This window comes from Ammodytes marinus, assembly GCF_949987685.1.
Source record: "Ammodytes marinus genome assembly, chromosome: 24".
Classification (NCBI taxonomy): Eukaryota; Metazoa; Chordata; class Actinopteri; order Uranoscopiformes; family Ammodytidae; genus Ammodytes; species Ammodytes marinus.
In genome coordinates this window covers 7,873,712-7,940,065 of record NC_137228.1, presented here as the reverse complement: position 1 = coordinate 7,940,065, position 66,354 = coordinate 7,873,712, and the positions used below count along the sequence as shown (strand labels likewise).

The window sequence follows — 66,354 nt, the reverse complement described above, 5'->3', positions numbered from 1 at the left end:
TGCTTCACAGTTAACACACTTGCATTGCTTTTGAGTGGACTCCTGTAATTTTTTCTGAACATCAATAGCTTTAAGTATTCTGGGAAGTGTGTGTGTGTGTGTGTGTGTGTGTGTGTGTGTGTGTGTGTGTGTGTGTGTGTGTGTGTGTGTGTGTGTGTGTGTGTGTGTGTGTGTGTGTGTGTGTGTGTGTGTGTGTGTGTGTGTGTGTGTGTGTGTGTGTGTGTGTGTGTGTGTGTGTGTGTGTGTGTGTTGGGGGAGGGCTACTACGGCGCGTGCTGCCTCAGCACATTTCCAGCGGTTTACTCTGCTTTGTCGCTTACAGTAAGCTCTGACTGTGTCATATGGCCCAGATCACTCGCATGCATTAGTCATCCGCTTATCCACATCAAGCTGCGCACAGTTGGGAGTGATGAGTGGCAGTGACTTCTAGCCAACCCACTGTAAAAATGTACTGTTTGTTGGCCTACATTGAATCTCTTTTTTATCAGTTTTCTGGTAAGTAGCCCACGCATTGTTCTATTCTGGCCCGCACACATCGCCAAAACCCCCTAACAGGCTACATAACCATTAGCCTCAACTAGCTTGTTTTTGACACAAGGGAGCAATGACTGTTCTGAAACGCTTAAACTGCTTATGTATGTCTGACAACAGCCATGCTGCTAGGGAAACTCCTCGTTAAGTATGCAAAGCTAATATTTTAAGAACGTGTCTGCAACTCATGGAAGTGGTTGGAACATAAACTGGAAAATCAATACCAAACGGGTGTTAGGGCCAAACCACCTGGCAATCCAATGCTTTATTTCATTCTTGTTGATTCACCTTCAATTAGTGTTAAAGGTCAACTATTTGGATTAATATCATTACATGCAACCTTTTAAGTGAACTGTGCCCTGATGTGTCTTGAAAGAAGACTTTGAAGTAGGTTAATGCTCAAAAGAACTATCACAGGGTGGTTCCAACATGGTCAAAATGGAAAATAATAAAAAATAAAGTATCTGTTTTTTCTACATATCTATCTAAAGTCTTCATGATAATAGCAAAGCTGCTACTATGGACTAACCTCATTTGGAAATTCAGCTAATAACTAACTGAGCTACACGACCAGGATTTTAAGAGTTGGTTAGGAAAGGAAAATAGAGAAGCAAAATAATACCACACAAAGCAATTACACATAAATTATCATTGAGGTCCAATACGAATAAACGTTGATGATACAATGGTAATGCAAGTGAGTGAGTAGGTTCTGTCTGACTTGATGTAGTATGATATACCACCTGACTGCAGATATTAGACATCTTGCAGCACAGGCGTTCAAGATATCACTTTCACAAGATGACTTCATTGTCTGGGATAATTTTTCTCCTTTAATGCGGCACGTTAGCCCGAGGTCTTGGGGCTGAGGAGAAATGCGACACCGGAGCGCTGTTTCCCATAGATTGTATCTCCGCTCTCCGAAACCGTTTTGTGCTGAGCTTGCTCCTTTTTTTTCTCTGCTTTTGATCATTTTTTCTCCGTTTCAGACATCGCTCAAGTTGACTCCATGCTCCATTATCTTCCCCTTCCAGAGCAAGTGCAGCAGCAGCCTCTGTGTCTTTTGATAGATAAAGTAGGTCAGGGTGTGTAAGCCAAGCTGTGGACAGAAGCAGATGAACAATGGTAGGAGGAAAGTGAAGAATCAAAGATGAGATGGGCAAAATATGGATGACTTGAAACTCTGAGAAAGACAAATACCTTTCTTTTTTTTTGATGCCAAACACGTGTCTAACACAGACATAGGTTTCCATGAAACTATTTGTAGGTTATGCATAATAAATGCAAGACCTATTTTAATTGAACTATTTCAATAACAAATACAACAGCAACCCAGACATTACGTGAACTAATAGAAAAGAAAATACACTTTTTTGTCATTTGGATTATATTACAAACAAAAGATTTACCCGGGCTTCGGACTACAATTCCGCTCACAAGAGAAAAGAGAGGTCAAATGCTTAGGATCAGGGGAAACAAAGAGAGTATGGATTTCCTGTATTGGCTTGTTTCCACTGGGAGGTCAAAGGTCAGCAAGGAGACAAAGCCCTGAAGACCAGGACCTGAACCTCAGTAAATTATATCTTTGAAACCCACAGAGACCAAAACTATCGGTCAATGTTAAATATATGCACATGGATGACTATTTTCGGTAATGCCTTGTTATGAACTACACGTCCGGGTTGCTAACGAGAAGAAACATGTTAATTATTGATGTTGGAAATGATAATTGAGTAAACATGTCACAGTTTTTCCTTAGCTTTTCAACATATCACATGATTTTCAATAGCCAGTGGAGCACCTTAAAGGGGACATATTATGCAAATTTTTTAGTTCAAATGTGTATTTTTGGTATCGACTAGAAGCAGGTTTTTATGGTTTATTGTTAAAAAAAAACATTATTTTTCTCACACTGCCCTTTTCTTCATCACCTTTTTCACCCTCTGTCGGAAATACTCTGTTTTAGCAACCCCTCCCCCCTTCCGAAAAGCTAACAAGATGCAGATTATCTGGCGTTTGGTTTGGATTCTAAACTTTTCCATGACCAACCTCAATGTGAATACTTGGTGAATATGAGGTGATCAAGTAACAGTAACCAACTTTATAAGTTTCACGAAGGTTACCTGGACACAGTGGATTTGGGGATATTGAAAGCTTCCAAAGTTGAACAGGCATTTCTGCTATTGTCAGCCATGTTTGGGAGAAGCGTTTGAAACGGAACAGTCCTCATTAATCCATCATATGACATATTTATTCTAGAATTGTGGACTTTGGATGACTCAGCCTCTGCACTGGAACACAGCAAGGGGTGTAACAATATGTTTGTTTGTCCAAAAACAGTCAGGACAGGACGTCCAGTCTAGGTATGTGATTTTGTCTCAGTATTTCCTGTGAAGCAAGTCAAATTAGACGAGGACACTGTGATTGGGTCTACATCTTAGTATGGGCAAAGGTTAAAAAACATCCTCAACAACACAGATGTTTCTAGTTAACTCGGCTAGTTAGGCCTCACCTTGGGTTTAAGGTTGGTGCAACTACACTGAGAATTAGTTGAGGTAGCTTGACTGCATGTATCAATAGGAATGATTGAAGTGTAATTTGTCCAATCCTAACAGGTGCACTGAAGCAAAAGCCAAGGAGGTGTCTAGCTAGCTCAGTCTGTACATGCCCACACTGAACAGAAAAGAGCGCCAATCTGCCAACAGAAAAAAGAAGGTGGAAACCACTTGTGTGGGTGCACCATGGATATGCAGGGCTTTTTAAAATGCATGTAGTCCTCTACGGAAAGCATTGCTCATAAGGCAAGAGTTTGGGAGTGTTATGGTTTCCCAGTGTTAGAGCAACCCCAGGCTACTAGTGATGGAACAGATGGAAGCTTGGTGCCAACATTACTTTGCTGAAGGTGAACGTACCAAACTGCGAATTCAAAGCCATGTTATGTACTGAAACATGGATTTTGTGTAAAATGACAGGTAATGAGTCGCTAAAGGAACTTGCACCATGTACCCAAATCAGTAAACCATAACCCCCTAACCCTAACAGTGAGCTTTATATCAAAGGAAATCCCAAACCATACACCTCTATATAGAGCAGCTACATCCACCATCTGTGCATCATATGGCCCATGTACACCAAGTGACTCGGAACCGAACTATGCAGGAATCCCAACCTCAACAGAGGTAGCGACAGGGTTTACGAACCCCAGCGAGACTTGGACTCCAGTTCTTCCAGGGCTCACATCTGGAGAAAAACAACAACTATACAGACCATATCAGCATTGCCAATAAACCTGGGTAATAAATCATCGGTTTATGAATCATAAATGTGAACCGGAGTCTCAGGACGATCTTTGAGAGAGAGAGAGAGAGAGAGAGAGACTTTTTACTGCTGGAACCTGTGAGAGACAGATGTGTCGCGCAGGTAACACTCTCAAGGGGGCTCTTTCTTCAAATCTGCAAAGGGAAATTAGAGGGTGTGTGTGTGTGTGTGTGTGTGTGTGTGTGTGTGTGTGTGTGTGTGTGTGTGTGTGTGTGTGTGTGTGTGTGTGTGTGTGTGTGTGTGTGTGTGTGTGTGTGTGTGTGTGTGTGTGTGTGTGTGTGTGTGTGTGTGTGTGTGTGTGTGTGTGTGTGTGTGTGTGTGTGTGTCACTCTGAGTTGACATGACCTTTCCGCCACCTATGACACTATCCCAAATCTGTACAGGTAGATAGGGAAATGAAAGGGTGTGTGTGTGTGTGTGTGTGTGTGGGTGACGCTGACCTGACCTTTCCGCCACCTATGACGCTATCCCAAACCTGATACAGCGCAAAGGTCAAGGGCAAAGGCAAACAAGGGTCGGGTGATCTGAATATAGTTTCAAGAGGGGGAAAGAGGAAGTGAAACTGGACGCAGGAAAATAAATTTGAGTTTTGATCAGCATGGGCTTAAGGTCAGTTTCAGTGCCGACCGACGTTGCAAAACATCCAACATTTGGTTTTAACCTTCAATGGGACACCATTGATGGGACACCATGGTGCAAAATCAAGATGCAGGATAACAGGAGGTAAACAAAGAGGTCAATAAAACCATATAATGGAGAGAGTTTACACAGTGGTAATGGCCTACTCCAAGAGGGTGAACATAACCAGGGTCAGAAGCATTAGAACCACTCTGTTTACTGAAAACAAAAACATGCTGATTGTCCAACAATCCTCCGACATGTATATCTACCAAAACATCAAGTGAATGATGGTCGTTTTGTGCTCAGTCACACTCCACCATAGCTGACCATTTATCTCACTGGACACTGACATTGTCCAGTTAGAACAATAAGGTTATCGTGACCGCGGGGTTCAGCCATGTTGCGCAGATCATTCAAAAGAATTGTTTGTTTTGCGTGAGACAGAATCACACAAATATTTAAAGCTGGGCTCTTTGGCAACGGAGAGAAACCAAAAAGATATCAGTGGGGAATTATAATAGCGTTATTGAGTGATAAGCAAGAACCCACCCTTAGCTTTCAAAGTCTAAATGTTTGTTATATCATTAGGGTATATTCTGTGCCACTAAATGGTCAAATTTCACTTAAAAGGGTTCTGTTATAGACAAAAACAGAAGAAAATGGCACATGTTGGGGTGAATGGTTGTAGTTGGGGTCGAGTATCCATCTGGCAGCTCCACAGGGGAACAGTGCAAAACCATGTTTGTGGTCAACATAAGTATCTGAACACTCGCCTTGCTTTTCGCCTTCCATGGAGGTTATTTCAAACGAGTATTTCGATTTTAATGGAGATTGGCATCTGGGATTTCTGCTTTTTCCAGACAAAACCCGCAGAGATCGAGACCTCCCGAACCCTGGGGCGCTCCAAACCTGAACACCATATATTTTTTTAGGGGTCAAGAAATCAAACGAGGACTTTGAGTGTTCTATGATGGCAAAGTGGGGGAATCAGGAAGTCTGCTTATCTTGGGACAGGAGATCATTAATTACAGTTTTAAGCACAAAACCATCGTTCTAGGTCGAGGATGAACACTGTAAAAAATGTCAATCCGAGAAAGAACTGGTCTATGTTTATTTTTTATGATCTTCTGTAACCGAGGGAAACTGGCAAACAATAATCTCATTTTAGCCTGGAGAACATGGTGAAAAGAAATAAAAAATCACATTAAGGGAAGAGTAATTTATGGACCAATAAATATTTTGTCAGCAATAATCTCCCACTGGGAATTTGGTCCATAAAAGCAACTTTTAAACACAAATCTGTTGGCATTTTCCAATGCCTGTCTAGAAGTCATTCCGTTCTGTTGACTAAAAATAAAAGATATTCTATGAATAATACAAACCACATTTCATGATAATAAGCACTTGACATGAACTCTGTTGAATTATGTCACATTTTCTTGCCAAGTTGTTTCTGTCTTTCTTGCAGTAATGGCACCGTGTTGATATTTGACTCTTCCCTTAACTCTAACACTGCTTTTTCCCCCTCCACCCTTGAACGATGACTTCTAATTCCAGCAGCATGGTTTGAAGGTTCACTGGCTGTCATTGAAATAACTCTCGTCAGCAATTTAAATGAAGTTTCCACAACCTTCTTGGCTGAAGAGTGATCTTGTAAGAAGCGATCTCTCTTGTTCTTTAAGCACACACAACTTAAATAATGATAACATTTGTGTCTTTAAAAGCCTGGGGGATACTTAACGGCCACTCTGCAGCAGCGAGGGAGACAAGGACTTATTCAGTCGCCTTCAGGAGCATGCTCTCGTATCTGGCAGATCTGGAGGCATGCCAGCACCCGCCCTGAGAAATCAGCATCGGCAGCGCACGGAGTTGACAAGTGCGCCTCCCCCTTCCAAACGTTGTTTGACATACCCATCGTTATAGGCTTCGCCTCTGGCAGTTTCTTTTTGTAAAAGGCAAGCTCAAAGCCACAGACTTTACATTTTGCTCACAAACCGTGCGGGTACAATAACCTACAGAGAGAGAAAGAGAGAGAGAGCGACAGCGTTCCCAAGGCTCTTTCGTGCTTTCCTTCTTTCTCATTTGGAGACGAACAGCTTGCGCGTAAACGCCACCGGGCACCACTGAAAGGATATTTTCTTTTCTTTTGCCATTTATTGGCGAGGAAAGGGTCGAAGGAGGATTCGACTGACTCTATTTGTGGAGTGCCGGCATCGGATGCAACAGCAGTAATATTTGGGACTTGGGCACGCAGGGCACCTGTGGAAAAAGGCAACATCCCCCCAACTGATGTTTGGACTCACACCTTTCATAAAGAAAGAATACACCACAAGATAAACAAGATATAGGCCTAGTTGATATCAGTTGCGTTTTCCAAAATATCCCCCTGCAGCTTTTCCATCTTCTTACACGAGAAACGCGCTATGTTACTGAGATTTTCCTCCTTGGTGGTTCCCCTTCTGCTGAGCTTTACCGGCTGCGGCTCGTCATTCGTGCCGTGCCAGCCGTGCGATCAGAAGGCGCTGTCCATGTGTCCGCCGGTGCCGGTGGGCTGTCAGCTGGTGAAGGAGCCCGGCTGCGGCTGCTGCCTGACGTGCGCGCTCGAGGAGGGCCAGCCGTGCGGCGTGTACACCGGGCCGTGCACGCGCGGCCTCCGCTGCCTGCCCAAGAACGGCGAGGAGAAGCCGCTGCACGCGCTGCTGCACGGCCGCGGGGTCTGCAGGAACGAGAAGTTGTACAAGCTGATGCATCCGTCAAAAGGTAAGGCCCTGTGCGGAGATGACTGATTCAGATCACTAGTATGGCTGTAATTAAAGGCCTATTATTAAACAGGTCACTGACTTTTAATGGAACATTAATTAACTAAATTCATTGAATCATTAATGGATGGCAGCTTCTTTTTCAAATTCATTTTAGCTTGTGTACCATGTAGTATATTCCACTATTTTACTTAGAAGACACAATACATAAACAGATTTGTATGGCTGGCAGTGGTCCAAAACTTTTATTACATTGCTCTGATGGTGTTTCTATTGCAATTTGCATTGCACAATTTGTGTTTCATCTGAGTGGTGATCTAAAGGGCTCTGGTGGTGAGAAGAAATAGCAAACAGCTGGATGGACATGTTACTCCTCCCTTGTCTGAGCAGGAATTTTAATGAAGCCCTCAAAATGACACACACACAGACACACACACACACACACACACACACACACACACACACACACACACAGCCAGCCAGATATTCAGTGGCAGATGAAATAAAGAATAAAGAAAGATTGAGAAATGACATCCAGACAGTGATCACCATGCAGTCCAACAATCACTTAGACTATTGCACAGCCTGTCATAATAGCTTTACTCCAACATGTGGGTTATGGATTCACATTTCCTGGTGGTGGGGAAGATTAGAAAAAAAGCTGGTGAAGTATAAGTAGTCCTAAGTGAGTCTCTCTTTGTCTCTCCGGGAGCCAGTGAGGCTGATGTGGGTCAACTAACAGCGCTCTTTAAGGCGGGCTGACACCTGTCATTACCCAGGCACACAACTCAAAATCACCCTCCTCCCCTCCCTGTGCTTCTTGACCCCGTGAACTCTGTCGACAATTGGGTGCTGGGGCGCCAATAAGCCTGTCATCTATTGGTCTTTGGTGGGGGGCTTGGCTGCAGTAAATCAGTAGGTTCTAGTGTGATTGGCCTCTATCGCCCCCGGGGCCATTTAAACAAGGGGAGAAAGATGATTACAGGTGGTGCTCTGACTGCCGTGGCTCCTGTCTGGCTCCTTTTCAATTGAATGGCAGTTCAGGGACAGTCACTGTGTCTGCTGCCTGCATGGGAAGCGCTTTGTGGGGGAAATCTTGGCCGGTGTCCCTTTTGCGTTGGGCTCACTCTCTTCAAGGTGTGAAATCATATTGGGACCGTCTTGCCTTCCTCTATAAAGTTGCTTTTGTCTGTTTTTAAAAAGGCTTTCAAAAGGCTTTTCTTTTGTCACCTTGGCCCCCTGTCCTCCATGTCTTCGCCCACCACCTGTCCGAGCCCTTTTCCCACACACCTCACCTGACCCAACCTTTTTGTCTCTGTCTCTCTATTCTCTCTCCAACCACACTGCCTCTTCTCCTCTTTCCCCTGCCTGGCTACTGTCCCTCTTCATCTTTCCACCCCTATTCTTTCGCACACACACACACACACACACACACACACACACACATGCACACACTCACACACACACACACACACACAGTTTGGCCCTCTCCATTCTGTCTCATGCTTTATTTTCCTCCAGATTGGCGGTTTAGTGTCGGAGCAAAGCTTCTCTGGAAACATAAATAATCTCGCTGGCTGTGTTACACCACTGGAGAAACAGTGGCTGAGCAGCAGTTAGAGTGTAGTCCAGTGAGAGAGAAAGATAAGGAAAGGGGGAAGCAGTGAATTACTGCCATTTAAATGTATCAGTGTTGCATTCAAATAAGCCTTATCAAAGATATGCTTGATATGCCCTGGCATTTACATTGCTTTTTTATTATTGTTTTGGTGATCAGGATTCCCTTCTCTCACTCATTTTCAAATGATATTGTTTATTTAATAGGGACAGATGCTTGTGGACAATTGAAATACAATTCTTCAATGTACAACCATCACAGCATACGCTAATTTCCAATGGCCCTCCCAAAAAGGGCTTTCAAACCGCACGTCAGTGCTTACGTTTTTCTTGACTCAAAATTGATAAAGCCTATCAGCTTCCCAAAACACTCTCTGTATTTCTCAGCATGGCAGCGTTTACAAACTGGTGTTGCCCCCTGACACTGTCCCAAAAACTCAAGAAACACCCAAGTAATGTTTCAGATGTTGATTCTACTCCCAAGAACAAATCTGGACCTTCTACAGGAGAAGGTATAAAATCCTACATCATGTAGATTTGCCAACAGCATTCCTCATGGGGGCAACAGAAGATACGCACTATAGCTTTAAAAACACGCAAGCACATAAATATTAAAAAACCTACAAAGCACGTACAAAGGAGGAGCTGGATCAATTGCATAACGATAATTTCAGTTTTCAGCGCAGCATCTGTGAAATGAAAAAAATCTTCTACTCACCCCCCTCCCTTTGCCATTGTCCTCCCTTTCCCACACTGTCCCCGGCGCCCCTCCCAACACTCTTTTGTAAGTCCCAGTGTGTGCAGTGATTCAGCAGAAAGCAGGCTGAGCGTGGGTTACTGACCCCCCCTCCCCCACCCACCCCCCCCCCCCCATCTGTCTGCTCGTCATTAACTTCAACACAGCCCATGTGCAAACTATAGACACCTGTGGGGTTATAGCTGGATGAGTGCACCCATAATAAATTGCAATTCATGGGAGTCGGCCAAAAAGGTAATATGAGCCTTTTCAACACATCCATTAAGTGTGACCTTGCACAGTGGCATTGATGCAACACAATGAACGTGTGCATTGTGAACATTCATCATGTGCCAAAGAACAGAAGAGAATGAACCAAGATGGAGTATGTAGTTGCCTTCTTTTGTCATGTGTCCAAGTGGCATGTAAACGAAACTGAGCTCTATACTTCTACCTGCATGCAACATTAGCTGGGCAGATTCCATCACGTCGTTTTTGCAGACGAAGCAAAGCAAAGGGAAAGGGGGAACTCCTTTTTGCCAAGAGCAAATAAAGGCGTAATAATAAGGAAGGAGGTTTATTTTTTTCCCCTGTCACTAATTCCTGGTTCTCTCTGGGATTACCACGTCATCTAATTCAAACATGGGGGAAAGGGGAGAGAGAGAGAGATAATGAAAGACGCCATCAGTCAGCACAGGTCAGATTAGACGAGCTGGAGGATTAACAAGTGAGGACTTGATTGGAGTTACAATCGCATGCTGATCTGCCTCGGCTTTCTCTGTGGAGGGGGGGACAGAGGGAGGGAGGGGAGGAAACACTGTGTCAGCAGGAAACTAGATGATGGGGGAAATCTCTCCATGCTTTTACCAGTGTCATTATATGGAGGGATGACCTCACTCTTATCTTCATCATCATCATGGCTGTGTGTGTCCATGGGGGGGGGGATTTTGGGAGCTTTAAAGCATCATTTGGTTTGGGAGGAGGCGATGGTGACCTTGTTTCACTGCCCTGGGTTAGCTTAGTAGTAGCTTAGCGATCACGTCATTGCAGAGATGGGAAGTAGGGGTTTACATTCAGGGTTTTTCAATCTGTCCAAGGTGAAAAGGAACTTGAGTACGTGACACAGCAGTATATGGGCTTCAGTCCAAGGTCCAAGGCTTATGCATGTTTCAAGCTATACATTATATGTAATATCAGGTAAAAGTCCTATTTCCAAAGAGAGCCGCAGATGCTCATTCTAGCCAGGACACAGTAAATTAATCTTATATAGGCCTGGCGGGTGGGGCGTGGGAAAGGGGCAAGTGTGCCCCCACCCCCCGAAATGTAGCAAGGAGCTGTATTTTTGCACAATTGTAAGATGCACGTGAACATGAGGGTTTTCTGTGTGTGGGGGGGTTGGAACCCAAAACTGGGCTGCGGCTGTTTCTGGTGGCTTGCCTCATGACAAGTGTAATGGCATGTTATCATTGGCCCCCTTGCCAGGGTGAGACTAAATATGTCATTTAGGTCACTGGCTATAAAAGTTTTAAAACCCCTGGTCTACATATACCCAAAACCCAACTTGCCATAAATGTAGGCTAAGTTGTCCCGTATGTCAACAAGTCCAATCTGAAACCGGCCACTGGCCACTAAACTGTGCTGAAAAGCTCTCAGCTGGTGCTGTGAAATCATCAAGTCTTGTTGAGACAATCACAGGTTCAACACTCTTCTTGGTTTTAGCTTCTTTTCTTTTATTGTAGCCCTTTGAATAGCTACATTTCCAGGTGGGAGCCATCATAGTGCTCATGATTCTGACCCCTCTTCAAACAGTCTCTTGAAAGAAACAGAAAAATGCTTTGAAGCCCTGTTCACACAGGACTAATATTACGCCTGTGGACATCAAGTTGTTCGTCATAATTGGTATCATTGGTTATTTTAATCCTGCATGTCTGTAATTTGTAAAGTTCCGGTGTAAATTACCGACCGTCGCACGGCGAAGACAGTTCTGCTCTGATAATAGTAATCCTGTGTGAATCAAGCTTCAGTTGATGGCAGCTGGACTTTTTTTTGTTGAGGCACACATTCTTCTTGTTCCGTCTTTTGTCATCCCCACCACGCTCATATATATTTTACAGTAGTAGAACTGATTGAGGCAAACCCAAAGTTTTGAATTATTTCAAAAGCAATGTTTGGAAGAGACATCATTTATCAGCCTGTAGTGCACTGTAGGTGAGATTAAAGGCACACTGTGGTGTTTTTGACCGCCAGTAGCACTGTGGAGCAATGTTTTTATGAATGGGCCCACTTTTTGTTTGTATCCCCTGCTCTACTCACACATGCACAACTATGAATATGCAAGCTATAGTATGACAGTCATGATGGTAAGAAGCCATTTAACAAAACAGCATACATGGAAAGAGATCTGATGGATGCAAACAATGCAGATTTGCAAATATTTGATATGTTGCCAAATGCTTTCATCACGTTTGTTCGGCCTTTGGAATGTGAAACACAGTATGTAAACTTAACTGACTGTTTACTGGTAACCCCCCACAGGGTCATTCGAATGAGTCACCAACATGCTTGATAACGATTGACCATGACCTCATCCGTCTTTGCCTCCCTATCAGACGGAGAATCTCTGGATGACACCATGCTGCCCGTGCCCGAGTCCATGCTGCCCCAAACCAAGGTGCCCTTATATGGGAGGGACCACATCAGCAGTCGCAAGGCCCAGGCCATGAAGCAGGCCAAGGACCGCAAGAAGCAGCTGGCCCGGCTGGGACCCTTCACCAACTCAGACTTCTCCCCGCTCAGCCTGGACATTCTGGAGCCTGAGTTCGTAAGTGAAGTAGGGATTACCCAGATGCATTCCAGAGTGACAAACAAAAGTGTTTTGCTTCACTAATCAAGATTCGGAGCAGCTTTCTGAACCATATTTTGTCTGGAAGTTGGCAAACGAACAGATGTTTGCTTTTCTTTATATCAGAAACAAATAAATCTCAGTTCAGTAGATGGCATCAGGCTTTATTAAAGGTGCTACGTGGAACTTTTAAATATTTCTGAAACAGTCTCGTTTGTCCTCCGAAGATTATAAATTACAGCGAACGAGACCGACAGTGCAGAAAATGCTATTTTTATATGTTTTTTCTTAATGCCTTTGTCATGGCAACGCTCACCCTAGAACAACAGCTGGCGTAGCAAAAACACTACCGCTTTTGTCCAAAGGGGGTGCAAGAATTAACACAAACTGAAAGTTCCTCGGAGCACCTTACACAAACCAGCTTTGATAAATCACCCAAGATGCCTCCACAGGGCCAACTTCACACGTGGCGAAAGGGTGCGAACAGAGTGCAATGCCACATTACTGAAGTCCTCATTAGTGGAGGTATTTTGAGGACATTTCACAAAAAAAATGTCAAGGGCATGTTGAACCTTAATCTGTAACGCTGGTGCACAAACACACATTGGGACCGTGCAGAACACTCACACTTTGTGTCTCTCTGTACGTGTGTAGGGGCCCTGCCGGAGAAGACTGGATAATCTCATTCAGAGCATGAAGGACACCTCCAGAGTCTTGGCTCTCTCTCTGTACATTCCCAACTGTGACAAGAAGGGTTTCTTCAAGCGCAAACAGGTATGGAGACTCGTCTTTTTCATAGAGTTACACAACGATTGCATCAACATCAGCTTTGCCGTCTTGCTTTTGACATCATCCTAATCATGCTTCAACCCTGTACTTCAAAGTGCAAACCATCCCGCGGACGGAGGAGGGGGATCTGTTGGTGCGTGGACCGCTTCGGAGTGAAGATCCCGGGCATCAACTATGCTGGGGGAGACCTGCAGTGCAAGGACCTGGACAGCAGTAGCAACAGCAACGAATGACAGCCAAGTCGAGCTTCCCCGCCCCCCTGTTCTCCCTTAAAAAAATACTGCCAATCAAGCTAGCACACGTAACGACTGCCGATCAGGAAAATATCGCACAAATGCTTGTATCTATGGTCAAGGCCTGATGAACTGCTTTGTTGTTGTTGTTTTTTTGTGTGTGTGTGTGTGTTTTTTTTTGTTTTTTTAAGGGGAAGTGAACTGAGAAAGCTTGCTTAGGTCAAAATCTGCACACGTATTAACTCCCCCCCACTGACTGTGTGTACTATGTCTGAGGTCAGCTAACACCTCGCCTCTTTATATCCGTAGATGATAGAGGAATATATATATATTTGTATGATATTGATAATATGTTGTGTTCCTATGAGTTGTTGGCTTAATTTACTCCAAGAAATCCCGAGACAAGACATATTTTTAATGTGGCTTAAAAAATTATTATTTGCTCTTGTTTTTTTTGTCATGGTGGAGATCAACTCGAGAGACTTGAGTCAGTTCTAGTCTAAATTAGCAACGTTTTACTATATGTTAATCGCGTGACTGACCCCCTGATGTAAGAAGCTTATTTATATATGTTAAATAGGCTAAGAACTTCTTCAGTTTGACCCTGCCCCTTCAGATTCCTGTAGGAGATTGGGTTTATATTATTTGTCATCGCAAGGGGAAAACCTACTCATGAGTGGGCAGTAGACAAGGCAGAATCAGCTGACAGCATATTTCACACGCCATAGCCGTGTCAGCATGATGGCCATCATTGTCTGTTTAGCGTAAACCAGAAAAAGCCATATGCCTGTTTTCAATTTTTTTTTTAACAATTGACGGAAATTCAAAACGTATTCGCTTTCTGGCAAAAAGTTGGATGAGAAAAATGTACGTCGCTCTCTGTATCAATCTCAACCTGGAGCCAGGAGCTGGATAGTTTAGCCTAGCACGAGGATAGGGAACAGCTGGTATGCCTGAAGTCCAGATGTACAGAAAAGCAGCCTTCCAGCACCTCTCTAAAGCTCATTAATTAAACGCTGTGTGTTGTTTGTTTTTTTCCGTACAGAAAAGTAAGCGTAAGACAATAGTTTGCTGTGTAATGGGGGGGAGAGGGGGTCCTTTTAATGTGCCAGACTATTTCTTGGCTGGGCCCAGCTACTTCCCGCAGCCAAGAGTCGAGAAATAGAAACGTGTCCATAAAAGTTTGACGTTACATTTTGGGGGAAAATAAAACGAAGAGTTGAGATGGTTATTTTCAACTACTAATCTCAATCAAAGTCAAAACTGACAATGCTGACACCTCTTTGCTGTCTAAATCTCCGTCCTCCTCACGGTGCACTAATGCCTAACTGTAGCTCATTATTCTCCACTGCTTGTCAAGCATGGTTGCATTATAGGCGTTCAAGGCCTGATAAAGTGAGGACAGACCAACGGTACATGAACAAGACTCATAAACAAACATAGTGTATTGCACTGCTTCTCCTTTTTTCTTTTTCTTTGAAAAAGGCCTTTTTCAAGTCTAGACAACTGCGTCCACTGTTTGTAAATGTATGTACAGAGTGTGTGTGCATGCTCGTGAGTGTGTCTGTCTGTATGTGTGTGTGTACTGTACTGTACTGTATGTGCCATTCATTCCCTTATAGTTCTCAGCTACAAAAAAAAGAACAAGAAAAACAAACAAAAAAGCTCTTGTTTAAATTCTCACCGGCCCAGCTACTGTACAAAAATAAAGGTGCATTTCCCTCCACAGACAAATCGTATGCAAAGGGCCCCTGTGTTGTTTATGTTTCCACCTTGAATGGTCTTCGCTGCCACCGCACATGCAGGCAAATCTGTCCACTGATGGTGACCTGCTCCCAGGGTTTTTATGGGCTCCCTTATCCTGCAAAGATGGAGTTTGCTGAGTTTGTATGTAAATTCAAGTGCCTTCTGCCCCACGCCACTTTGAATTCTGATTTGCATACCGACCCATGGTGTTGGTGAATGAGGGACTCTCCAGTACAACAGAGGGAAAACAATTGTAAGTGTGGATGCAGTCGAACGCTGTTTTGTTCGTTTTTTATTTTTTTGGTTTTGGGCCAGGCACTGCCGAATGTTCAAAAGTTGCTTTTTTTTTGTCGCCATTGTTATAATCTAAATTCTAACTGCCTAGTCACTACATTGTGATATAAGGAGAGTTTTGCCAGGGGCTTCATCGGCCAATTGTTCCTTTTGAAAACACTTATATCATGCTGTTGATTCTCGTGTAAACAAAACACAGTGACTCTTTGAACATTTCCGAATCTGTTGAAAAAAAAGAAAGTTTAATGTGAACATTATGGTGAAATATTTACCAGCCGTGTAATTGATGTACTCGTTCTTTTTTTTGTAATGACAAATCACTATTTAAATAAAGTTCATGTACTCTCAAAGATGCATTTCTGCACTTTTGTCCTACATGTGTGAACTCTGCCAAGATGGTACATTTGCTGAGTGCGTTTTTTTTCTTTGTGTGTGTGTGTGGCTGCTATCTCTCTGACCTTGATACTGATGAAGAAACTCATATGATACTCCATGCAGGCTGTTTCCATCTGCCTGCTTTGACATTTAAAGCTGATGCATGTTGTGAAACAATCGCCCTATAGAGGGCAGTATGGTGACATTATGCACACAAAGAAATGTTTATGATTGTGGCTTCATCATAAATACAATTAAAAGCTCAACTACTTTCATTAACCTTTTAATAATTGCAATGTTGGTTAGTCTACTATCAGGCCAAAATCCAGTCCACTTTTCTTTTTTCTTTTGTACTAACAAATATGTTTTCATCACAACTTAATTTGTATAACAATGAATATTCAATAGCCTGCACTAAAAACAATTGATTCTATCTGGTAAAATCCAAAGACAGGCAACATATAACGTTGATCGAAATTGACACCACAAAGGCTTTTATTTTTAGACGTGAGAAAAATGCAGTGATCTATCATCATAATTATCCTTCACAGGATTCTTCTTAGAATTTAAAGTTCACTTACTGTATTATGCTAAATGCACTTTTCATGTTTTTTTCAAAATGAATATGGGTCCCGGGTGTGATTTGAGACTCCTTAAAGGTTGAGAAAGAACAACCCATCCCTCTTTTTTCTCCGTCTCCACCTTTCTGAAAACCTGTGTTGAAAACCCCCTGATTTATTTCACCTTATGACGTCATAAGGAGACAGGTTCTAAAATGGAGCGTCTCAGACCGAGGCTTTTAAAAAAAGAGATACAGCAATGGCAGGGTGAGAAATATAAAGACTTTTGATAATACACCTAGAACCCAGTTTCTAGTAAAACCCCATATTACAATGTTAAACCTGAAAATGAACATAATACGGTATGTCACCTTTAAAAGGTTTTCATGACAACAATATAGAAACACATATTGATGAATTTATCTGCGGTATGTCATTTTTTTGAAAACGTAAACCTCATCGGTTTTCTTTATTTTCTTTTAATACAATCCAAATCATTTCCAAACAAACGTGCATCAAGTACACAAGAAGGTTAAAACACACAGGCATGCCAGAATTGAATGCATTCTCATTTTAATGGCGCTATCTGTTAATGAGGCAATAAAGTAGTCCGCAAGCTAGGACACAGAAACACACCTAAAAAACACCAAAGATGGCGAAGGCTTTCCATTTTTTTCAACATGTAGCCTACAGTACAAAAGTCACAATTAGTAAAAGCAGAGTCACCAACACTCCAGCTGGCATCTACTGAATATCTATATCTTTACTTCTCCTAAATAAAAGAATCTGCAGTTACTTTCTATCGCCTAATCCTTTTTTCATGGTTAAGATTTCAAATGTCACTGTCTTCAAATGAACTACCGACACACACACACACACACAACACACAACACACACACACACACACACACACACACACACACACACACACACACACACACACACACACACACACACACACACATACACACACACACACACACACACACATAATATATAGCTTACTCAGATGTTCTTTGTTCCCAAGTACTTTACAGTTTTTTTTTTCTGTCTTTCTTTCTTTCTACTTGCACACTATATCTGGGCCATGTCAGGGAGCTCCAGCAGCTCCAGCTCTCTGAGGTACTGGCTGCAGTTGGGGTCTCCCCTCACGGTGGGGGCTGATGGGATGGGTCGGCCGGTGTGAGGGTTGACACACCAACACTCGCCCCTTTGGCCGTGGAGAGACATCTTGCACTGAAACAAATACAAAAACAAGGTTGTATAGGGTATTTCCATGAGTGTTTTATGACATTGATCACTGTGACAACTATAGGTGCATCTGAAAAAAAATGCAATGTCATGGAACTTTCATATAGTCTAGATTCATTACATGCAAAGTGAAATAATTGGACTGAAATGAGCTGTAAGTCTTTATCGTCCTAAAATCCTCCAAGGCCTGACGTATTGCAAGTCGTGTAATGAATCTATTGCTTGAAAAGGCAATATGGTTCAAAAATATCCTTTTTCTTTTCCATTAGCACCAGTGTCCAGACATCTTTGAAATAAGTTGCTCCACAAATGATTTTTATTTTACCAGCGATGTAGTAGACCCTCCCTACCACCCTCTTCCCCAAAGTGCCCCAGAGTCACCTGTTTGAGGTTATACTGCCCCCTTTTGTCACAGTTGGGGATGTGCAGGGCGTACAGGTCTTCCAGTGGACCTCTGTTATCTCTGAAGGGCATCTTGGATATCCTCTCCAGGATCTGGTCTAGCTCCTGCTGACACTGACTCTTTAGAAACAGAGGGGAAAAAATGAACAACAAACGTCATGTGTGCGGGCCTGCATGCCTGCATTAAGACATCACAGGGTTACAGGTTTTTCGCCTGGGGTGGAAAGTGTTCTGTACAAAGTATGTAAGTTATTCATTCACTCTTGGATGTGCACACGATTCTTCACCAAGTCTGAAACCTTCACTTTTTTATAGACCTTTTATTGTAATCTCATTTTAAAATCCTTTTTAAGATTAAAATCCATGCAAACAACACAAACCTAGGATCTGCTGGAAGACATTGCAAGTACTTGCAAGGCAATGTTTGACTTGCTATAAAAAAAAGGCACACATGGAGAGATTCATGCACACACACACACACACACACACACACACACACACACACACACACACAGTAGCGCTAAAGGGGCTTTTTTCTTTAATGAGCAAGTGGATAATCTTTTCTTGCCAGTAATGAATAAGAACTCTTGCCAGTGACCTCGGGTTTACCTCCCAAAATTCAGAGCCAAATTTCTTGTTGAGACAGTTCTGGTAAAGCAATAACCTTTATATGATTTTTATGGCAGATGGAAAATACCACAATGGCGCTTACAAATGCCCAGGGTTCACCAGTGAGTCCCAGCTCCGGGATAAGGAACCGGGTGTTTTTCAGGTCAGTTAATATCCACCTTTTGATTAAAGGAAGCGGTTGGTGCGAGTGTTGAAAGAAGGGAAAATCAACTAAGGGAAAATACTATTTTTTTTTGTGCCACGTCTGCTTTAACCCTCTAGAAGTTATTATTTGGTCTTCATTATATTCTCTTTAATTGGCTTCTACATTAGTTCAAAATGTGCTGCTATTACTTATCAACAGATTCAAGCACTGACTGTTCTTTGAACGATCTTCAAATACGGCAATAAAACTAATTTCAGTGCAGCTTCCAAACACAGACAGCTGCCAGAGGGTGGCGGCACCGTGCTCCTTATTTTTTGCTGACACGTTCCTATTTTGTCATGCTTTGTGCATTCCAAATTGCTGCATATCAGAGGATATAAAACTCACTGTCCCTTTCTGCTCTGCAACCTCTAGTAATGTTACATCTCAGATAACAGGTGCACTGAAGAGTAACAAAAAAAAAAAAAAAAAAGACAAATATTGTTGAGAGCCTGCCTGGTTCAATTGATGCAGATTACTCCATATTGCATCAGAAAATAGTTCATTTGGGAAAATTGTATGTAAAACAAAAGTTGAAAATAAATACATTAAACCCCTATATATCTCTAGCCATGCTAGATTATACATATTTATATATATATATTTTTTTAAGATATTTTCTTTTGCATTTTTATGCTTTATTGATAGTGTAGAGACAGAGAGGGGAGTGACATGCAGAGAACGACCGCGGGCTGGAATCGAACCCCGATCCGCTGCTGGCCAAGGCCCATGGGGGGGACGCCCTACCAACTGAGCTAAGGGCGCCCCTCTAGATTATGCAGATGTGACGTGTACACTACTAGAAAGCAAATTATATTTGGCTTAAAAAGCTGTTGAAGAAATCCTGTTTAATAACAATAATAATAACTTTATTTATAGAGCACTTTTCAAAATGTTCCATTACAAAGTGCTTTACAAAGCAGCAGACCCAAAACAGAAACATACATGAGAGCAATGAATAAAAGGGCAATAATATAAAATTACAGATCTTTAAAATATATTAAAAGTCAGCTCTAGGGAATTAAAACCTCAAATAAAAGAGGGGAAGGCTCTCTGATAAAAGTATGTTTTAATAACTGACTTCAAAGCGATGACTGACTAATGAGAAAAACTGACACATATCTTCAGGCTGGGGACGCAAAGAAATGGACATTACAGAAGACTGAAAGTGGCAGCATTGGAACAGAGTTCAAAATCAATCCATCAATGCTGCAGGAGTGATGGGGGAAAACATTTCTATTTTATTCAATTATTATTATTTTAAGTTAAGTTAAATGTGCAATACATATTCAAGTGAAGAAAAAATCTGGGCTTGGCCTCACCAGTTTGGGCCGTGTGGGTTTGACCTCCTCCACCTTGTTGGTCTTCATCTTGGTCTTCATCTCCAGTCGGTGCTGGCGTACAGCGCTCTCTTTGGGGCCCAGCCACGAGGCCTCTTTGCTGGGCTTCCTCAGGGCCGGGAGCTCACTCACACCCTGCTCCAGCAGAGGCTCCACAGCCTCACCTGCACACATGACTAAGTCCATCAAATCTCTATTAACAAAAGCTAGAGTTTGTGTGTAACTTTTGGCGCCACCATGAGGAATGAGGAGTAATTACAAAAACATTGTTGGCTTATCTACATGAGGTGAGCCTTCGGTGATCGCACATGGATTTGATCGCTTCTGCTGTACATCCATGTTTTTTCTTAGCAGTAGAATCAACAATTGAAACATTTCTTGGGCGCTTCTTGGGATTTTTCTAAACTCCTGCGCCAGTGTCAGGGGAGGCGACACCAGTTTCTAAACGCTGCCATACTGACAAGTACAGAGAGTGTTATGCACTATAGATTAGCTTTAGTGTAATAATTGAAGTCAGAAAAAGGTTGGCCAACAATTAAAGAGTAGGAAATACAAAAGGAACTAGAGGACTTTGCTGTCTTTGCTCAAGGACACTTTGATGAAACTATTGGCTGCTAAAAGCATTTAACCTGTGACTTTATCAATGCGTCCTCTCCCGGTGCACTAAGCCGCTCCGTTGCCCTCCTGCTGTCATCCTGCTAATGGATTGGGCTTTTTAGGAGCTGGAAGTGTTGCGAGATAAGTTTCAAATTGCGCTGATCATTTGTCAGAGTGACAAAGTTAGCGGCGTGCCCTGCTAAAGAGGGATTTCTATGGAGGTGACTCTCGGCTCCTCCAGGAGAATAAAATGAGCACTTTGCTCCTTTTTTTGATGGACAACATGCTTCATATCCGAACAAACAGTGTATTCCTCTTTCTTTCTCACTCTTTTTTTTGTGTGTGCTCCTACCCATTCAATTAACTTTTTCCATTATTTTGTATTTGCTTATTTGGCTGACTTGAGGAGTGGTGAACATGACAGGGTTTGGGTCCTTATTACATTCAGGAAGGCAAATGGCTAACATAAAGGAGCTGATCTACTTCACATGGACTCTTCAGGAAATAGACGCCACCGGTTGAGTAGAAACTTTTCCTATATCTGCCACCATTTTGAGGCCTCCACAAACAAAACCTTTGCGTTCACTGCTGTTTATTTGACGTAGGTTCACCTTTATGTGCAATGTACATTTCTTGAGTTTTTTGGATAATGATTCTCTAAAGGTAACGTGGGGTTGGTTGGTTGAGCTCAGACTGTTTAAGTGCTCTGAAATGCATCGGCACAATCAATGAGTCACCAACAATCCTTTTCCTTTCTCACAGGGCTAGGCATCCACACGCAGCTCTTAGCAAGCCATGGGCCGGAGGGAGAGAGGGAGAGAGAGAGAGAGAGAGAGAGAGGGAGAGAGAGAGAGTTGGCCACTGCTGAAACCCTTAGTCACAGTCAGGTTTCCATGGTGGCTTTTTTTCCTTTTGCTTGTGTGATTTAATTTGCCGAGCAGATGTTTAAAGTTGCGATAAATGAACAAACTGATCAGACTGTTCGGAGACTTCCTCAAATGATGTCAGCCTATATTTCAGGTCTGTCCAAATTATAACCAGTCTCACAAGGTTATTATTGTTCTGTGAAAACCTCCAAATTCATTGCAATCTATGAACACAGTAAAGGTGGAGGCATCAATAAGGACAAGAAGCAGACTGTAGGGACATATTCACTGATTTAACTAAAAAATGATGTTGACAACAAGCGCTCTCCAGAATCGCTGACTCCACCTCTAGAAGAATGGGACATTTTATGTTGAACAATTTTCTCAAGTTAAAAACAAATGCAATCACTGTACGAAAATGCAAACCCAGGCTAATGTATGGGAATAACGCTTGGAGTTTTTATATTTCGTCGTGCAGCAAACTTCCCACGACAACAAATGCATCGCGTGTGCTGTTTCACTGTTTCACTCGAGCTATGACGAGCAACAGAGTCCCCATGGCCATCCAGTGATCCCTCCAGGCGCTATGCATTTAGTGTCCACCGTCTCCTCTCTCTCTCTCTCTCTCTCCTTGGAGTCTTGTTAAACATCAACCAAAAAAAAAAACCTACTCTTCAAACAGATGGAGCAAACAATGTGAGAGCGAGGCCATCAGGTTCAAGCCAACGTGTTGTTCCTGACAACAGAGCATACTTAGGGGTTGAAGGGCTTGAAACAGGGAGTGGGGAGTGGAAAAGGAGCGTCATTCAGAAAGCAGCTGATTTCAGATGAGAAAATGTTATATGATTGCAAATTCTTCTGAAAGGCAACATGCCCACGTCTCAGCACAGTTTAGCTAGGGTGAGGGGGGGGGAGGGGGAGGTTGCAATTCAAGTGGTGAATATATATACCAGAGGACCTGTTTCTTTTCTCTGACTTTTCTGAAGGAAAGCGTCTACTTCACCTATGCAAGGCTTCACTCCACAGCCCAAAGGAATGAAGGGAAATAAGCTCCGACAGAAAAGGGAAGCTCAAGCAGTCGTGGATAGTTCACAGTTATGCAAGAAGCCGGGCTGTAGACCGTTCAGACTTGTGGAAAGGCGTTTGTGGGACAGGGGTAAGGAAAGTGAGTGTGTGGTGTCGGTGGTGGTGGTGGTTCTCTGCAAGAGGTAAATTTGACATCCGGTTTGTAGAATATGATTACAAAAGGCCTGAGAGAGAACGGGAGAAAGGAAATTCTAACCGAAGCAATAACAAGGTGCTGGCGCCTCGTGCCATCAGATAGATCTGGTGTTGTTGGACTTCAGTTTCCCCCTATGACGCTCGCTCGGCCATGCTCTCTCTGGCTTCTCTTTGAAGGCTGGCTTTCTTTGCGAAAAAAAAGGGCCAAAAGTCAACTGAAATCAGGTGTGTGCACGCATAAGTGTGTGCGTGTGTGTGTGTGTGTGTGTGTGTGTGTGTGTGTGTGTGTGTGTGTGTGTGTGTGTGTGTGTGTGTGTGTGTGTGTGTGTGTGTGTGTGTGTGTGTGTGTGTGTGTGTGTGTGTGTGTGTGTGTGTGTGTGTGTGTAGCGCAGCTAAACCAAAGACGCACTCAGGAATATTGGCGACCGAGCTGCCTTTTGTTTTGATAATCCCTGCAGTATCCAAGTGCAATACCATCACTCCCTCTCCTGTGAGTAAACCTGAGATGTTCGCTCAAGCACACACACACACACACACACACACACACACGCACGCACACACACACACACACACACACACACACACACACACACACACACACACACACACACACACACAGCCCGGGCGCTCATAGACACACACTTGAACGCACTCTTTATATGCAGCGAAGACAGCGATCTACCCACTGGAACGTGAACGCACGCACATACATACACACAAACACAGGGGGTCAGGACCCCACTTTAAGGGGGCACTAGGCCTCTGCAGTCCAAGCCGTTCCACAGCGGTGGGCTTGGGATCAGCAGTATCAACAGAGCAGCAAGGCCTACTGTCCAGTCTACTGCTTGGGTTAATCCTCACACAATGGGCCCCGAGAGGCTTCCTTTCTTTAACTGATCCATGTCGAATTCCCCAGATGGCACGTAGGCCAGAAGTCAGTCAGTCTGATTGTCTAGATTCTGGTCAACTGAGCAAACGGCGCACTTAGCCGGGTCGCAGAGGATGGAAAGATCGGGGAAAAGAGGGAAAGAACCACGCTCACCACCGGCACTTCCGCTCCATCCCTTTCCCCGTAGATACAAACAATCAAATCGTCGGCATACAATGTTTCTGTTGACTTTCTTAAGCTAAGCTGCTATTTCAGTCCACATACGTCCAGCAGCGTAGCTAAGCTAACCTAATATCACTTGTAATTAAACTTGAGTTCAACGTATTCAAACTGCACACAGAAACATAAGAAACGGAGCCCTCTGACTCTCTGACCCCCAAAAAACGAATTTTCCGTTTAAACGCCAAAATGTTGAAAATCCTTAAAAAATTGACTTCTTCTTCTCCCTCAATGTGGCTTTTTTAAAGCAGCGCTGAGGTGTGAAATAGGTCACACCTCACCTGAGCCACTCAAGAAGCTGATGAAAGGCACTGGGAAGCGTAGCTGCAGTCCAACATCCATAGCAAGGACTAGTGGGACTTTTTTCCAAACACAAACTCAGCAGAGTGCAGATATTACCTTCCAGGCTTTCTGGCCCCGCAAAAAGCAGTGGCATTGGACAGGCTCTGGCACGTAGTAACACACCGCTGCATCCAAGGCCAGGCCTCTCGCTGACTACCGGCACCGCTGGGTAAACTCTAGGGGCGATTGTGCCTGATCGAAAACTAGGACGTGAATTGCAGGCAAGCTGGAACACATCAGACTAGTCGGGCATCACGTTTAGACACTACTTACAATCACTATTAACCGCTGTGGGGAAGCAGAACTGAGGGATGTAAGTGGACTGAGAACACAAGAAATTCTCAGGTCTGAGCTACTATTCCATTGCAATGGTGGCGTGACTGTCACCGGGTACAAGCTGTCTACCTTCAGAGTGTCTGAAAATGAAGAAGAATATCCATAAGGTGATGACCGCTTAGCCTTTTAAAAGGTGAAGTTATATGGTCAACCTACAGAAGACTGTTTTATACACTAACTAAAGGTAGAGCAGGAATATTGAAATTGAGGTTACCTAGGCTTAACATGATGTCTATCTCAAGATGATGAACATGGGAATTAGGGGATCAGGGATCAACAATTAAAACTCAAATTATATTTGCATTAACTCATTAGCCCATGAAAACCAATGAATAAAATATACAATACAATGCATATTTCATGTGAAATTGTGAATATATTAAATTGAATTCAGAAAGTTTCCTTGTCCCCCTGCAATACGGTGTTTGTATTGTCTTTAAATCAGCCCCCGAAAGAAAGGGAGGGGTGGGAAGTTATTCTGGATCTCAATAGGCACGAGGAGATTCTTGGCACGGGCACATTCGAGTTGACGCCCCGGGGCGGGAGAAGGCACAAAATGCCCCTGTTTTTGGGAGAAGCCTAGTGGGATTATCTCGGAGCTATTTCAGGCCGTCTGGATGTCCAAGCAGGTACACAGGAATGCCCCTTGTTAGCTAATAATGTTATTCCAGTGACCAGATGGCTTTCCACCTCATTTTCCTTTCCCATAACAACTTTTAGAACAGTATTGATACAAAAGACCCCCTCCCCGTCCCATTGTTAGCATGTTAGACGGATTCTAGATAGGGTTGTGCAAAATAATCACAAAAAAAAAGGTTTGTTTTTTTCAGGCTCAATAACAAATTAACAGTTGTATAAGGTAGAATGGGCACCATTGCAACCAACTAAACGGGCTCTGTTTGGGCTTCGTTAACCAAGTTGTTCCTTCGCGAGGTCATATATGGCGTGATCCCATTCAAAACAATCAAACGTCCATCCAATCTGATTAAAGGGAACCTTTATTTGGGTCCAGGTTTCTGTGGGAACTGCATATCGAGTGATTCTGTGCATAAACAAAGAGAATAGACCGGGCAGGAACTTCGTGGGAGTTAGTTTGGAATATTGAGACATTTCAGCTGTGCACATTTCAGCTTAAACCTAATGAAACATGGAATATTTTTGTTACAAGTAAAAGTCTGAAATTGAACTAAAAACATACTGTCCGAGATCTATATAATATTATTAAACTCTTACAATGACCCATTTTAATCAGTCCCTGGGTTCATGTCTACCAAGGATACTCTAGACTCCATGTAAAACTGTAGATATCAAGTTGTTAACAAAAGCAGAGTTCATTTGGTCTGATGCTTTAACACGTGTTGATGGCTTTGGTATGTCTATGTTAACATGTGCACATTATTTGAAGCACATGTTAACATAAGCATTATTAGAACTAGTCCAAACTTATAACTAATTTTAACGGAATCATCACAAGTGATTCGCTGATATAGGAATATCATACAAAATAAAAAGGCAATCATTTTAATAATTTTCTACGCAAAAATGACAAAGAATGTGGCTTTTTGTTTTTCGTTGTTATAAATAATAGAAACTGAATATATTTTAGGTTTAGTATGTTGGTTAGACATAACAAGACATTTAAATATCTCAATATAGACCTAAGGAAATTATAATACTTTTCACTATTTTCTTAATAGACAAAACGTTTAATCAAGAAAATGGTTTGACCAATTCATTGACGAGGTAAAGTTAGCTACAGCCCCACTTCTAATTTACAATCTAATAAAACTTATCTTGTAAAAATCTATTTAAATTTACTCCAGGTCAAACACCTTACTTATGTTGTAGCACATTTGAGTGTGAGTCCATCACGAGTGGATTGCGGCCAGAGCCTACTAATCTTCCTGCTAAATCATAAACTTACTTACTGCATTTTGATTCTGCACTCCGGGAGAGTTCAGAATATCTGTTTTCTTACTTACCCAGTTATTTTTACTGCTGTAATGAGGTGCTTCCATAATTTAAAACAGTGGACAAAGAAGAAAATATCGCCGGTGGTCCGGACCAGGGAGGAGAAAACTAAGCCAGTACATTGCCAGTACATTTAATTCTTATCAGTTTTGTTAAAAACAAAACAAAACAACTCCAAATCAGCTCCACTATTTTTAAGCATCCCTGCATGCAAGCAGTGGTTTAGATATGATGTTTAAGTGTTTTTGCAGGTATTAAAACAAGAAAGAGAGTGAAATATTCTCTCCTCTGACTGATTTGGGTCCCCCTCTTTTTTCTCTCGTGTGATCGTACCAGGTTGGAGGGTGATATTGGCTCTGCCCTTTGACCTCTGCTCTGTTTGTTTGCAGTGCTGATCCGGGGGAGATCAATTAAGTGGCGTGAAACCTCAACTGAAAGCCACCTCTGACATGTTAAATGAATAAGGTGTTATTAAATCTTGAACGCATTCTTAGTGGTTCAGCCTGTCCTCCCATGCTTCATGGCCTTGCAACCAGATTTCATTTCATACCAAATTATACTGATTTGAGCTGTAACATGAGCCTATAACGCTGTAATACGTGTGTCCAATGATGAGGTTTTCCTGGCAGGTTTTTTCTTCTGCGTCAGCGCCAGTTAATTGGAATAAAACGAGCGAGGAGAAACCGGATGCCACGATGCAGAGGTCTTATAAACATCCAAACAAAGCAGCTGCAGCATTTCAAACCTTTTGAAAAGTTGGGACCCGGGGAGTCAAATCATTCTTCTTCTCCCCACCAACCCCCTTCAACTTAATACAACCACTGAATTATATTGTATTATATAATCAGTTTTGTTTTTCATCTGTAATTCACAGATTCATTCCTGGAAACAAAGGAGACTCGGTGTGGATGCTGGCCAGAACGTTAAGAAGAGTTTTGCTCCAAATCTCCGCAACAGCCCCGTAGCGAGTCAATTTCTATCACGCACTTCATCGCAGAATTTATAACAGGAAATCAAGTCTGTGTCGTCTCAAGCCGGGCCAAAGACTGACAGCAACCATCTGTGGGCGAAATCGAATGGCATATATGTATGTGGGTGGACGCCGGGCCTATCGACTTCTGCTGAAGATGATACAGGGGTCGTTTGAATCCAATTTCAGTTTTGAATTTGTCAAGAATCACTCCTTCCCATCTGCAGTCACAAGGCCTCTATATCCTCCCCAAAAAATAGCATCTTGCTCTGCCTTTTATGAGCCAATTTCTCTTCTTTCACTGGCTCTTAAGACGCGTCCAGGAGCTATATTTCAAACCTTTTCAACCTCGACACGAAATACACAGCCTGGCCCAGAGCTGAGAAGAGAAAAAAGTGACATCTAACAAATTGCCTCCCTCCCGAGCAAGCCTTCACATGATGTGTGCATGGATTTTCTTCTCCTGTTTTGCTGTTACGTAACTGGCAATTCAAGCCTTTTTCATAACTTGTCTGTTATGGTTAGAAGGAAGGCCTGCAGAAATACATTTGTGTTGCCTAAAAGGTTGCATAAAAATGTGGAATTAAGTCATCATGATGGCTGAGTACTAAATCACAAACAGTGTCCTACATTTTTTTTTTTTATATTGTTATTATTTTGCTGGAGAGTCCTTCCAGAGAACAGGGGTTTACTTTGAATGCCGTCTCCAGTAGTTGGTGTGCCAGGGTGGGTTCAGTGCCAAAATAAACATGTGTCAGTCTGGAGGTAAACTCTTGACAAAGCACGGATTTGGAAAAGGAGTAGAAAAGCACACAGGCTTCACTGGACACTCATTGACTGTTTGCTGCTTCAAAATCAGCCAATTAATGAGTCTTCTAAACTGTGACTTGTCCCCATTCAAACATAAGGCCGCGCTAGGCTTCATTGTGATCCTCCTGCACAAACATAGTACATATACATTCAGCTAACAAGCCAGTTAATGTAGTCACTGTCAACAGCAGTTTAGTTACTTCTGGTCAAAGCCTAAAGTCCACTTTTTTCCCCTTGTCCAATCAATGCAGCATTCCTCTCACTGTTTCTTTCTCTCCCACTCCCCTGTGGAAATGTCAACATCAATACCATGATGTTCTCTGTGAGTCCATCCCACCCAGAGTAATTCTGGGAATTTTTGCAGGGCCACTACCTTGTTTCTCAGTGTTTTAAAGGCAGATTGTTTTGTATTTTAGGGAGGTGGTTGGTATTAGTGGAGGGGGTGTGTAGTATAGCCTATTGGGAAAGGCTGGAGGGGCCAGCTGTCTGAAACATAGCATGAGATTGACTTGGGCAGGGTGACCGTTCCACCTTGTGTTGCTTCCTGCTCTCCCTGTGCACAACATGGATGATTCAAAACACTTTAAACATATGTGCAAGGCAGACTTGTAACAGCAGTGTGAGATATAACTCGTGCAATAAGCATAAAACAGGTCAAGAGATTGCACACCTTAAATGCATCAGTAAGCACACGAGTAATGTTTGGATCATTATAGATTTGAACTGGTTGTACAAACCTCCAGATTATTTCCTGCATGAAAAGTCAGGATGGTTTATTAGTGTTAGGTATCTATGTTTTGTTTCTGGTCTACTTATTTGTAAACTAATGTTGTCTTGTAAACCCATATTGGGGCTGGGCATATGTGTGCATGACACAATAATCAAATACAATAAATCAAATCATCTTTCAAGTATGTACATCCTGATGGCTAATGGCTTAAAGATGGCATTATAGTGCTATAATTACCCAATGCATGTGTACTGCATGAACTGCATTCATCAAAGGAAAGATAAATAATATATACACTAAAGTACACTATTGAGTAACAGTTCCTATTGACACAGATTAGTTCTCAGCATTCATGACAATGCATTATTGCTATATAGGCTGCTATTCCTCATGCTGCAGTCTAGACAGTTTCATTAAATATTGATAGGAGGAAAAAACAGCTTTCCCAGACGGAACTGACTGAACTGACCGCTGGTTTGCTCGCGCTGCTCCTGGCTCAGAGTGGTGGTCTCGGTGCTGTCCACTTTGCGCCGGCACTGGCCCAGGCCCTGCACCAGTTGCTCCAGGGGTAGCTCGGAGTCTGGGGTCGGGTAGCAGCGCAGACCCGTGGCGCACCTCGGGGTGTACACGCCGCACGCCTCGCTCTCTTGCCGGGCGCACACGGGGCAGCAGCCGCAGCCCGGCTCGCGCACGATCTCCGCGCAGACTCCAGTCTCCGTGAGCTTCGGGCACAGCGCCTGACGCTCCGCCGTGCAGCCGGGGCAGCGGAACACCATCTCGGCCAGCGAGGCACCGGCGAGGGACGCGGAGAGCACCAGCAGGAGCATGCTGCAGCCCCCGTACGACAGCATTGTTTTAGGCATGAGGTCTTCTTCTTTGGTCATTATCATATCATGGGGCGATGGAAGGCAAACCCAAGTGTGGAGAGAGAGAGAGAGAGTAAAAAAAAGAAAAAAGGGGGAAGAAAATGTCCATGCGAACAGGTGAAGCCGGGGGCTGGGAGGAGGTCTGCTGGGTCCTACAAATTCCCAGGTTTGCTCTTTGGGGGCCACCCTTTAGGGTTCATTAAGGGAAATCGGAGGAAATGGAATTTAGTTGAGGCTATTACATCTTCATTTTGCTTTTTTATCCTCAATTTGTCATCCATTCAGTGTAAAAATGTTTGCTCTGTATTTATTTGGAGCTAAATGCAAAGCAAAAATAGTAATACAACACAGGTTTTAATAGGTAGCTTAATAACAAAAGTGTTCCAACGTGGCCTGCTCTCCCCTTCTCCAAATAGGCCTATATAGCTACATCCCCTTGACAATAGTCACCAACTCATGTCAGAAGACCATTCAACACCATATTGAAAGACAACAAACTACTTCATCATCATCATGAGATAAGATAAATGTTATTGATCACCACCTCCCTCTGCCTTAACCCGACCCCTGACCTCTTTATGGTGATATCAGAGGGATAAACTTCCAAGAGGCCATTGTGAATGCATTTTTTTTCTGATTTATATGTGTAATAAAATAAGTAGATTTGAAACCTGAACTTGTGCTCCAGTATCAAAAACAAGGCAGTAAATGATGCCCTCCCCCCCCCCCCCCCTCTACACCCCTCCTTGGCTGGAAGACTTGTGCATTAATATACATACTGTGGCATGTTTGTTTCAATCAGCACAGTCTGTCCCAACTCCCAGCAGCAATAAATAAATAAACAAGCAAACAAAAGGACTATGTGCCGAACATTCCTTACATGGAAAACCCTCCCCACCTCCCCACCGTGGCAGACATGTCCATTGACACTCAATTAAAAGCTCGCCAGCAGCTACCAACTTATATGCCCCGTGTACAGTAATGCTACTGTGCACGTACACAGCAATGTTTCCTATCGATCGGTGGGGCCAAGCCTTGAGGTGTCGTGCTTGCCCACCAAACAGGCTCCTATTAACCCTGTCCAGTGGGGCAGACTAATCGCTGTTTATCCAAGGGCCCAGAAATAGAAGTGGCATGTGTAACCTTATACGCCGCGGATATAAATGCACATTATTTTGTTTTGTGGGTGCCCCCTGATTTAATACTATTTGGCCCCATTCACGATCGGCATCCTCGCTCGGCGTGGGGGCGTGGGGCAGGGAGAAAGGGCACATTTGAAGCTGCCTTGTATCTCAGGGGCGTGAGTCAGGAGGATGCCCAGAGGGCTGTTTGCACATAGAACCTCATATGTCATTTTCTGAAAGCGTGGATGGAAAAGCAGCTGGGATGGCCACCGGGCTAATAGGCGTAAGAGGCCGCAGTATCTGCCCATGTGTGCAAAGTAATCCCCACCAAGGTCAGTTACTTAAATTCCTCCCCACGGAGCGGTTAGGCAAACACAAACTCTGTATAAACTTCACATTGATAGAGGAAGGTATGGGGACCGATGATGGGCTGAGGACACGTTCAGTCCGTGTGCCTCAGTGAGAATACAGAGAGTGGTGTGTATGCGAGAGGTCATATTTCTTAATTGCAGTACAATGGGTCTTTGAACCACATCATCAGTGTGGATGCAGTACTAAATAGGGCAGGCACATTTGGCTAACACTATATGAAAGGTCGAGTCAGTAATTGTGGAGAATGCTTGTTGTCAAAATCACTTTTTGTTCAAATCTGTAGGCCTACTGTGTATTAACACCAGATTTTTTTTTCACACAGTAGGAACAGGTCGCGGATTGAACAAGATATTCTCTGACTTTGACAAAAACTGATTTTGACAGCAGTCGTACTCCAGAATCTCTGACTCCACCTTTAAGTGCTACTTCAATTTATTATTAACATAAACTGCTAATATATGGTAATTATTTCACAAAAAATGCTTGATACGCTGCTTTTCATCCATGCCTAATGTGTTTTGGTCCTAAGCCTCACGGCAGGCCTTCTGGAAGATGGCTGCATGGCTCAATTGCATGCAACTTATTTTTAAAATAAGAGAGTCATAAAGACTGCCATGTCCCTAAAACTCAACTTTAACTTATGTCATAAGTCAACAATTTCATAAAATCAATTATTTTTCCTAAAGCAAACAAAGCAAAGTGTACCATTACTGTAGTTGTGGTAGATTAGGATTCTTATCAACTGAAACGGGTCCCTAAAGACTTCCTCACTTTCATTTTTCAGACATTGATTATAATCTAGTGCACTGTTTAGTGTTTGGCTTTGATTATACTTCATTAAGAATCCCCGTGGACTACTGATTAGATAAGTAGAGGCAATAAGTAGGGAGGTTGGAAAAGTCATTTATCATTTGATTAGTGGGCCTGTGCAAAAATGAAGTTATAAAGGTCACACTTCCAGCAAACTAAACAACTGGATAATGTGTTTGTATCCTAAGCTAAAATGTTGCAAAAGTATTTATTTGAATGCAATAAAAGGCAAGGGGAAGGGTTCACATGAGCAAGAGAATTAGGTTTTCATGCATGCACAGTTAACCAACGGTTGCAATGTGCAACATCTCAATGAATGGAAATGTTTACCAAATTACAGTACATAAATCCTTACATGGAAATGTTCGCATCACAAGTCCAAATGGAAAAATGCTTGTCTGTGTGTGTGTGTGTGTGTGTGTGTGTGTGTGTGTGTGTGTGTGTGTGTGTGTGTGTGTGTGTGTGTGTGTGTGTGTGTATGTGTTTGTGTGTTTGTACCACAATGTGTGATTATGTTTTTTTTTGCTGCCTAGCAACAAGTGATGAATGTGCAAATTAGGAAACTTCTTGCTTTATTTGGTCATGCAAATCCCTGTGAAGTATCTGTTATGGAGCCACAGTGTTACGTACTTCCTCATGAAACAAAATAAAGACCTGCAGAAAACCCTTCTCCTATGTTGATTTAATAATGTTAAAGGCCTCAGTCTGGTTAGCAGCATTATAACATGCACTGCCATTACTGCAATAGCATCTTGTTTCAGGTCTTTTTACCATGTAACATGACGTTTTTCAAACCAGCTTGTTTTCTATTTTGCATAGAATGTGTAGCACACATTGAAATCAGGCTTGGTTTTAATCTTCTCTATCCAGGAATCAGTGCAGTCTCCTGCAGCCATGCAAAGTAAGCATAACACTCAAGACTCCCTGGCCAAACAGCTACCCGGTTCTGTTTTATATTGGTGCCATGACTCGGATATGGTTTGCCTAACATCTGCCAGCAGGCAGATGTGGTGTGAGACTCAGGATGGTACATTGGACAGCTGGCATTTATTAAAAACCACAGCCACCACCAAGCCTTTGCCTTGCACTGCTTGCGTCTGAGGAGCTGGGAAGCACAAAAGCTCCAGTATTGGCTTCTGTTGAGTCCATACATTCAAGATTTGAAATGCTGTCTGGCTTTAGTTCTGAAACCTTATGAGCCTGCAGAAAAGGAACAACATACTGTAATGTATGCTGCTCGCTTTTCTAAGGTTTGACTGTTTGGATGGATTCCGTGTCTTTGCTGGTTGAAGGGAGGACTCAATTAGGCTTTCTACCCTGCAAATATTGTCGTGTGTGCACATGTCGTTCAGTCTGGGATCCTTGCTAGAGTGCGCCACCCAGTGGCCTTCTGCAGTTACTGTAGTCTACATTATATTTTCTAAAATGAAAACATCTTTGTCATGTATGATTTTTGCTTTGAATTTTGCTTTGTTTTGAGATAGATGGCAGTGTTGCAGTAGTCGCCTAGTCATAATCACCATAAATGAAAAACACTCTCTCACACACACACACACACACACACACACACACACACACACACACACACACAAACACACACACACACACACACACACACACACACACACACTCCAAAACTAATAATAGCCTAGGCTATAGCCCAGTGGTGTCAAACATACGGCCCGCGGGCCGGATGCGGCCCGCGAGATGATTTAATCCGGCCCGCGACTTGTAGAGCACACATTTATGAGCATTTAAAAAAAAAAAGTAAGTCTCTAGCCCATTCCTGTGAGGAGATATGAATTTTTAAAGAAATAACCAAAATGCTCACTCCAGCCGCTAGGGGGCAGCCTAAATAAAAAAAAAGCACATTTTAGCAACGTGGGAAATGGTAAATGGCAATCTTGCTTCACCGCTATTAATGTTTCCTCCAGTGCTTTATGGCAAAGTAAAAACCAAAAAAATAAAAAATAAATAAAACAATTTTTATTTTTAGTGCTGAACAATTAATGTACTAGCAAGCGCGATGTGTCCGCGGCTCTGCACGTGCGAAACGAGCAGGAGCATGCTAGTGTAGGCCTACAAGATTTATTTCCTAATTTTCCATGCTGCTTTATTTTTATGTTTTAAATTGGGAAAAACGAATTCCAAAACAACCAATAACCTCTGTATTTAAAAATAAATCAAAACAGTAGAAGTTGCACTTTTATTAAATTTTATTTTGTACTGTCTGCATGTTTGCACAAAATGTGTCCCTGTACATATAGTAAACAAAATTGGACAACTGTAACGTCAGTGCCTGTTGTATTTGTGTATTCAAATAAACAGTTGTTTATTTCATTAGTGCGTATTGGCATCTTTGAGCAAAATACCCCCCAAATTTTTGCTGCGGCGCTGCGCGCCGCACCTCCTATTCCCATGGCCAGCAGCAACCTTTACTAATAGGCCTTTCACACCGCCGCAAAATCGGAGCTAGTTCTGGGCTTGTTCGGAGTTAGAGCCAGTGTTTTGGTTTCACACCGCCAGAGAGCCTGCTCCGGGCCGTAAAAACCGGGGGAACTCATACCCCAGGATTGAGCAGGGTTTGATAAGAACTGCTTGCGCGAACGGTTGGGGGAGGGATTATCCTGACCAACCAGAGCAACTCAAACCTCATGCCCGCCATATTTAAAAACACCGCTACTACGAGACGTAAACATAACATAATTACCGAACGTAGCGATCAAATTGACCGGCGAGAATACGCTGTATGGGTCCTGTTTGCTTAAGAAAGCAAAGCGAGAGCCAACAAGTGTAAAAATAAGACGTATTCGCCGCTGTTGTTGTGCTTAAAGCTAGCGGTAGCTTTAGCGTTAGCCACAAGAGCAGCGGCGTCGGGTGACGTATACACACGTTTACAGTGACGTCATGACGTTGCTCTCTTGCCGGCTCCATGGCTGTCTCCGGTCGATGTGAAACCAACCGGTTCATAACTGGGATAAGGCTGTAACCAGTTTTGAACTGACCCCAACACCAGCCTGGAACTGACTCTTGGTTCATTTTGGTGTGAAAGGCCTATAAGACATTTCCTGGGGGGTACAGAGATCCCTTGTGATCCGTGATAATGTAGGTTACAAATGTAGACTGAGTGATAAAGCATATTACTGAAAAACAAAGCTAGAGATTTGGAGTTGATGTAGGCTACGTTATTTTGCCATTATTGTACTGGTCCGGCCCACTTGAGATCAGAGAGGCTGTATGTGGCCCTCGAACCAAAATGAGTTTGACACCCCTGCTATAGCCTATAGTACTATAAGTATTATGATTACTATAAATATCATAATTGTATTATAAGATCATCTATATAATTATACGATTACTATTAGGTATATATATAATGTTATAATGATAATAAGATAATAACTAAAGTGATAGAGCCTATATTTATTTGTTGACTGCGTGGAGAGGAGAGAGTGTGCGACTTATTTCGAGTGCCTATGCTTTTTGGTTAGTGGGAGCCACCGTACAGCCTTTCGGGGGTTTGTCATGTGACGAAAAAAAATGTCAACATCACTTTTCACTGCACATGACTTCACTACGAAACCACTGCTGAAACGTCCTGTTTCTTCACGCACAGACAAATGAAAGGACAATGCTTTAGCGGTGCCCTGTCGAAGTAACGCTTTGTGTCAAGCTGTATTTGGCTGTCGCTGCGCAGGTACGTCTGGGCAGGAAAATGGGCGGCTAGTTTACATTAGCTTAGTTTTTGGTGAGGTCGCTATCGCTAATGTTAGCCAACGTTACTTTGACAGTTGCGTTAATTCGTGCAACTGTCAACAACGCGGTATAAACCTTTCAAAGTAGTCGCTTAAGGTGGATAATTGACTTTATTTCTGTTTCTACATTGTGCTAACATTGTGCCTTGTATTCATCCCTTTCAGTATGGCTGTCTCTCCCAGTGGCCAGTCTTCCCTTGTACACAGCTTGGCCTCACTGCTCCGAAATGATGGTATGTTAGTGTGATAGAAAGACATAATAAAACAACCAAAACAGACTTGTGTGTATGACTGGAAACAGTGTCAGTGGGCGTATTGACTCAGACTAGCCCTTATGAAGTCAACGTAAGCTACACATTATTCAGATTACCTTTTGTCGGAATGCCTGATAAAATAAATAGTCCTTTAGTTGTTTTCTTTGCATATCTGGAAAATGTGATATTGTTTTGCCTTTGGTCCTGCTTGGATCTTTCTCAGTGACATCTGATCACACATGTGTTATCTGGTTATGTTTGAACGAATGAATGAGTTCATGTTGATGGTGGTTTTGTCAGCTCCATCAACATTGCACATGGATACTATTTCCAGATACATTACTGCACAGTCAATACTCAGCATATTTATTCAGGTGACATTGAAGCCTCTTTAGTCAACTTGGAGATATTTGTGATCCAATTTTAATTTTTATTTAAGACAACCCAAACAGTATAGGTTATATACAAAGACTAGTTGGAAACAAAGGATACACCAACCAAAAACAGAGAAGCTGATAGACAATATGAAAAAAAGATGATATTATGACATATTATGAAAACCAAAATGAAATAAAAGTACATTTAACTCACAAGGAGGATGGTACACAGGTCAGGACCAGATAGCATACTAGTAGACTCAGTAAGCTAAGGTTGTGTTCGAAAAGCCCTACTAAAATATTCATCCCTTTCAGTATGGCTTTATTCTAATCTCAGTTAGCATTGTGTTGCTAGTAAATCAAATGAACTTGTGTGTCTGTCTCTTCCACTCTGCAGGGGACATGGTATTGGCAGGTAGCAGCACCCTGACCCTGAATGCTAGCAGCCTGCAGCAGCTGACCCGTCTGTTTGAACAGAATCTGTTGTCTCGGAGCCAGCAGCATGGTTTCCTGGCTCTGCCCTCACACCCTGCAGATACAGTGTCACTACTACAACTGCAGTTCCTCTTTGATGTCCTGCAGAAGACCATCTCACTCAAGGTGAAGCCGGGACCTAATAGAATAGGCTCAGTTGGTCAAAACATCACTCATTTTTTTAAAAGTTGTTACCCATGCGGACAAGTTATAACTTATTCACCTGGCTCCACTGTTGCAACCGAAATGTAATAATTTCTAATAATGTTATAACAATATAATAATTTAAGTATGTGTTCCATACTTTACCAGTGTTATTTAATCATTTATAATGTGTTCAATAATGTATTAATTACACTATCCGGAGAAATTCCATTACAACATAAGGACAGGACATTGTATTACATATAGGTAGTTATTTCATTATGGGGAAACTAGTAGATTATCAGATGCTATTTGGACTTCTTATGTATGACATTTTTTAAACGCAGCTCATCAACCTGCCGGGGGAGAGACTTCAGTCTGTGGTGAAAATCTTCCCATTCAAGTCTTTAAAGAGTTTGGAGGTAATGGACCCAGAATCATTGTATTATATTCGTACTTCCTCAATTTCTATGACTAAACATTTCCCCGTTGTATGTGTCCAAAAAAAATGTTTATTTTTGATTTTATTTCTTTCCAGCTAAAGCGCATCCCTCCACATTGTCTAGAGGGACTTAGAGGAGTTTACTCACAGTTGGAGGTCTTCACCTGCTCAAAGAGTCTCAGCTCCCTAGAGGTACATTTGTCAGGAATTACAATGAGTCGATGTATGTGTAAAAGGCCAAGTTATTATATATATATTTGTGTGTGTGTGTGTGTGTGTGTGTGTGTGTGTGTGTGTGTGTGTGTGTGTGTGTGTGTGTGTGTGTGTGTGTTTTAGGAGCTGCTTTCCCTGTGTGGAGGGGACCTGAGCTCTGCACTGCCTTGGCTTGAGCTGCACACCCTCAACTTTAGCTACAACTCCATCGTCTGCCTCGACCAGTCACTAGTGAGAAAGGATACACACTGCCTATTCAATGCTGATTTATTCATCTGGTTGTATCTTCACCCCTTTACTTAACGCTTCTCTACTCTTCTCTTTCTTTCGCAGGGTTTACTGAACGTCCTGAAGTCTTTGGATTTAAGCCACAACAAGATTCAGGAGTGTGCCGAATTTCTGAAGGTGCCCTCCGAAAAAAAGCGCTATATAAATACCATCAATTATTATTATTATTATTATTATTATTAAAGTTAAAAAATCAAACATACTTCCCATATTTCCTTGCTTGTTGTGACAACCCCTTGTTCTATTTCTGATTATGTCTTATATGCCCATCATTGCCATCCCTCAGCCCTTGAGTGAACTGGAACACTTGAACCTGGGTTACAACTGCCTCCAGAGGGCGCCAACACTTGGCCAGAGCGCCAGAGCCAAACTCCTCACACTCAACCTCAGGAATAACGAACTGGAGACTATAAATGGTAAAGTAGACAATGAAACCTAACAAGAAAAATTGTGAAAACAAAAATTGACCGCCATGCAACCTAATCTGGTATGACCTAGCAGTCTCTAGCCCAGTTTTTGGAAGTCCTTGTGTTTGTCTTGGAGAGGCTTCATCAACACACAGCGAGGCAGTAGATAACCCAACACCTGCCTGTTTATGTTTATGTCTGTTCCAATAGGGAAGAGAGGATAGCATGGCAACTTGGCAAGCACATTAGACACTTGAGCTGCAGAGTTCTTTTTCTATTCCATGAAATAATACTTATAATACACTTTATTTGTTGTGGCAATTTGAGACAATATCTCAGAAAGTTCTTTGCCTTGTATGTACATGCATTTGTGTGCATAGCTTGTTTCCCCTTTTTTTTTTTTTTAGATATTCTTTTAGCATTTTTATGCTTTTATTGATAGTGCAGAGAGACAGAGGTGAAATGGGGCAGAGAGGGGAGTGACATGCAGAGGACGACCGCGGGTGGGAATCGAACCCGGGTCTGCTGCTGGGCCCGGCCCGGGAGGGGGACGCCTTACCAACTGAGCTAAAGGCCCGTGCATAGCTTGTTTCTAATGCATGAGTTTTAATATTATTCCTGAGAGATAGTTTTTACCTGCATTGCTTTGCTGTCTGATTACTCAGGTGTTGAGCAGTTGTCTTCACTCCAGCACTTAGACCTGGCCTACAACCTACTGCTGGAGCATTCCCAGCTTGCTCCTCTATCCCTATTACACAGCCTCCACACGGTAAGGAAAACACGCGCACACACACACACACACACACACACACACACACACACACACACACACACACACACACACACACACACACACACACACACACACACACAGAGGCTTCAATGTACCATTTGGCGGACACAATTATTTTCCTTAGGTATTCTCTTCTCACACACTGAACGTGAGACCAAGGCAAACATGTAAAAAGTCTATGTATCTTCTTTTAGCTGAACCTGAAGGGCAACCCGCTGTACTTCCAGAAGACCCACCGCCACTGCACCGTCCGGCATCTCTCTCCAAAGGCTGCCAACCTCAGAGTGAGTCAGACATACGTGTCATTTGATCATGCGTCAGTAGATGTTTTACACATGGAAGCAGCATAATAGAAGGAAATAGGACCTAAGAGGAGCTTTAGGCAGAAGCAGATCACACAATGTCCTGGGTCAGACAAAAACATTAACCAGGACTGGAACAAATCTTAAGTTTGTGGGAAGCTGTTACATTTCTGGGATCTAGAAATATGCCGTTTTCAGTTCTCAGCAGCTGTGGACTCTGCTTTGTATCAACGAAGGAATTATACCGAGTGTCTCCATGTATCTGAAAGAGCCACATTTGTTACACCTCTCAATCACAGCTTCCTTTCCGTCCATGTGTGAACTCCCAAGATATTTCTACATGCCTGGGCTGCACGGCAGACACTTTGGCTTGAGGATAGAGGGTCATCTGTTATACTGGGCGGTGTTTTCATTTGTTATTTTCCACATAAACCAATGTCCCTTTTTCGTGTTTCTTTTTCAGCTCAAACTTGATGGTACACCGCTGTCCTCATCTGAGTTATCAGTAAGTTTTGATACAAGCCTATGATCATCTCACTGTTATCTTTCATTTTTATACTCTTACACTCCGGTGGTAGGATGGCCTAGAGGTAAGGGGTCCAACCAGTAACCATGAGGTTGCTGATTCGTGACCCTGCACCAGACAGGAGGGTGTTATTTGTAACATGTGTGATGGCTGGTATTACATCTACGGTGCCCACCACCTCTACCATTGTGCCCTTGAGCAAGGCACCTAGCCCCGAACTGCTCTAGGGGCGCTGTAGTAAATAGCGCTATATGCGAAAACACACATTTCAATGTGTACAATTGACAAAAATGTAATGAACTTAACTAACTCAGAAAGTAAGTGTGCAGAAATATATGAAATGACAATACTTATTAGTAAAGTATTTATATGAAATACTCCTGCTATGTCGTCTTCTGCAGGTTTTGCCTAAACCGGGCCAGCGCAGCATCCAGGTGCAGGCTTCACCTCCGGTTGCAATGGCAGCAGAGCGCGGTAACCAGGAAGTGTCCAGTGGTGGCGGTGGGGAGTTGAGTGACAGCCAGTCAGTCGCTGAAGTGGCCGTCACACACTTTCAGAAGAAGAAGAAATCCAGGGTAAAGAAAGCCTCTGCTGCGGAGTATTTCTTTGTTCTTTACTGATGACGTAATGAAAGTGACGTGTTTTGTTATCTGTTCCTAACCCTTCTGTCTTTCAGAGTAAGGTCAGAGTGCGGAGAGCCAGCATATCGGAGCCCAGTGACACAGACTACGAGCCCAAGCTGCTCACCTCATCACTGGGTGGGTTTTTGAAAAGCATGCCCCTCGACCAAAGTTTTCCTTTTGTAGTTTTAAAGGTACAGTGTGTGGTATAGGTGTATTTTTCCGTTGTCTAATGGTGAACATTCTAGATTGTCTTCAAATCTTTCAAAGTGATGAGGTGAAGACGTATCAAGTGATGAGGTGAAGACGTATTTAGATATTTATTCTATAGTACTTCTTCTTCTTCGTCTTCCAACAGGTGCATTTGCCAGGACAAAAGGCTGTGAGATTTGTCCGTTCTGTGCTACTGTAGAAACTGTAGAAACATGGCGTCAAGCCCTGCTCCTATTTAGATATAAAAGGCTCATTCTAAGTCAATAAAAGAAACGACAACTTTTATTTTCAAGCGATTAGCCTACACACAAATTAAAATCCACTTCTCCCAAGTCTGTTCTTAAAAACACCAATGACCTTTTACACACTGTGCCTTTAACCACTCGCTTCTTGTAATGTGATCAAAATTAAAGTGTATTTTTTTGGGGGGTAAATTAACATCTCAAAAATAAATGTTAATGTGTTATTTCTCCGCTAGATATTGTTCTTCCACACAAGCAGGAGATTGAGCGCATGTCCAGCTTCAGAGACCAGCTGGGTGAGGATTGGCTGAGGTACCAGCACCATCTAGACGGACCTATTTCCTCCACCATCACCACCACTGAAACCGTCAACAGCAATCAGCCAGCTCCTCCCTTCCCCAACGGCCCCAGCACCAAGTCATGTCCATCCATAATCAGCCCCGGGTATCATCTTCAGCCGTCCCTGGAAGTCCTGGAGGTTCTACCCCCAACGCTGCTCTCCTCCGAGCCCAGGGAGGAGATGTCGGAGGCGGATGTGGAGCGGGAGACGGAGGAGTCTACCCTCCAGTGGCCCGGTGGTGGTCAGAGCTCCACACTGGAAGACAGCACGGTGAGCGGCTTGGTGCTGACCCAGGGAGAGGGGAGCTTACTGGGCCACAGTCCACAGTCCCAGCGGTCATCTGGACCGGAGAGTGGAGGCACCAAGGAGGAGGAAGAGGAAGAGGAGGAGGATCTGGGAGGTAGCTACTAATGTGCTGTTTTCTTTTTTTTATTAGAATTTAAGTGTTCTTTTGCTTTGCTTCCTTGGTTCACACCATATACGAGAATGATACATTGTTTAGTTTTTTCTGCGGGTCCGGTTCTTTTTCACAACCTATCGTATCCTCTGGTCCGAATAGTGAACCAAAACACATAGGCCACGTGATAATGTTCTTGTCAGTCATTGGTCAGATGTGTCTAGGGCGGGAGTAATAACGTAGTTCCTGAACTGCTTTACAATTGCTCAGAATTTCCATGTGGGAAACTACAGAAATAATCTGAAGGAAGTAGATGGTCTCCCTAATCCCATAATGGATAGCTGGCGTTTAGTCCATATACTCAGTGCTTTCTGCAATTGGGTCTGACTCAGTCCGCCTGCGTTCTCACCACAAAAAGGCCGCACCAGAATTAGTTTGAAAGCGTACCGAGACCACCTCTTCAACAAGGTTCTCGGTACGCTTGTTTGGTCCGCTTTTGTGTTCTCACCTGGGCAAAGGAACCGTAGCAAAGGAGTTCAATTCAGTTGAACCAAACACAGCTGCCCTACGGTTCAATATTTTTGATCTCCTTTCCCTCTCTGTATTGTGTCTTGTTTCAGTGGACCTGTGTCACCCTCTCCTCGTGGGCGTGTTATCTGAGAGGGAGGAAGAGGATGGTGAGGGCCGTGAGGAAGAGCAGAGGAAGAGGAAGGAGGTGTTCCTGCGTGTCAAACAGGGCCTGCTGCTGGAGGTGGACGTGCAGCGAGGCAAAGAGAGGTGCCGGCTGGAGCTGGGCTGTCTGGCCAGGCTGGAGCCCACAGAGGCACCATGGAACAGAGGGGTGAGACATGTGTAATGCTGCCTTCAAGTGCTCATAGTGTAAAAAATAAATATTTCTCTGAAATTGAACTGAGCAACTGGAGTACTGCTCCAAACAAAATGTTGTTGTCTTGTACAATGACAATAAAGTTCTATTCTCATCGGGAAATATCAAATTTACCATATCTACGAGTTACGAGCACATGTACGGCATTACAAACAATTGACGGTAAAAAAAAAAAGAATAGGCTAACCCCTTATTCACTGAAACAACAGGAAACCGGGACAACACACAGCTATTAAAAGTAAACCCCAGTTATAATTGCAATGACGACCTAAGTGGGAAGAACCTTATTTCCGATGAGCACATGAAGGCAGCATGTGAGTAGAAAGGTTTAAAGAAGGCACATGCATAGAGGAACAAGCAACAAGAAGATTTCAGAAGCAAACGTTTTGAAAGGAAGTGATGCAAGGGATAAGGGAGGATAAGGCTAAAATAAAATAATCGTTAAACCTTCCTCGAGGAACTTTTTAAAATGTTTATGAAACAGTCAAATGTCTCCTTTTATGATTATAAATGACCTGTAACGGGGCGCTCCGGTGGCGTAGTGGATAGAGCGCGTACCATATTGGCTCCGGCCTTCGTTGCAGTGGTCACGGGTTCGAGTCCGACCCGTGGACCTTTACTGCAGGTCATCCCCACTCTCTCTCTGTCTCCCCATTTCAACTCTGTACTGTCTAATAAAGCTTGAAAATGCCAAAAAAAATCTTTAGATAAATGACCTGTAACAGCAACCGAGACCATCAGTGAAATCAGCACTATTTTTATGTAGTTATTATAAATGCCACCGGTCGGATTTTTTTCTCTCCAGGAATTTACTAAGCGATTTACAGCAGGCAGACCGGAACATCCTTTGTTTCCTGAACGGTGCTCAATCTAAGTTTAATCTGCTTCCCCATAGACATATTACCATTATACTTAATATTTTCTTAATTTGTACTTTTAGGTAGGTTAGGTGCAATGCAGTTCATACAACTCTACTGCATTAATGTTGTGATATTGATTTGAACCATATCAATCAGCTCTAAAGACACGAACGCCTAAGTAAAAAGAACAATGTTTCAACTAGATTTGCAATTTGAGTTTTTCTTTTTTCTGTTTGTCTTTAGGAGACAGAGGAGATGCTCCCAGCTGTGGAGCTTCACTTCGACTACATCAGCAGGGAGAGGAGGAGGAGGCGCTATGTCCTGCTGGATGATGACCCACAGCAAGCACTGCAGGTCAATCACACACACACACACACACACACACACACACAAAGTGGTGTTGCCTGGCAATCATTTGAATATTTTTAGATGAAATTTTAGAAAGCAACACGCACGCACACACTTTCTTAAGAGATTTAGAACACAAAGCCCAGAGATTTGGCTTCACGCATCACAAGTATATCTCATCTCATTGGCTCGTACGCCCACTGACTTCCTTGACGTCTAGTACGAGTCTGGTCCCGCTCCCTGGCTGCCCCCTCTCCCGTTCTCTCTCTTTCTCTGTCTCTCTCTCTCTCTCTCTCTCTCTCTCTCTCTCTCTCTCTCTAGCCCTGTTACCTTTTTGTTTATCGAATGTCACGCCAACATCCATCCAGCACACTGTGTACCATGTTTAACTACCTTACTCATGCTTTTGGTCTGCTCGCATTGGGCAACATGAGCCTCGTGCCAGATATAATTTTAACACAGCACGCCAATAACAATTCCAGTATGTGATTAAGTTTTCTTCCTTTTTTTAGATGTGCGGTGTTACGTTTCATAAACACACACATAACTGAGGTGACAAGAATAAAACCCCAACTGGAACTTTTTTGAATTCCACCATAGCTGCTCCCGCCAGCTGTTATGTATCCCTTTAAAGGCCACATATTATGCTCACTTTCATGTTCACTTTTCTTATTTGGGTTTCTACTAGAAACAGGTTTTCAGAAAGGAGTCTCTAGTGACAGGGGGACACCCATATTAATGTTGAAAAACCATGAAGAAGTACATGTTGCATCGGAGTTGACCTTTTAAGGTGTATCCTTGAGCTTGACATATTTGTAGTGCATATGAGAAACTCAATCTAGCTCAATCTCGAACATGTAACAATAGCTTTGCTCACAGTGGGAACAATCTGCCTTGATGTAAAAGCGTAACTCTTACTTTCATTGCTTACAGATTATAGTGTTTTGTAATGTGATGATATAGTACACTATGTGTGTTGCTGTATGTGTATTCTGTTGTATTCTGTATTGTACTATGGTTTTAATATGTTGTAAAATGTGCTATAAACTCTCTGTGTAGGACATCAGTTACATTCTTTGTGATGGAACTATGTAAAACTGCATCGTCCCTACCTAAACAAAAATCAAATGGAAATAATGGAACATCTTTGCACACCCTTCTAGGCTCTGACGGAGGTGCTATCTCTGGTGGCGTTGGAGAACCAGCATCGTGAGTCCTTGCTGCGGCCCCGCTGCGTGCCTCTGCAGTGCCTGCGTTGTCGAGCAGAGTTCAGCCTTCCAGGACAGGCCAGTGGGTCAGAGGAGGAGGGGGACAAGAGGAGAGGGGCCGCCATGCTACCACAACCTGGGGAAGAAGAGCCGAGTGGAGAGGAGCCGACCAGCTGTGATGAAGACGGAAAAGGTGAGAGGGGTGAAAGCTACATGGCCATTAGTGGAAGCCAGCCCCTGATTGGTTCATGTAGTAGTCAGTCTAGCCTCCAGTCAGACCAGGGCCCTCCCCACTTTAGTGGAAGGCAGCCACTAATTAGTTCTTAAGTCATGAACGTCAGCATGCATCAGCGAATAAGCTTGTGAGATATGGCTGGTCTCTCGAGGCTAGATTGACGACTACATGAACCAATCAGAAGCTGGCTTCCACTATAAGGGACGATTGTTAGGTCTGATTGCGGGTCCTAATTGGCCCCGGTAATGTTTTTAGTGGAGCAAAGCAATGAACAGCCAATACAAGAGAGTGCACAGGCAAACATATACCACAGAAACAAAGAAGACACTGCTCTCAGGAGCATCTCGATATGATCACATCACTGCCTGTTGTTTTTAGAATAGATTTTAAAATCCTCTTGTTTGTTTTTAAATGTCTGTCAGAGATGATCTCTCTGCACAGTCCTGTCAGAGCACTGAGGTCCTCTGACCAATGTATTCTAGACTGTCCCAGGTCTAAGCTGAAGAGCAGGGGAGACTGAGCCTTCGCTGTAGCTGGACCCAAGTTGTGGAATTCTCTTCCTTTATACATCAGATCTGCCACTTCTTTGGAAAATTTTAAATGTCTGCTGAAGACACATTTTTTTGCACTGGCATTCGGAACCAGCTGAGCTGAGTATTTTCTTATGTGTTTTTCTTTTGGTTTCTTATTTGTAATAAATGTGGATTATTTTATTATAATTTAACCTGTACAGCACTGTGGGGCAGTACCCGCTGTTTGTAAATGTGCTTTATAAATCAATTTGACCTTGACCTTGACCTTGACCAGTGAAGTTGAAGTTAAGAGTGAAGCCGGGATGCAAAGATGGGGTTAAAATGTTCATCAGCTTTTTGATTTGTTTACTGACCAGATGTTTAAATACATCTTGTAATAAAACCTGTATAAAAGATAAAAATAATTGGCAATAACAGAGGCCCCTTTAAGCGCAGTTCGTAGGTGAGAAGATTTGCTCAAGGAATTGTATGTTTTGCTTTAGTTTGCATCTTGAAATGGCATCCTTGGATTTCAAAGAATCCCACACGCTTGTTCACACACACACACACACACACACACACACGCACACACACACGCTAAAGCATTCAGTGTGAAAAGCCTTTTTTTCTGATCCATCCCTCATGCTGAGTCACGCACAGATGAGTCATACTCATCCTCAGATGCACTACGGGCCGTTAAATTTCTTCCTGTTAGAATGACTACTTTCGCACTTAGTTGATCACTGTCAGCTGTGGCTGTTGGACTGAAGAAAGATACAGAGGAAGGTCAGTCACACACGTTCCACCTGGCACATTGTTACAATTTAGCAACAAAAAAATAAGTTTTATCGCTTGACGTCAAAGCACTTCAATTCTCAGGCTCGTGATTGGTTCTTCTCTCTGCTCCCAGATGGGCTCCAGTGAGTTATCTCTTGTGTTGTATCGCCAAGCTGAGTTCCCACCTCTACAATCAGCTGGAGAGAGAGCGATAGCGAGAGAGAGAGAGAGAGAGCGATAGCGAGAGAGAGAGAGAGAGAGAGAGAGAGAGAGAGATCCCCGCACTGCAACCAAAACCTGACATTAAGACCTGCTCCGGCACGCACAGCCTGCGCACACCGCCTTTTGTTTGCAAAATGTTTGGGGATTTTCTTGGATCTGTGCTCTTTTGTTTGCGTGCTCAAGTGCGCTTGCTCTGATGAAATGTCAGGGCGATGAATTCCTCTTTCACTCGCACGTGTCTGGACTTAGACAATTTGTCTGTGTGTGGGTAGCAGAAATACATGCCCCGCAGGTAGAAAAAAAATGTTCCTTCGTTATATGAGACTTGTTTAGAGTCAATTCCCTTATAGGTAATTTGATTGTCAGAATGATTAAACTCTCTTCATGTTTAGTTGACATCCACACATTAAAGGTGGAGTCAGTGAATTTGGACAGGGCTTGTTGTCAAATGGCAGGTAATGTTATTCTATGGGTGATTAAACCTTAAAGTATGAACTGAACCGTTATAATTTTAATATGCTTACGCTATATCTTGATTGTTTGCAGTAACTTATGAAAGCCATGAGGGGGCGCACCTCCTGTTCTTTCTCAGTGATAAGGATGTGTATAATGTTATTAGAGCTTTTTTTGAATGATTTGCCAATCTATGTTTTAGTTATTCAATCTTATTCATTTTTTCCAGGAACAAGTCATGTTTGTCCAGAATGTGGCAGCGATCACGTGGTCCAGTTGGCCGTCCAAGCGACTCCCTACAGCAGTACGCCCATCCGCCGCACATCCAGACCGGAAAGTGAAGACGACCTTCTCTGTTTTAACCAAAGCATTCTCAGTGCCAATAAGGTCTGGCTTAAACTCCTTTAGTCTGTTTCTATATATATTTCCAACAAAGCTAAGCTACAACCTCATCATTTCTACATTTTCATCCATGTTACAGCTTGATGATTACCCAGATGGCAGTTTAAGCAGCAGTCCCGTCCTCAACGCAGAAGACCCGGCCTTCGTCACTGCCCAGGGAAGCGCCTTCTTTATCGGGGACGCTCCCGGTGACACCACCTCTGCACCACTGTCCTACCAAACAGAGTGCCAAAGTAAAGAGGAGTTAGCCGGGAGCTACCACTACACCTCTATGGACGCCACACCACCTCAAGTCCAAGCGCAACCTGCAATGAGAGCTACCCTGAATGGTTGGTTTGGTAGCAGTAGACGTATTAAAAAAAATCTTCAATATTTACTATCCTTCTGGGTAATGCATCCCTCTAGCACTGAACAAAATGTAATGTTATCCTCAATAGCTTGAGCCCATTTTTCATCCCTACAAGTTTTCCATTATGTTTTTTCAATACTTTAACCAGTAACATCGTGAATTGGGTATTAAATCTCGTTCTGTGTAGTAATAAATGTAATGCGGTGAACCCTGCAGAGACCCTGTTTTTTAGTGCTGCAGTTAATGATGATTTTTTTTTTTTTTTTTTTACAGCTAAAGCGTTTAGTGCATTAGGTTCCAAAACTGGTCCAGCTTTCTAGGTCCAAATTCCCTTTGGAAATAAGGTCCCAGCCCGCACACAGACAACATCAGCACCCATCAGTGTGTATTCGCATGTGTCCATTCTAAACAGGAAAAATGGGCCTGATTAAACAAACAATTGCAGTGCTAAAAATGCTAAGTCGTTTTTTCGCTAGGATGAAGAAAATGACCCGGCAGTCCATTTATAATAGCACATCACCCCTTCTGAACCACTGCTTTTTGGTGTACAAAGTCCCCCGAAACAGTCTTGGAGATTGACTAAACTCCAAAGCCCGAAAGGTTTTTTCAATTACAATGATATAAAACAGAGGAAAACAGGCCGCAGATCCCCCGCATTTTACAAGCTGGAACCAAACAACTGCCAACCCGAAACGGTTAGGGGATTCGATTAATAGACAAATCGTCTCAGCCGTACGCTTTTTTACATCCAAAACAATCTTGTGATGTTGGCGGAACGGAGGTTTTTTATTGAGGGGGGGAGAGGGGAGCCCCAACAGCAGTAAAATATAAATGCTATCCTATTACTTGATTTGAATTCTGCACTTCATATGGTCATTGTAAAACACATCAACTGTGGCGTGCGGTATAAACTGTTTACGCCGCGTTTTATTTCCTTTGCTGAAGAGATATTTGACTGCTAATTGAAAGTGAACCGACATGGGATGTACTGTGGATATGAAAGTGGCACAGAAAGGGGCGCTATGCATCTCTGTGACAAAATCTGATTTCCCCTTCCCTCAACCCCACATCTGGCTGCCATTTTTTTATTTTTTATTTTTTTTGATGAAGCACATGGCAACTGTGTGTGCATCAAGACGGATTGGAATCGTTACTGGAAGTGATGGGAGAGGAATGGAAGCCGGAGAGAGGGGAGGGCTGAGTCCATAATAATAGCTTTCTCTATCTTTTACCCCTTATTTTGGAGCTTATTTTCTGGAGCTGCAAAGCCAATAGCATGTAATCTGTCCCTCTGAAACCACAGTCTGACGCTGGAGACAACTCGTACTCATCCACAAACACTGGCACAAAATATAGTGATTTTTTTATTTTTTTTGCTGACACAGTGCACCCATTGTTGTGGACGAGAGCCATCGTTTTCTTCTTCCTCAAGAAGTCCTTTGTCTCCAAAGACATAGTTGTGTGTGTTTTGTGTGTGTGTGTGTCTGTGTATGTCACCTTCCACCTCCTTGTCTGTAGGTTCAAAGGCCTCTTTCATCTGATCTCTTCACTTGAAAGTAGTTGGTGTTTGGTCTGCGTGTTGGCCCCCGCAGGTCCGCGCCCTGTCATTTTTTAGTAGCTGTAACCATTCATCAATGTTCAAATAGCCTCCGTTTGCTGTTCATTGGCACATTTATAGCTCTTAAATGCCTTATTTTTTTTCTTTGCGTGTTGGCTAGTGCTACAGTCTGCTGCTGTAAAATCTGGCCAAGAGTTTTTCGATAAAAAGGCCTAGAGCTTGGAGCTATGTGAGTTTTCCTTTCGCTGCCAGGAAACTATAGCTTAACTGTTAATGCAAGAGGTCATTTGAGGGGAATACACAAAGAAAGATGGCTGAAAACAAGTGTTGATTGATGTGTCCGTAGATGATCTGGACCTACTGTCAGAGGACTATGAGGCGGTGGACCATCGGCTGCAGCTCTACCTGGATGTGGAGGTCTTTGAGGAGGAAGAGGAGCTTCACTCTTTCCTCAAGGTGTGTAGGAGCAGGTTACATACATGACATATGCACATCTACAATCAAAGTTTAAGTTATCTTTATTAGTCAATTTACACGAGGCACATTGAGATTCGTCTTCCCGCATATCCCCTCTCGAGTTACCACACTTCGGAGGGGGTCCGAGCGCAGGGTCAGTCATAGTACAGCGCCCCTGGAGCATTTTGGGGTTAAGTGCCTTGCTCAAGGACACAATGGTAGAGATGGTGGTCACCATAGATGTAATACCAGATGTAATAATTCCTTTCCGGTGCCGAGGATCGAACCAGCTACTGGTCCGCCCTCTTCCTCCAGGCCATCTTACCACATAAAAACTAATCGCTCAGTCCATCAAAAATAAAAAGGGGGAGTCAGTGATTCTTGACAATGCTTGTTGTCCAAATAATTTTTTTTCTGGATCAGCGAATATATCCTCGCAACCTGCTACCTGTCAGAACTGTGTGTGTGCTGAAAAAGAATGCAGTGTTGATACACAGCCTAGGCTCTGTAGATGGGCATGTTGCCAGCTATAATGGTAGGCAACCTTTTACATACCCAATGTCTGCAGAGCCAAGGCTGTGTATTAACAGCAGATTCTGACTTTGACAACAAGCATTCTCCAGAATTCGCTGCCTCCACCTTTTTAAGTGAATTTCCCAAAAGGTCAAAAGCTTATCACTTAAAGTCTCCGGACTGTGTGGGGTGTGGTGGGATCTGCGTTGACATGCAGCGCTGGCAGCAGCAGCAAACAACCCCATAAATCACATTTGTACTGTTGTAATTGTTAGCGAACTCTGATGGGTGCATTGAAATATGCGACTTCACCTCCTTCCAGCTGAGCCCTGCCTTCGTAAAACAAGCGATTTTAATAAATCAAATCTCAAATTCAGGATTCTCTCATGTGAAGTGAGCGTAAAACTCCTCCAACTTTGTCAGAACATGTTCTCATTTAGGGATCCGTCACTCACAGCGAGGAGAAGACTGAGAACAGATTGAGTGATCGCTCCAATTCGGTTTGAACAATGTTTTTATGTTGCTGGTTTTGTTTCTTTTGTGATTGCGGTCTTTGAAAAAAAAAAAAACACAAAAAAAAGTCCTCTTAACATTTCTCCCCCAAAGGCTGCAGCTTAAATGGGTGGTGACAACTTTAAGACCTACAGCAGTTCAGCTGTGGTTTCAGTCAGTAAATCAGTCCCGGGGAGCCCATCTTCAAAACGCCCTATCGTCTCTATTTTGTTGCTTCTTTGACCAGTTAGTGTGTGCCCTCTCCACCCCCATGCTCTCGCCTGCTGTCAGTCAGACCTTCACTCAGACCTCTCTTAATATGCAATGCATTTTGGGAGCTCCTATAGTCAGCGGGCCTACTGCTTTAACTCTGTCAGACACCTTGACGAGAAGCAAAGAGCTGTCACGGGACCACATCACAACACACGGCTGGAAACAAGAGATCCCTCTCTATTCATCTTAGTTCTGTTTATTTATCCAGAGACGGGGGGCCCGCTGTGTTTTCTCTTGTGCTTTTACCCCTCCTGTAGTTTCAGAAATCAAGCAAGACCCTGGTAGTCTGAAACAACGCTGTCAGCTGTCACCACGGTTGCGTAATAGTTTTGGTATTGAATTTACAGTCCTGTGGTGCGTGTTATTATGCTGTAAATCACAGTATTTACAGATCATTTGTGTCATGTGTGTGTGTTTTTTCTTCTCCTGTGTGCCTTCAGATGTCAGCTGTCAGATGTGGAGAGCCAGGGGAGGTTGCCTCTCTGCTGGTGGTGTCAAACCTGCGCATCTATTTCCTGGAAATGACGTCGGAAACACAGTGAGTAGAAAACAACATACAGTCAAAAGTTATTCCAGTTCTTAGTAAAAATGATTATGTTTGTTTGAATATTATATGTTCAGTTCAAAGTGCAATGCAGAATAAATAGTTTAAAAAAACACCAGTCTGTAACATGTCATTTTAAGTAAGTGTAGTATGTTTAACTTTTGGTTTTGTGCATTACCCCCCAAAAAAGTAATAGAAAATAAATAAATAAATGGATGCCTACGTTTTTAGTGGGAATCTTGAAGATAACTTGGAAGTGTGAAAGCTACGTCTGTGAGCTATTGACGCACCACATTCCGATTGATCAGAAAGGATCGTAATCAAATCCCGCTGGGGCCGATTCAAAAGAGGGCGCCACACACTGCAGTTAGCAATTAGCCCCTCTCTCTTTGCTTGATGCTGGTGTGTCGTTTCCACACCCTCTGTTTAGGTTTGTGAGTGGCGTTGCATAAGCTGCCCAGGTTTCTGGGTCACATCTTGAGAACACATTGACCTCACACTGTCTGTGGACTGTGCAGCCTCTTCTGCTCTCTGCCAGTTTAGTTTAGTTTTATTTTTTTCCCTCAGTCGCATAAACAAAAAAAGCTTTTATTTTCTAATCAAAATAAGATCTAAGTAAAGTTCCTGAGTCCCGCACCGTGACGCCTTTTACAAAGTTACTGTGATTCACACCATAGGAGCTGGCTTCTCCTGTTCCTTGGCTCTGTCCGAATAACCACCTCATATTGTAATCCTCGACTAATGAGGTATTGCATAAGTTATTGCCGTGATTATGCCGAGTAAACTTTGGCTTGGAACAAAAACGTATTAAAGTGTTGTTCTGGCAGTCACACCTCTGAGTGTCAGAGATCACCTCAACTATTTAATCCATCTTTTCTTTTGACGCCACACTTGTCTGCCCTTTGTGAATGCCTCTCGCGTTGTTTCCCCCCCCCCCCCTTAGCGGAGGCCAGCTATCTGATTGGCTGCGGAAGAGGGACAGCCAGCCTATCGTGGAGCTCAGCTACCTGGAGGTGGGGCTTGCCTCTCAGAGCATCCACATGGAGTTTGGGGACGGGGGCGCGGCCTACACCCTCCTCGTCAGGGACAGTCCACGCTGCAAACGCTTCTTTGGCCTTCTGACAGGTGAGGAGGGAAAACGCTGCCAAACACAAGCAAAGGGGAGAATGTTTTTTTATTTTCTTTATGGTTTAACATATGGAAAAACTCATAAAAAAAGGAAGTTTTTATGTTCTGTAAAAAAAAAAACACTGACCCTGTTCCCTGTGTACGTACTGGTTGGACCGTGTGTCCAGCAGCACTATGCTTGGGACACTCTGAGGACAGATGCTGTAAGGATACACTCTGGAATCATTCAAGGTTTTTAACATAGTGTAATGTTCCTGCATGTATTGGAACAGCATGTTCCACAGTTACCCAACTTACTCCGCCTCACAAACTAATTCTATACCATATGTGGGCTATGTGACGTAAAACTGTACACACACACACACACACACACACACACACACACACACACTCACATTCCCCCCTCAGTATTGGGTTCACAGACTGAGCACATCCTGCCCAGACCAACTTGTATGTAAAGGACGACCTACCAGAGAGAGAGGAACACCTTTTATTAGATAGGGGCTCCTGCTCGGGCCTGGAATGTCTGGAAAAATATGGAAAATGAATTTGACAATATCCAGCCCTCTACCCCCCCCCCCCCCCCCCCCCCGAACGCCCGGAGAAAACAGGAAAACATCTTGGCACGCACGGAAAAAAGCATCGTTGCCCAGTCTGTAGTACACACAACTCGTGTAAGAAAAAGACAATGTGACGTAGTAGAACGGAGATTAAGCTTGTGATTGTTTCGTATGAGCAATTCCAGGAGAAAGAACTGAGAGAAAAAAATTCCGTCAACAGACGTGCTGATTAGAAGACGCTCTGCCCTCAGCTGTTCTCTGCTGTTGTTTCTGTCCAGCTTTCACTCAAACACAATCAAGGGAGAACATTTTTGGAAGAACATGGACTGTTTTGTTTCCTAAATGCTCTTACGGCATCTCGTTTGTATTCTTTTAACATTCATTTTCACTTTGTTTAACTAGGTAATGGTCTTTTTTAAGAACAACATCTCTTTATGAAACTAGACGTGGCCCACACACACACACTGTCACACGTTACATAAGAGTAAAGACAATGTACAGTTATTATGGTTACACACTTGGGACTTTATAGTAAAATCATTACATGATAAAATGTATATGAATTTACTAAGGGGAATCAGCTATTTGAAGTCCATTTGTAGTTAAACGTTTTTTTGAATGCAATCCCCCTTTCTTAACACAGATAAATGTTTTAACAAGACCAAAATGTATAGATAGAAATATATATAAATAGAAAAGATACATTTTAGAAACAATACTCGGGTGATAAACTGATTTTTTTATTCACATTAGATCCTTGGGCTTCAGATGCATTTCCCCGAGTCCACCCAAAAGCTTTTTTTTCTTCCCGTCTAATTCCATAAACGGCTCGTTTGGTGCCTTGTATTCTTCTGCGTGACTTCAAAGTGATTCCAGATTGCTTTCAGGAAGACCGCGGAGATGTCCAAGACAGAGCAGACAAGTAAAAAAAACGAAAAAAAAATATGAATAATGGTGTTGTAACTTTCCAGGTGCGCGCGCAGCCGCGCACACACACACACACACACACACACACACACACACACACACACACACACACACAAGATGCTTCTGTAGAAGATATCAGCGTTTAATTGCCAAATACCTGCACGTCAAGGGTATGATGTTGAGACTAAGAAGTTGCCTTATCATGACCCAACTTTCTTTCTCCTGATGCTACATTAACCCCCAAAACAGCTGTTCTAATGTAATATTCCGTCGGACCGAGTTCGGAAAAAGCTTTAACCATAACAAAACCCCGTCTATGGTCCAAGCTGGCTCCCATCATGTGGACAAAGTTTGGAAAAAACCGCAAGACGTGGAATGACGAAGGAAAGAGTGGCTGGCTGGTGGAGGGGGAAAGGATGTGGTTATGACTGGGACAGTTTTCTGGAGCTTTTGGGGAAGGAAACCATTCTGACACCACTTTTTTCGGACGCAAGAGATAACACGAGACTTATGGAAACTATGTAGAATTTATTTTACTGATCTTGTGTTTCTGTTGGCCAGTTGCTTTCTCTCACTTAGAAGGGGATTTGTCAGTTGGTGCACTCAAATCGGTGTCATAGCAGATTCGGTTAGAGTGATGGACGCCTTTTCTCCACCTACTTTACAAATCAGAGAACAAATAGCTGCATTCCAATATTTAGTATGGTAGAAAATAGATTTAGGATGTCCCAAAACATGTTGTCAGATGCAGCATGCTTAAAAATACCGATATGCCCCTACTACATCCGGTTGTGATTTTTTTTTTTGTGTGGAAATCAGAATGCTTTTTTTGGTCATTCTGACCCACAATCCACTGCAAACCGGAAGTTACGTCACATAGATGCAGCCTTTGAGTGAAAACAACCACTGATGTGACGGATTTATAATCAAGAGGCAAGTTCAAGGCGCGATGGTATGATGGAATGAAATAAGTAAAAGTTTGTCCGAATAGTATGCCTATTGCATGTTAATATTACATTAAGTACGTAGTTTTAATGATCAGCTGTAGTATGTAGAATAGTACAAAAAAACGGTATGCGATTTGGTTTTTTTTTTTGTGAAATGCACCTTTAGCTGTTGCTTAGACACTGGAAACCTTTTCTTCATATCAAACAATGGTATGGTGTTTTTAATTACATGTGAAAATCAAAATGTAATCCCTTGGTCAGTCCCACGCTCGCTGTTTCTCCTCAACACGTCATGAGAATGTTTCTGGGAGACTTTTGACACACGTCCAAAATGCAAATTTTCCGTGAAAGCAAATGATTGAACCATCCTGTCATTTTTTTTTTTTTTATCCAAAGCAATTTTGAGGAAAACTGGAACAAATAGCTTTCTTTTGACTTTAAATAGGAAAAAGATTACAAGACTGGGAACAGTAGGGAGACGTGATGGAGAACAGTGCAGGAATTTGAGCTTGTTCATCCAACAATTCAACAGTTGATGATTTAACAGCCAAATATGATTATTTATGAGTGTTTTTCTGCAGAAGTGGTTAGTCAAATATCCACCAGTGAAAATGTTATATTAGGTACTGGCAGGTGTTAAATCTCCTACTGGGCGTACAGTATGGACCAACTCTCTATGGAGCAGCCTTGAAATAAGAAAATATATGAACATCCTGAATAAGTGCAGAGAAAAGACTCAAAGTCTGCTGTTACTGAGTGCATGTTAATGAGTTAGTGATGTTCCCATTTCATAAAAGGCTTTTGATATAAGAGTTCTGACCCAAATGGTTTGTATCCCAGAATTCTGAAAACTATCAAGTTAAACAAAAAGCTGGAAGTTGGCATTGAGCGCTTGTTCAGATTTGTCGTCTTGTTTGTTTATTCTTTTGATCAGACACTTCCTGTTTCACTCGAGGAAAATTGGCATCAAAAAATCCCAGCCGTATATACCCAGCCGTAGTAACCGACTAATCCTTTTTAGATGTTCAGCTCCGGTATATTTGTGTCCAAACCCTCTTTAGATTCATCTCACGACCCCTAGTGGGGGTCCCAAAGCCACAATCTGGCAACCGCCGAACTTTTTGTGAATGAGATACGTCTCATTCCCTCGCCTGCAGCTGTTTCATGTCTTTTCTATCGAGACATAAAAGCAGGACTCAAACGAGGGGCCAATGTATGAATAGCAGAGCACAGAAACATACATGCACATCTTATAACGATTAGAAAGAAGCCACAGCAGCTGTAAGATCCCGTCTTTCCCCTTATAGACACATTCGTGGGAATGTGGGAGTAGAGTATTAAAGCCTTTGGAAACGTACAAGTCTTAATATGTTTTTTTTTTATGTTTTTTTTTTAAGATATTTTTTGGGCATTTGTATGCTTTTATTGATAGTGTAGAGACAGAGTTGAAATGGGCAGAGAGGCGAGTGACATGCAGAGAACGACCGCAGGCTGGAATCGAACCCGGGCCCGCTGCTGGCCGAGGCCCATGGGGGGGGACGCCCTACCATCTGAGCTAAGGGCGCCCCCTTGTTTTTTTCAATCTTAATGAAAATATTTTTTATTTTTTATTATAAAACCTGTCTAGACCGTTTGACAGGACTGTGTGGGCGTAGCCGTATCAAACTGTATCCACGGCAACATACATTGTTTTGTTTTTTTACTGTTTTTAAACACCGAACCTCTGTAAAGCTTATCAAACTCAAATGACAATATCTTTCATAACTCTTTTCAGATGCTTACTATCATGCAACTAACTTAAGGATTTTGTGTGATTTGGGTTTACAGCGGGCTTTAATACAGTAGGATTTGCTTTGGCATTGTGTCTTTCCTGTGCTGTTAAGCCATTATCGTCCCTCCTTTGCTTTCCAATGGCCCTTTAAATCCCTTTGAAGTCCGGGCCCATTCAGACTAGACGGTGGAGCCACGCTGGTGCAGATATCCTCTCCACCCTTATTGCTGTCAACCCCAGTGACACGCTGCGTTTTGGTGAATGTAACAGTGACCCTGCTCATTGTCTCTCCAACATTTTTCTCACCCATTCTGGTCTATGGAGTTGAAATCTTACACCTTGCAACCAGAGACCTTTATTTTTCGCTTTTTCTCATGCTAGATACAATAGCCAGAAGAAGGCTCAGATTGAGTTTGCCTTTTGTGTGTGTCGCCCTTCTTTCCATGAGTATTTGGGTGGGACAGTATTCCTTGCTCCTGTACCTTTTCTGTGCCCTTTGCAAGGAGTAGTTTTTGTTTTCTCCGATAGGCCACTTTGAAAAAAAAAAAAAGTGCTGCTAAAAAAAATCTGTAACAATGTTTTATCAAAAAGGTCAGCTGTGTCCATCCTATTTTAGAAGTCAGTGCTTGCGCTCCAACGTCTGATTTAAAGTGAAGCACACAGATGCCTTAATTCAGTTTGACATCTCCTGTTTTGAGAGGCTACAAACACAGCTGTTCACCTTAAAACCAGCTGTGTCAACACACTGCAGCGCTGCTTCAAACACCACGCAAAGAATGAATCTTTGACATTTGCATAAATCCCCCCCGTGGTAGAATCCTTGTCCAGTGCATCAGTGGGTTGGCAAATGATTTAAGTAGTTATTTCCTCATCTGATAGAAGAATCCTTTTGAGGCCAGTTGGTTGTCTTTAACTCCTAGATAAACCAGAAAGCTTGTTGTCAAAGTCACTTTTTGTCAAAATCAGTGAATATTTCCTCACGCTCCCTTACCTGTCTGTACTATGTGTGCACTTAAAGAAAAATCCAGTGCATGCCCTTTTAAAATGGTACTTCGCTAGCTACAGTGCCCCCTTTGTTTGCATACTCTTTGTTTACATATCAGTTTACTGTGTGTATTAACACCAGATTTGTTCAAATCGTATACACAGAATACGGACAGGTAGCGTGCGGATCATGAGGAGATATTCACTGATTTTGACAACAAGCGTTTCTCCAGAATTGCTGACTCCACCTTTTAATTGAAGAAGCCGTTTGAATACAGTTGTCTTCCTCGCAGATAAACCATGACTTCACACTTCAATTGTTTCAGGACTGTCTTAATTTGCTATTTCTGTTTTTTTTTCTTTTCTTCAGGGACCGTGCGTGAGTTGGCCCACAAATCCGACAGCAAGCTGAAATCTATCTCCACCACGAGACTCAACCCTCAGCATCATCTCTGGTAAACACAAGGCTCCACTCCACGCACCTACGATGTGTGAGAGTCGCTGACATCTTTTGATTTATTTTTTATTTGTTTAAACGCCGAGGGATGTGGTTTAAATAGTTTAGTGCACATTTGTATGTGGTCGTGGGTTAGGCGTACGTTTAAAAGGGGGAGTCATGTTTGTTCTAACAGTGCACATTTCTTTACACATCTTTAGTTGATTACAATCAGCTCTCTTATTTTATTTATTTGTTTATTTTGCACCAGTAAATTAGCCGGTGAACCACATTTGAATTTGTTACATGTGTCGAGCTACAAATCCCCGAAGCATGCCATGTCATGTGGTGCTGTCACCTCCGGTAGTTTTTATTCCACTCTTTTTGTGTGTGTTTTTTTTATAGGAGAAATCAAACGATAGCACGGTAGCTTTCTTTAGGCTCTCACTGGAAAGGAATGTGGCTTCAGTATGTACATGAAAGTATGATTTCAGGAGCAGACATTTCTCAGGAACAATTATTATTATTTTTTTTTTAAAGGTGCTTTTTATATAACATTAATCCAGCCTTTATCAGGAATTGGTAGATCCAGGTGCCAACACTCACAAACACTTAAATAAACGTCCCATTTATTGTCATCTGTCCTCAGGCAACACACTCACAACACAGCTCAATTATCAGACGATAAAAACAATTCGCCGCCTTGAATGGGTTGTGAAGCAGCTACCCGCAAATCTCACTTTTTTAATTCCGTGCCTTGTCAACTGTTATTTTGTCAATTATCACCTTTTTTGCCTCAGTCCCCTGTGAAATGTATCCCTGTTTTTTTGCTTGAGACGGTGTGTGGTAGTAGCACCTGAAAGCCACAAGCTCACCACAACACTGCTCTCTTTATAAACAGTGGCAGTGCTAGCGCTACTGGAACATTTGGTTGCCAATACATGCACATACACTGTTATAAATTAATGTATGTTTCTTTTCGATCCCTTAGGCCTCTCGTGTGCGAAGACATCCAGGCCGATGTGGAGGATGGACAGCTGCAGTTTTTCTACATTCTGGCATTTGTCCTGCAAGGTGACACATCCACTTACATTCAAAAGCAAACTTTATTATACATCGTATTTTGATTTCACAAGGACGTCTTTTTTTTTCTTTGTACAATATCTCAGCTGAAGGATCTGCGTTTACCTGCATTCTTTTTGCTTTCAAAATGTTGTTAAAGAGTTCAAGCCTCAACAGGTGAGGTATAATGACTGCTGCAGACGCAACTAACAAGTAGTGCTGTTAAATCAATCTTTGCCTTTTCCTCCTTTGCTGGATTTACACTGGTGCTGCTTATCTACAAGTAGGACTAAATATGTCTTTTCATTTGTATGTAGGTGACAGTTTCCAGGAAAAAGACAATTTGCTTAACTTTAATTTTAAATAAATGCCACAGTAAAAGCCTTCATAATATGCACGGCCCTTTAAGTATTAAAGAAAAGTGCCAGGAAGCTAGGAGAAAAACTCACAAACATGGATGAAAGATTGTATTTCCTCCAATTAAAACCGAGAAGAAGTTAATATGGAGAACAGACAATATGACTTTGAAGAGGTGTGTTTTGAAATGAAGTCAAGATCTGTTGTTTTTAAATGGACTCAGTGTAGTGACACTCGACCAAAGTGTATTTTGCCAGGATGCCTCGCTGTCTGCGCCGCAGCCAGTCGACGCATTTAAAGCCAAGGTAGCTGCAGGCTACACACAGCTGTGCACGTCCGTGGAATTTCAAGCGCTGTAATTTTGAGCATGCCTAGATCTGCCTTTCCCTCTCTTGTTTGCTCCTCTGAAGACACAGCTCTCTGTCATTGTATTCTGTTGGCGAGCGGTAAAGCACGTATATAAAGCTGTTGACCTATGACCGCTGCCTATAGTTATAAGTCAGAGGCTTCATTCAGGTAGGAGTCAGTGATTCTGGAGAATCTGCTTGTTGTTGCTGCACTTTTTGTCAAAATCGGTGACCTCACTATCTACTAACTGTGCATGCGCTGATGAAAAAATAACAGTGTTAATACACAGCCTTGGCTCTGTAAACGGGCATGTTACTAGCTGTGGTGGGCCCCCTTTGTTTACATACCTGTTTACAGAGCCTAGGCTGTGTATCAACATATTCTTTTTTTTCACCGCACACACAGTACTTACAGGTAAGCGGATCTCGAGGAGATATTGCTCTTATTTCTACAAATAGTGATTTTGACAACAAGCTTTCTCCAGCATCGCTCACTCCACCTTTAAGTGACTAAAAGTTACATCACACATAGTGCCTCTCTCAGACCATTTTAAATCATGGAGAATTGCTCATATATTTCTTTCCAGAGGATATTTGGATGCCCCTGACAGTGCTGTCGACCAGGGAAACCCTGTACCTGCTCAGAGAGGATCACCAGTGGAGGAAAAGCTGTGACGGCCTGGACCAGAGCAAGGAGGCCAGCAGTGGGGCCGTGGACATCCTAGAGACGCTGCCAATCAGCTGTGTTAGCTCAGTCCACCTGTGGCCTTCAGACGCATGCAGGATGGACATTAGGCTTTACGACGAGGTCAGTTAACTGTATCTTTGGGGATTTCTTAAGGATAAGGACCTTCGACACAAAAAGCTGAAAAATCAAAAGTCCTTCTATCTATTCATTTGAGGTAAAAGTAGGGGAGAACGGGGTAATTTGTCACACGGGTTGGTTGTCACAATCGTTATATCTCGGAACCAGAAGGCGCTGTCTGTGAAATTTTGGTATGTAAATATCCAGAATTGGGATCAGAGGTCACCTACATAGTCTTCCTTGGAGTTAGACTGCTGAATTTGAGGTGAGACGACTGTTTGTGTTTTTCATGTCAAATTGAAAATATTTAGCTCCTCAGTATTTTTCTTCTAGGCTTTTACACAATGGGTTTATAACAAAACACTGTTTACCCATACAAAGTGTGAAGGGTAAACTATAGTTTAGATTGTGGTTAGCAAGCTAATTAGTTGTCAGATGGTTGTTGGCCTTGATGCTAGCAAGAAATTCAAATTGGGGTTGGTCGTCACATTTTTTGGGGGGTTGGTTGTCACATGTTATCTCAAGGCTGCAGCCAGAAAAGGAACCCAATAACGAAATAAATTGTCAAGCTGTATCCTCACTGACACCCCAGAGAAGGAAAGAATAGAGCAGGAAAAGGCAGCTAGCATGCAAAAGAAAAAAGGGCAACAAAATCAAAACAACCCAGTGCATCCCAAACTAGACCAGCTGCCAAGGCTACAGTAAGACCCTGTTTCCACCTGGCATTAATATGTGGTTTTTAGGATCCGATCGCGCTAACTACAGGTGGAAACACGCTCAATGCGCATTGAATGCGCATTGAAATTATCCACATTCGGAGGTGGTTTGAGACCACTTATCCACATACCCATTAACAGTGGAAACGCGTATGCGCATCTCATACACATTAGGCCCCGCCCACTCAACTGCGGCGAGTGACTGGGCGGAAACGCGTACTCATTCACGTGACAATTCACGTCATAAAAGCGCACCGTTGCAGGTAAACAGACAACAGAAAACAGAAAACATTGAAGATGGAGTGTATAAGCGGAAATGATGTACGAGCTGATTTCCATACAGCGCGGGGAATTCGAATCCGGATCGCAAACGCGCATAGAAGACGCATTGTTAAGGCCAGGTGTGAACAAGCATATTACATTTACATATAACGATCGGATTCCTCAGAACCACATATTAATGCCAGGTGGAAACAGGGTCTTAGTTATGTAGGCCTATTTGTCAACTTGACAATGCAATTAAACTTTCAAATTTAGTTCTACTTTCTTGCCTTCTTTTTAAGATTATTCCCATTAAGATAACATTGTGACAAACAACCCCATAGTGTTTGACAACCGACCCCTTGATGGGGCTGGTTGTCACAATGTGTAAGGGTGTCTTTGATGATTAATTTCTTCTTTATTACAATAAGATAGAAAAAGTGAGGGGTACACATTTCAAGCCAACACCTTAAGCTTCAATTTAATGTAGGAATGACTATTGAAAGATGTTTAGTTGATGAGCAATTCTCACTCGAGTAAAAAGTTTGCCTACTTACCCCGTTCTCCCCTACTAAGTTTTGTCATTTTAAGCACATTTACACCCCCAAGTTTGATATCATATATTACATTTGACTATTTTAAAGCAGGTTTTCCAGAGGCTTTAAGGCTTAGGTGAAAGGAAACCACAATATAAACAGCACAGGATAAAGGATTCATTCATAAAAAGAGAAGGGGAAACACTAAATGTCGTCTTAGGCAGAGCTGGAAGACGCACAAAAGCGCAGTTGATTGCACAAACTTTCCGTAGGCCTTTCTTAACGGTTGTAATGGAAAAGTGCTCCTCCGTGCTGCACTCAGTCCTGTCTGCGTAGATCAATCCACGATGAACTGTATCATTTGCAACATGTGCAACCGATACACAATAAAAAAAACACACTAAAAAAAACAAGTGGCTTGGTTTGAGAAGAAGCGAAAGTCATCAAACAATTTCAAATGAAATTCTCTTCTTTCAGACAACATGAGGAAGCGGTGAAAACAACCTCGCACACGGAGTCTGGCACTCTGCGCCGCTCGATCGCTGTTTCGGGTTAAAATGCAGCGTGGGATGTTTGTGTGTCGACCCCTTTCTCTGCCTCTCTGGTCCTGCTAGTATCAGCTAAATTAAACTAAAACTAGGAATGTATAGATGGATGTATATACTCATAGAGCCAAGTTTAGTGTGTATCTATCCTACAAGTGCGTTTTCATTACAGTAGAAAAGTAAGCTGACTTATTTCACACATTTTTCGTCTTTTCACCGTTATCTACAAACCCGACAACACAATTTGTCACTCAAAAGAGTTGAACTGGGGGGTGCTTCGGTGGTGTAGTGGATAGAGCGCGTACCATATTGGCTCCGGCCTTCGTTGCAGTGGTCATGGGTTCGAGTCCGACCCATGGACCTTTACTGCAGGTCATCCCCCCTCTCTCTGTCTCCCCATTTCAACTTTGTACTGTCAAATAAATCTTGAAAATGCCCAAAAATATATATATAAAAAAAAAGAAAGGTTGAACTGAAATTTGACACAATCAAGTTGTCTTTGATGTTAGTGAACTCAACCAGAGGGAGATCAATATATTGTTATATTGTTTTAATGTGTGCAATGGAGAATGTTGCCAAGAAGGATTGTTAAAAAATACGTGATATCCAGTGTTGGATCCCTGCAAACACTCACTCGGCAGCCCTGTTTCCGTTTGCAGCAATGTGTTGTCCAGTTGAATTTTTTCTTGTGATTGACTACTTTCGAAATGTCCATGTTTTCCTCATGTTGTGTTTTCCTCTCTCTCTCTCTCTCTCTGTATCTCTCTCTCTCTCTCTTCTCTCTCTCTCTTCTCTCTGTCTCTCTCAGACTGTGAAAGAGGAAAAGACGTGGTGTGTGCGATCGGAGAGCAGTGAGCTGCTCCAGGGTCTGCTGGACTGGGTCAGAGCACAGTGGGAGGCCATGTTCGGAGTGAAGCTGAACACGAGCCTGCAAGACAAAGCGCCATAATTTGGGAATAGAGGGACATTAGTGTGTGTGTGTGTGTGTGTGTGTGTGTGTGTGTGTGTGTGTGTGTGTGTGTGTGTGTGTGTGTGTGTGTGTGTGTGTGTGTGTGTGTGTGTGTGTGTGTGTGTGTGTGTGTGTGTGTGTGTGTGTGTGTGTGTGTGTGTGTGTGTGTCTGTGTGTGTGTGAGAGAGAGAGCAGCTCTTTATATTCTATCTACAGTCTGCTCTCGGGCCTGGTACCATTATGCCTCTTTGCTTTCATCGTCTTTTTAAGCCGGCAACTTGGAAAGTGATTGCACTCATTCATGTGGTCCACGAGCCCGTAACAAAAAGGCACTGGCTGCATAAGTCTTTCCCCTCCAGATATCATCCCAACTGACTTTCTTTTTTCTACAGCTAAAACAAAGAGTGTGCCTTTTTCTATTTTTTCTGCAGCAGCCATGTTTGACATTTTGAAAACCTTTAATTGCACATCTCGCTGAAGCATCCAGCTGAAAACGAAGAGAGAATACAATTGGTAAATGGGGGCAATGCAAGAAGCCTAAAATATGTCCTCCCTCCCCCACCCCTTGTGGGGGAGGGGGGGACATACTCCTTTTGGACATACTCCTTTGTGTGCAGTGGCCTTTGACATCACGCGCCCAACATGAGGCTGGAGGTGCCTCTGAAAGGTCAAGCCCCAAGCCAGTGTCTTTCAGGGTAACCCCCGAGCTTCCAATTAGGGTCTCATGATGTGTGTTTCTCTCTGCACTGTGAATACCACAAGTACAAGTCTTCTCACAGACTGAGCGGTAGCAGCTCCATTTCTCTCTAAAAACTTTTGGGAACAGATGTTTACTTTGTTAATTTATAACCTCTGTGTGTTTTGTCCTATACTGACTGTGTGAAGGACAGTGTCTAGTTAGATGGATTTATATTTTCCACATTACTCAAAATATGAACTTTTATGTTTGTGTCCATCATGCACAGAAAGCAGTAACGATCAAAATGAGCTGTTTGTTTTAGGTTTACCGGTGTTTCTTAATTTATTCCTTTGTGTAAGTTGTTATGTCAATACGGGTTTAATGCAGAAAAAAGTTTTATTTTTTATATAAAATACAAAAGGAATGTATGTATGGATGTATAATTGAATATAAAAATGGATGTGTTCATTTGTTTGATATTTTGTGTAGTTTCTTTGAGCGTATTCAGAGAAAGGGAAGAAACTGCCATTCTACTTTTTGCAGAACTTGCTTTGCTGAACTTTCAACATGGAATAATAACTTAATGTGTACCTGTTGCAAATTAACCAAACTTTTCCGAAGTTTTTCTTAAACTTAGTAACTATTTGTATGCCTGTGTAACAATTAATCAAACATCAAATGTCAGGTTTTTAAAAGAAAATCACAGTTTGGGTGAGTAGTTGAGATGGCACATAATGAAAGATCAGCTCTGCAGAAAACTACTCATGTCTGTTTTGAGTGACAGTGAATTAATTGCTGTTATGTTTTCTTTTCTTTTTGGCGAGCATTGCTTGAAGCTAACGGTGCCCCAGGTCATGAAACAGACAGCCATCAAGGGTATTCTCTTACAAAAGGTGAGAAAGTCTTCAAGAAAAGGCCAAAATCATAAAAAAAATGGTGTTTGATTCCTTCTTTGGTGCTAGATATTAGCTTGTAGAGTCGCTGTCCTCACCAGCCATTTGTACTTTATTGGGCCGGCTTAATCACTACAGTATTTCTGGCTGAGTTTAAAAGCAAACAACAGTGAAGGAATGTTAAAACGCAGCAGAAGAAGTCATTGATGTCTGATTATTGGATCA

At 42.7% G+C, this 66,354-nt stretch overlaps 3 protein-coding genes across 3 annotated transcripts; 2 read left to right on the top strand and 1 right to left on the bottom strand.

Moving 5' to 3' along the window:
- The first annotated feature begins 6,462 nt into the window (after positions 1-6,462).
- Positions 6,463-15,830, top strand: igfbp5a (insulin-like growth factor binding protein 5a). Its single transcript, XM_080053068.1, has 4 exons — positions 6,463-7,230; positions 12,192-12,403; positions 13,079-13,198; positions 13,309-15,830. Exons 1-4 carry the CDS (start codon positions 6,894-6,896, stop codon positions 13,444-13,446), a joined length of 807 nt encoding a protein of 268 aa, XP_079909194.1. The 5' UTR covers positions 6,463-6,893; the 3' UTR covers positions 13,447-15,830.
- Positions 15,831-16,822: 992 nt separating this feature from the next.
- igfbp2a (insulin-like growth factor binding protein 2a) lies at positions 16,823-30,083 on the bottom strand. Its single transcript, XM_080052921.1, has 4 exons — positions 29,649-30,083; positions 20,211-20,392; positions 18,054-18,194; positions 16,823-17,657 (listed from the first exon to the last, which is right to left on the bottom strand). Exons 1-4 carry the CDS (start codon positions 30,067-30,069, stop codon positions 17,496-17,498), a joined length of 906 nt encoding a protein of 301 aa, XP_079909047.1. The 5' UTR covers positions 30,070-30,083; the 3' UTR covers positions 16,823-17,495.
- A 5,808-nt stretch (positions 30,084-35,891) lies between these two features.
- stk11ip (serine/threonine kinase 11 interacting protein) lies at positions 35,892-65,615 on the top strand. Its single transcript, XM_080052777.1, has 26 exons — positions 35,892-36,048; positions 36,272-36,339; positions 37,135-37,337; positions 37,703-37,777; positions 37,894-37,989; positions 38,134-38,241; positions 38,344-38,415; positions 38,585-38,714; positions 39,371-39,474; positions 39,693-39,782; positions 40,264-40,305; positions 40,728-40,901; positions 41,003-41,084; positions 41,638-42,141; positions 42,759-42,979; positions 44,128-44,238; positions 45,396-45,633; positions 47,869-48,026; positions 48,121-48,370; positions 50,295-50,404; positions 52,123-52,220; positions 53,170-53,351; positions 58,914-58,998; positions 59,971-60,053; positions 61,333-61,553; positions 64,417-65,615. The coding sequence occupies exons 2-26, from the start codon at positions 36,273-36,275 to the stop codon at positions 64,555-64,557; spliced, it is 3,645 nt and encodes a 1,214-aa protein (XP_079908903.1). The 5' UTR covers positions 35,892-36,048; position 36,272; the 3' UTR covers positions 64,558-65,615.
- Positions 65,616-66,354: the final 739 nt, after the last annotated feature.

Bases quoted from the DNA above. Each gene is read 5' to 3' on its own strand.
- igfbp5a (XM_080053068.1), top strand. From the start codon at position 6,894: ATGTTACTGAGATTTTCCTCCTTGGTGGTTCCCCTTCTGCTGAGCTTT. The intron at 7,231-12,191 runs GTAAGGCCCTGT...CCTCCCTATCAG, and splicing joins GCTGATGCATCCGTCAAAAG to ACGGAGAATCTCTGGATGAC. The intron at 13,199-13,308 runs GTATGGAGACTC...TGTACTTCAAAG, and splicing joins GTTTCTTCAAGCGCAAACAG to TGCAAACCATCCCGCGGACG.
- igfbp2a (XM_080052921.1), bottom strand. From the start codon at position 30,069: ATGATAATGACCAAAGAAGAAGACCTCATGCCTAAAACAATGCTGTCG. The intron at 18,195-20,210 runs GTGAGGCCAAGC...CTGTTTCTAAAG, and splicing joins AACCCACACGGCCCAAACTG to AGTCAGTGTCAGCAGGAGCT. The intron at 17,658-18,053 runs GTGACTCTGGGG...TATTTGTTTCAG, and splicing joins GGCAGTATAACCTCAAACAG to TGCAAGATGTCTCTCCACGG.
- stk11ip (XM_080052777.1), top strand. From the start codon at position 36,273: ATGGCTGTCTCTCCCAGTGGCCAGTCTTCCCTTGTACACAGCTTGGCC. The intron at 37,778-37,893 runs GTAATGGACCCA...ATTTCTTTCCAG, and splicing joins AGTCTTTAAAGAGTTTGGAG to CTAAAGCGCATCCCTCCACA. The intron at 61,554-64,416 runs GTCAGTTAACTG...TGTCTCTCTCAG, and splicing joins ACATTAGGCTTTACGACGAG to ACTGTGAAAGAGGAAAAGAC.